The 72,089-nt window shown below is 38.6% G+C and overlaps 1 pseudogene; it reads left to right on the top strand.

Moving 5' to 3' along the window:
- The first annotated feature begins 25,048 nt into the window (after positions 1-25,048).
- LOC136136895 (vascular cell adhesion protein 1 pseudogene) lies at positions 25,049-58,464 on the top strand (annotated as a pseudogene).
- The last annotated feature ends 13,625 nt before the right edge of the window (positions 58,465-72,089 follow it).

Below are 72,089 nucleotides of genomic sequence, written 5' to 3' on the forward strand. Positions count from 1 at the left end.
ATGCAAAGACACATATTAATCAAACTATCAAAAATTAAATACAAAGAAAACATATTAAAAGCAGCAGGGGAAAAACAACAAATAACACACAAGGGAATCCCCATAAGGTTAATAGCTGATCTCTCAGCAGAAACTCTGCAAGTCAGAAGGGACTGGCAGGACATATTTAAAGTGATGAAGGAGAAACACCAGCAACCAAGATTACTCTATTCAGCAAGGATCTCATTCAGATCTGATGGAGAAATTAAAACCTTTACAGACAAGCAAAAGCTGAGAGAGTTCATTACCACCAAACCACCTTTACAACAAATGCTAAAGGAACTTCTCTAGGCAAGAAACACAAGAGAAGGAAAAGACCTACAATAATGAACCCAAAAGAATTAAGAAAATGGGAATAGGAATATACATATCGATATTTACCTTAAATGTAAATGGACTAAATGCTCCCACCAAAAGACACAGATTGGCTGAATGGATACAAAAACAAGACACATACATATGCTGTCTACAAGAGACCCACTTCAGACCTAGAGACACATACAGACTGAAAGTAAGGGGATGGAAAAAGATATTCTATGCAAATGGAAACCAAAAGAAAGATGGAGTAGCAATTCTCATATCAGACAAAATAGACTTTAAAATAAGGACTATAAAAAGGGACAAAGAAGGACACTACATAAGGATTAAGGGATCGATCCAAGAAGAAGATATAACAATTGTAAATATTTATGCACCCAACATAGGAGCACCTCAATACATAAGGCAAATACTAACAGCCATAAAAGGGGAGATCCACAGTAACACATTCATAATAGGGGACTTTAACACCCCACTTTCACCCATGGACAGATCATCCAAAATGAAAATAAATAAGGAAACACAAGCTTTAAATGATACATTAAACAAGATGGACTTAATTGATATTTATAGGACACTCCATCCAAAAACAACAGAATACACATTTTTCTCAAGTGCTCATGGAACATTCTCCAGGATAGATCATATCTTGGGTCACAAATCAAGCCTTGGTAAATTTAAGAAAACTGAAATTGTATCAAGTATCTTTTCTGACCACAACGCCATGAGACTAGATATCAATTACAGGAAAAGATCTGTAAAAAATACAAACACATGGAGGCTAAACAATACACTACTTAATAATGAAGTGATCACTGAAGAAATCAAAGAGGAAATAAAAAAAATACCTAGAAACAAATGACAATGGAGACACAACGACCCAAAACCTATGGGATGCAGCAAAAGCAGTTCTAAGGGGGAAGTTTATAGCAATACAAGCCCACCTTAAGAAGCAGGAAACATCTCGAATAAACAACCTAACCTTGCACCTCAAGCAATTAGAGAAAGAAGAACAAAAAAACCCCAAACCTAGCAGAAGGAAAGAAATCATAAAAATCAGATCAGAAATAAATGAAAAAGAAATGAAGGAGACGATAGCAAAGTTCAATAAAACTAAAAGCTGGTTCTTTGAGAAGATAAACAAAATAGATAAACCGCTAGCCAGACTCATCAAGAAAAAAAGGGAGAAGACTCAAATCAATAGAATTAGAAATGAAAAAGGAGAAGTAACAACTGACACTGCAGAAATAAAAAAAATCATGAGAGATTACTACAAGCAACTCTATGCCAATAAAATGGACAATCTGGAAGAAATGGACAAATTCTTAGAAATGCACAACCTGCCAAGACTGAATCAGGAAGAAATAGAAAATATGAACAGACCAATCACAAGCACTGAAATTGAAACTGTGATTAAAAATCTTCCAACAAACAAAAGCCCAGGACCAGATGGCTTCACAGGTGAATTCTATCAAACGTTTAGAGAAGAGCTAACACCTATCTTTCTCGAACTCTTCCAAAATATAGCAGAGGGAGGAACACTCCCAAATTCCTTCTACGAGGCCACCATCACCTTGATACCAAAACCAGACAAGGATGTCATAAAGAAAGAAAACTACAGGCCAATATCACTGATGAACATAGATGCAAAAGTCCTCAACAAAATACTAGCAAAAAGAATCCAACAGCACATTAAAAGGATCTTACACCATGATCAAGTGGGGTTTATTCCAGGAATGCAAGAATTCTTCAATATACGCAAATCTATCAATGTGATAAACCATATTAACAAATTGAAGGAGAAAAACCATATGACCATCTCAATAGATGCAGAGAAAGCTTTTGACAAAATTCAACACCCATTTATGATAAAAACCCTCCAGAAAGTAGGCATAGAGGGAACTCTTCTCAACATAATAAAGGCCATATATGACAAGCCCACAGCAAACATCATCCTCAATGGTGAAAAACTGAAAGCATTTCCACTAAGATCAGGAACAAGACAAGGTTGCCCACTCTCACCACTCTTATTCAACATAGTTTTGGAAGTTTTAGCCACAGCAATCAGAGAAGAAAAGGAAATAAAAGGAATCCAAATCGGAAAAGAAGAAGTAAAGCTGTCACTGTTTGCAGATGACATGATACTATACATAAAGAATCCTAAAGATGCTACCAGAAAACTACTAGAGCTAATCAATGAATTTGGTAAAGTAGCAGGATACAAAATTAATGCACAGAAATCTCTGGCATTCCTATATACTAATGATGAAAAATCTGAAAGTGAAATCAAGAAAACACTCCCATTTACCATTGCAACAAAAAGAATAAAATATCTAGGAATAAACCTACCTAAGGAGACAAAAGACCTGTATGCAGAAAAGTATAAGACACTGATGAAAGAAATTAAAGATGATACAAATAGATGGAGAGATATACCATGTTCTTGGATGGGAAGAATCAACATTGTGAAAATGACTCTACTACCCAAAGCAATCTACAGATTCAATGCAATCCCTACCAAACTACCACTGGCATTTTTCACAGAACTAGAACAAAAAATTTTGCAATTTGTATGGAAACACAAAAGACCCCGAATAGCCAAAGCAATCTTGAGAACGAAAAAAGGAGCTGGAGGAATCAGGCTCCCTGACTTCAGACTATACTACAAAGCAACAGTAATCAAGACAGTATGGTACTGGCACAAAAACAAAAAGATAGATCAGTGGAACAGGATAGAAAGGCCAGAGATAAATCCACGCACATATGGAAACCTTATCTTTGATAAAGGAGGCAGGAATGTACAGTGGAGAAAGGACAGCCTCTTCAATAAATGGTGTTGGGAAAACTGGACAGGTACATGTAAAAGTATGAGATTAGATCACTCCCTAACACCATACACAAAATTAAGCTCAAAATGGATTAAAGACCTAAATGTAAGGCCAGAAACTATCAAACTCTTAGAGGAAAACATAGGAAGAACACTCTATGACATAAATCACAGCAAGATCCTTTCTGACCCACCTCCTAGAGTAATGGAAATAAAAACAAAAATAAACAAATGGGACCTAATGAAACTTCAAAGCTTTTGCACAGCAAAGGAAACCATAACCAAGACCAAAAACAACCCTCAGAATGGGAGAAAACATTTGCAAATGAAGCAACTGACAAAGGATTAATCTCCAAAATTTATAAGCAGCTCATGCAGCTCAATAACAAAAAAACAAACAACCCCATCCAAAAATGGGCAGAAGACCTAAACAGACATTTCTCCAAAGAAGATATACAGAATGCCAACAAACACATGAAAGAATGCTCAACATCATTAATCATTAGAGAAATGCAAATCAAAACTACAATGAGATATCACCTCACACCAGTCAGAATGGCCATCATCAAAAAATCTATAAACAATAAATGCTGGAGAGGGTGTGGAGAAAAGGGGACACTCTTGCACTGCTGGTGGGAATGTGAAATGGTTCAGCCACTATGGAGAACAGTATGGAGGTTCCTTAAAAAACTACAAATAGAATTACCATATGACCCAGCAATCCCACTACTGGGCATATACCCTGAGAAAACCAAAATTCAAAAAGAGTCATGTACCAAAATGTTCATTGCAGCTCTATTTACAATAGCCCGGAGATGGAAACAACCTAAGCGCCCATCATCGGATGAATGGATAAAGAAGATGTGGCACATATACACAATGGAATATTACTCAGCCTTAAGAAGAAATGAAATTGAGCTATTTGTAATGAGATGGATAGACCTAGAGTCTGTCATACAGAGTGAAGTAAGTCGGAAAGAAAAAGACAAATACCGTATGCTGACACATATATATGGAATTTAAGGGGAAAAAATGTCATGAAGAACCTAGGGGTAAGACAGGAATAAAGACGCAGACCTACTGGAGAACGGACTTGAGGATATGGGGAGGGGGAAGGGTGAGTTTTGACAGGGCGAGAGAGAGTCATGGACATATACACACTAACAAACGTAGTAAGGTAGATAGCTAGGGGGAAGCAGACGCAAGGCACAGGGATATTAGCTCGGTGCTTTGTGACAGCCTGGAGGGGTGGGATGGGGAGAGTGTGAGGGAGGGAGACGCAAGAGGGAAGACATATGGGAACATATGTATATGTATAGCTGATTCACATTGTTATAAAGCAGAAACTAACACACCATTGTAAAGCAATTATACCCCAATAAAGATGTTTTAAAAAAAAAAGAAACACAAGAGAAGGAAAAGACCTACAATAACGAACCCAAAAGAATTAAGAAAATGGGAATAGGAACATACATATCGATATTTACCTTAAATGTAAATGGACTAAATGCTCCCACCAAAAGACACAGATTGGCTGAATGGATACAAGAACAAGCCCCATACATATGCTGTCTACAAGAGACCCACTTCAGACCTAGAGACACATACAGACTGAAAGTAAGGGGATGGAAAAAGATATTCCATGCAAATGGGAACCAAAAGAAAGATAGAGGAGCAATTCTCATATCAGATAAAATAGACTTTAAAATAAAGACTATTACAATAGACAAAGAAGGACAGTACATAACGATCAAGGGATCGATCCAAGAACAAGATATAACGATTGTAAGTATTTATGCACCCAACATAGGAGCAACTCAATACATAAGGCAAATACTAACAGCCATAAAAGGGGAAATCAACAGTAACACATTCTTAGTAGGGGACTTAAACACCCCACTTTCACCAATGGACAGATCATCCAAAATGAAAATAAATAAGGAAACACAAGCTTTAAATGATACAAAAACAAGATGGACTTAATTGATATTTATAGGACATTCCATCCAAAAACAACAGAATACACATTTTTCTGAAGTGCTTGTGGAACATTCTCCAGGATAGATCATATCTTGGGTCACAAATCAAGCCTTGGTAAATTTAAGAAAACTGAAATTGTATCAAGTATCTTTTCTGACCACAACACTATGAGACTAGATATCAATTACAGGAAAAAAATCTGTAAAAAATACAAACACATGGAGGCTAAACAATACACTACTTAATACCGAAGTGATCACTGAAAAAATCAAAGAGGAAATCAAAAAATACCTAGAAACAAATGACAATGGAGACATGATGACCCAAAACCTATGGGATGCAGCAAAAGCAGTTCTAAGAGGGAAGCTTATAGCAATACAATCCTACCTTAAGAAACAGGAAACATCTCGAATAAACTACCTAACCTTGCACCTCAAGCAATTAGAGAAAGAAGAAAAAAAATATTCCCAAAGCAGGCAGAAGGAAAGTAATCATAAAACTCAGATCATAAATAAATGAAAAAGAAATGAAGGAAACGATAGCAAAGATCAATAAAACTAAAAGCTGGTTCTTTGAGAAGATAAAGAAAATTGATAAACCTTTAGCCAGACTCATCAAGAAAAAAAAGGGAGAACACTCAAATCAATAGAATTAGAAATGAAAAAGCAGAAGTAACAACTGATACTGCAGAAATACAAAAGATCATGAGAGATTACTACAAGAAACTCTATGTCAATAAAATGGACAACCTGGAAGAAATGGACAAATGCTTAGAATTGCACAACCTGCCAAGACTGAATCAGGAAAAAATAGAAAATATGAACAGACTAATCACAAGCACTGAAATTGAAACTGGGATTAAAAATCTTCCAACAAACAAAATTCCAGGACCAGATGGCTTCACAGGTGAATTCTATCAAACATTTAGAGAAGACTAATGCTTATACTTCTCAAACTCTTCCAAAATATAGCAGAGGGAAGAATACTCCCAAACTCATTCTACGAGGCCACCATCACCTTGATACCAAAACCAGACAAGGATGTCACAAAGAAAGAAAACTACAGGCCAATATCACTGATGAACATAGATGCAAAAATCCTCAACAAAATACTAGCAAACAGAATCCAACAGCACATTAAAAGGATCTTAAACCATGATGAAGTGGGGTTTAATCCAGGAATGCAAGGATTCTTCAATATACGCAAATCAAATCAATGTGATACACCATATTAACAAACTGAAGGAGAAATACCATATGATAATCTCAAAAGATGCACAGAAAGCCTTCGACACAATTCAACACCCATTTATGATAAAAACCCTGCAGAAAGTAGGCATAGAGGGAACTTTCCTCAACATAATAAAGGCCATATATGACAAGCCCACAGCCAACGTCATCCTCAACGGTGAAAAATTGAAAGCAATTCCTCTAAGATCAGGAAGAAGACAAGGTTGCCCACTATCACCACTCTTGTTCAACATAGTTTTGGAAGTTTTAGCCACAGCAATCAGAGAAGAAAAGGAAATAAAAGGAATCCAAATCAGAAAAGAAGAAGTAAAGCTGTCACTGTTTGCAGATGACATGATACTATACATAGAGAATCCTAAAGATGCTACCAGAAAACTACTGGAGCTAATCAATGAATTTGGTAAAGTAGCAGGATACAAAGTTAATGCACAGAAATCTCTGGCATTCCTATACACTAATGATGAAAAATCTGAAAGTGAAATCAAGAAAACACTCCCATTTACCATTGCAACAAAAAGAATAAAATATCTAGGAATAAACCTACCTAAGGAGACAAAAGACCTGTATGCAGAAAAGTATAAGACACTGATGAAAGAAATTAAAGATGATACAAATAGATGGAGAGATATACCATGTTCTTGGATGGGAAGAATCAACATTGTGAAAATGACTCTACTACCCAAAGCAATCTACAGATTCAATGCAATCTCTATCAAACTACCACTGGCATTTTTCACAGAACTAGAACAAAAAATTTCACAATTTGTATGGAAAAACAAAAGACCTGAAATAGCCAAAGCAATCTTGAGAATGGAAAATGGAGCTGGAGGAATCAGGCTCCCTGATTTCAGACTATACTACAAAGCAACAGTAATCAAGACAATATGGTACTGGCACAAAAACAGACAGATAGATCAATGGAACAGGATAGAAAGCCCAGAGATAAACCCATGCACATATGGTCACCTTATATTTGATAAAGGTGGCAGGAATGTACAGTGGAGAAAGGACAGCCTCTTCAATAAATGGTGCTGGGAAACCTGGACAGGTACATGTAAAAGTATGAGATTAGATCACTCCCTGACACCATACACAAAAATGAACTCAAAGTGGATTAAAGACCTAAATGTAAGGCCAGAAACTATCAAACTCTTAGAGGAAAACATAGGCAGAACACCCTATGACATAAATCTCAGCAAGATCATTTTTGACCCACCTCCTAGAGAAATGGAAATAAAAACAAACCTAAACAAATGGGACCTAATGAAACTTCAAAGCTTTGGCACAGCAAAGGAGACAATAAACAAGACCAAAACACAACCCTCAGAATGGGAGAAAATATTTGCAAATGAAGCAACTGACAAGGGATTAATCTCCAAAATATACAAGCAGCTCATGCCACTCAATAACAAAAAAACAAGCAACCCCATCCAAAAATGGGCAGAAGACCTAAATAGACATTTCTCCAAAGAAGATATATAGACTTCCAAGAAACACATGAAAGAATGCTCAACATCATTAATCATTAGAGAAATGGAAATCAAAACTGCAATGAGGTATCATCTCCCACCAGTCAGAATGGCCATCATCAAAAAATCTAGAAACAATAAATGCTGGAGAGGGTGTGGAGAAAAGGGGACACTGTTGCACTGCTGGTGGGAATGTGAATTGGTACAGCCACTATGGAGAACAGTATGGAGGTTCCTTAAAAAACTACAAATATAACTACCATATGACTCAGCAATCCCACTACTGGGCATATACCCTGAGAAAACCATAATTCAAAAAGAGTCATGTACCAAAATGTTAATTGCAGCTCTATTTACAATAGCCCGGAGATGGAAACAACATAATTGTCCATCATCAGATGAGTAGATAAAGAAATTGTGGCCCATATATACAATGGAATATTACTCAGCCATAAAAAGAAATGAAATTGAGCTATTTGTAATGAGGTGGATAGACGTAGAGTCTGTCATACCGAGTTAAGTCAGTCAGAAAGAGAAAGACAAATACCGTATGCTAACACATATATATGCAATTTAAGGGAAAAAAATGTCATGAAGAACCTAGGGGTAAGACAGGAATAAAGACACAGTCCTACTAGAGAATGGACTTGAAGATATGAGGAGGGGGAAGGATAAGCTGTGACAAAGAGAGAGAGAGGCATGGACATATATACACTACCAATTGTAAAATAAATAGCTTGTGGAAGCAGCTACATAGCATAGGGAAATCAGCTCTGTGCTTTGTGACCTCCTAAAGGGGTGGGATTGGGAGAGTGGGAGGGAGGGAGACGCAAGAGGGAAGAGGTATGGGAACATATGTATATGTATAACTGATTCACTTTTTTATAAAGCAGAAGCACACCATTTTAAAGCAATTATACTCCAATAAAGATGTTAAAAAAGGTGAATCAGTTATATGTATACATATATCCCCATATCCCCTTGCTCTTTCATCTCCCTCCCACCCTCCTTATTCCACCTCTCTAGGTGGTCACAGAACACAGAACTGATCTCCCTGAGCTATGCAGCTGCTTCCCAATAGCTATGTATTTTACATATAGTAGTGTATATATGTCAATGCTACCCTCTCACTTCGTCCCAGCTTACCCTTCCCCCTCCCCATATCCTCAAGTCCATTCTCTACGTCTGTGTCTTTATTCCTGTCCTGGGTTTGTCAGAAACTTTTTTTTTTTTTTTTTAGATTCCATCTATATGTGTTAGCATATGGTATTTGTTTTTCACTTTCTGACTTACTTCACTCTGTATGACAGACTCTAGGTCCATCCACCTCACTACAAATAATTCAATTTCGTTTCCTTTTATGGCTGAGTAATATTCCATTGTATATATGTGCCACATCTTCTTTATCCATTCATCTGTCGATGGACACTTAGGTTGCTTCCATGTCCTGGCTATTGTAAATAGTGCTTCAATGAACATTGTGGTACATGTCTCTTTTCAAATTATGGTATTCTCAGGGTATATGTCCAGTAATGCGATTGCTGGGTCATATGATAGTTCTATTTTTAGTTTTTTAAGGAACGTCCATACTGTTTTCCATCGTAGCTGTATCAACTTACATTCCCACCAACAGTGCAAGAGGGTTCCCTTTTCTCCACATCCTCTCCAGCATTTATTTTTTATACATTTTTTCATGATGGCCATTCTGACCAGTGTGAGGTGATACCTCATTGCAGTTTTGATTTGCATTTTTCTAATGATTAGTGATGTTGAGCATCCTTTCCTGTGTTTGTTGGCAGTCTGTATATCTTCTTTGTAGAAATGTCTATTTATATCTTCTGCTCATTTTTGGATTGGATCCTTTGCTTTTTTGATATTGAGCTGCATGTATACTTTAGAGATTTAACCTTTGTCCATTGATTCATTTGCAAATATTTTCTCCATTCTAAGGGCTGTCCTTCACTCTTGTTTATGGCTTCCTTTGCTGTGCAAAAGTTATTGTTTCATTAGGTCCCATTTGTTTATTTTTGTTTTTATATCTATTTCTCTAGGAGGTGGGTCAAGAAGGGTCTTGCTGTGATTTATGTCATAGAGTGTTCTGCCTATGTTTTCCTCAAAGAGTTTTGTAGTGTCTGGCCTTACATTTAAGTCTTCATTCCATTTTGAGTTTATTTTTGTGTGTGGTGTTAGAAAGTGTTCTAATTTCATTCTTTCACATGCAGCTGTCCAGTTTTCCCAGCACCACTTATTGAAGAAGCTGTCTTTCCCCGTTGTATAATCTTGCCTCTATTATCAAAGATAAGGTGACCATATATGCATGGGGTTATCTCTGGGCTTTCTATCCTCTTCTGTTGATCTATATTTCTGTTTTTGTGCCAGTACCATATTGTCTTGATTATGGTACCTTTGTACCATACTACTATACTACTTTGTAGTATAGTCTGAAGTCAGGGAGCCTGATTCCTCCAGCTCCATTTATTTTTTTTCTCAGGATTGCTTTATCTATTTGGGGTATTTTGTGTTTCCATATTAATTGTGATTTTTTGTCACATATTAATTGTGATTTTTTGTCTTCTAGGTCTGTGAAAAATGCCATTGGCCGCCTGATAGGGATTGCATTGAATCTGTAGTTTGTTTTGGGTAGTATAGTCATTTTCACAGTGTTGGTTCTTTCAGTGCAAGAACATGGTATATCTCTCTATCTGTTTGTATCATCTTTAATTTCTTTCAGTAGTGTCTTATAGTTTTCTGCATACAGGTGTTTTGTCTCCTTCAGTAGGTTTATTTCTAGGTATTATATTCTGTTTTTGCAATGGTAAATGGGAGTGTTTCCTTAATTTCTCTTTCAGATTTTTCTGTTGTTAGTATATAGAAATGCAAGAGATTTCTGTGCATTAATTTTGTATCCTACTACTCTACCACATTCATTGATTAGCTCTAGTAGTTTTCTGGTAGCATCTTTAGGATGCTCTATGTATAGTATCAGGTCATCTGTAAACAGTGACAGTTTTACTTCTTTTCTGATTTGGATTCCTTTTATTTCTCTTTCTTCTCTGATTGCCCTTGTTAAAACTTCCAAAACTATGTTGAATAATAGTGATGAGAGTGGGCAACTTTATCTTTTTCCTGATCTTAGAGGAAATACTTTCATGTTTTCACCATTGAGAATGATGTTGGCTGTGGGTTTTGTCATATATGGCCTTTATTATGTTGCAGCAAATTCCATCTATGCCCACTTTCTGGAGAGTTTTTACCATAAATGGGTGTTGAATTTTATTGAAAGCTTTTTTGCATCTACTGAGATGATCATATGGTTTTTATCTTTCAGTTTGTTAATATGGTGTTTCACATTGATTGATTTGCATAGGCTGAAGAATGCTTGCATTCCTGGGATAAACCCCACTTGATTATGGTGAATGAAACTTTTACTGTGCTGTTGTATTCTGTTTGCTATTATTTTGTTGAGGATTTTTGCAGCTATGTTCATCAGTGATATTAGCCTGTAGTTTTCTTTTGGGGACCTCCTTTTCTGGTTTTGGTATCAGGGTGATGGTGGCCTTGTAAAATGAATTTGGGAGTGTTCCTCCCTCTGCTCTATTTTGAAAGAGTTTGAGAAGGATAGGTGTTAGTTCTATTCTAAATGTTCACACAATTCACCTCTGTATTTTGATAGGGATTGTATCAAATCTGTAGATTGCTTTGGGTAGTATGGTGATTTTAGTAATATTAACTTTTCAGCCCAAGAGCACAGGATATCTTTCTATTTCTTTTTGAATCATCTTCAATTTCCTTTATCAGTGTTTTATAGTTTTCAGTGTATAGGCCTTTCACCTCCTTGGTTGAGTTACATAGGTATTGTATTATTTTCCACACTGTTTGTTTGTTTGTTTTTAATTTATTTATTTTTGGCTGCATTGGGTCTTCATTGCTGCGTGTGGGCTTTCTCTAGTTGTTGTAAGCAGGGGCTACTCTTCGCTGTGGTGTGCGGGCTCTCACTGCTGGGGCTTGTTGTGGAGCACGGCCTCTAGGTGCATGGGCTTCAGTAGTTGTGGCATATGGGCTCAGTAGTTGTGGCTCATAGGATCTAGAGCACAGGCTCAGTAGTTATAGCACATGGGCTTAGTTGCTCCATGGCATGTGGGATCTTCCTGGACCAGGGCTTGAACCCGTGTTCCCTGCATTGGCAGGCAGATTCTTAACCACTGCACCACCAGGGAAGCCCCTCCCACACATTTTTAAAAGCCATTTTCTTTTTTACTTTCTCTATTTCTGATATTTCATTTTTAGTGTATAGAAACACAACAGATTTCTGTATACTAATCTTGTATCATGCAGTCTTGCTGAATTCATTTATTAGTTCTAATAGTTTTATGTGGAGACTTTAGGGTTCTCTATATAGAGTATCAGATCATCTGAAAATAGTGGCAGTTTTACCTCTTCCCATCCAATTTAGATATCTTTTGATTATTTTTTTCTTTTTTGATTGCTGTGGGTAGGACTTCCAATATTATGTTGAATAGAAGTGGTGATAGTTGTTGGCTGTGGGTTTGTTGTAAATGGCTTTTATTATGTTGAGATATGTTCCTTCTATACCCATTTTGGTAAGAGTTTTATCACGAAAAAATGTTGAATTTTGTCAAATGCTTTTTCTGCACCTATTGAGTGGATCATTTGGTTTTTGTCCTTCCTTTTGTTAATGTGGTGTATCACATTGATTGATTTGCAAATGTTGAACCATCCTTGCAACTCTGGAATGAATACAACTTGATCATGCATCCTTTTTATGTATTGTTGGATTCAGTTTGCTAATACTTTGTTAAGAATTCTTACATCTATATTCATCGAAGATACTGGTGTGTAATTTTCTTTTTTTTGTAGAGTTTTTGTCTGGTTTTGGTATCAGGGTGATGCTGGCCCCATAGATTGAATTTGGGAGTGTTCCCTCATCTTCAATTTCTTTGAATAGTTTGAGAAGTATAGATATAAGTTCTTTTTTGTATGTTTGGTAGAATTCCCCATTGAAGTTGTCCAGCCCTGGACTTTTGTTTGCTGAGAGTTTATTACAGATTCTATTTCATTGTTCAAATTATGTTTCTTCTTGACTCAGTCTTGGAAGGCTGTATATTTCTAGAAACGTGTTCATTTCTTCTATGTTGTCCAAATTGTTGCCCTGTAACTGTTCATAGTAATCTCTTATGATTTTTTTGTATTTCTGCAGTATCAGTTTTGTTATTTCTCCTCTTTCATTTATTATTTTGATTATTTGGGTCCTTTTGCTTTTCTTCTTGGTAAGCTTGGCTAGAGGTTTATAGATTTTGTTTATTTTTTCAAAAACCAGCTATTGGTTTTATTGATATTTTCTATTATTTTTTATTTCTATTTTTAAAAATTTCTCTCTGATCTTTATTATTTCCTTCCTTCTGCTGACTTTGGGTTTTGTTTTTCTTTTTCTAGTTATTTTAGGTGGTGGATTAGGTTATTCATTTGAGATTTTTCTTATTTTTTGAGGAAGGCCTGTATTTCTATGAACTTCCCTCTTAAAACTGCATGGTTTTATTTTTATTTCAATTTGTCTTGGGGTATTTTCTGATTTCTTCTTTGATTTCATTATTGACCTGTTTTATATATTTATTTATTTATTTGTAGCCTGTTTTTTAGTCTCCATGTTTTACTTCTTTTCCCATTTTCCTTTCTGTGTTGATTTCTAGTTTCATACCCTTGTGGTCAGAAAAGATGCTTGAAATAATTTCTATGCTCTTAAATTTGTTGGGGCTTGTTTTGTGACCTAGTATGAGGTCTATCCTAGAGAATCTTCCATGTGCACTTGAAAAAAAATGTGTATTCTGATTCTTTTGGTGTAGTGTCCTGTAGATATAAATTAAGTCCAACTGGTCTATGGTGTCAATTAGGACATTTGTTACCTTATTGATTTTCTGCCTGGATGATCTGTCCATTGATGTTAATGGAGAATTAAAGTCTCCTGCTATCACTGTATTCTTGTCAATTTCTCCTTTTATGTCTGTTAGCATTTGTTTTATACATTTAGATTCTCCTATATAAGGTACATATATGTTAACAATTGTAAATCCTCTTTTTTTTTTTTTGATGTGGACCATTTTAGAAATTTTTATTGAATTTGTTTCAATATTGCTTCTCTTTTATGTTTTGGTTTTTTGGCTGTGAGACATGTGGGATCTTAGCTCCCTGACCAGGGATTGAACCAGCACTGGATTGGAAGGCAAAGTATTAACCACTGGACCTCCAGGGAAGTCCCCCACCCCCTTTTTTTTAACTATCTCTTTTTGTATTGATCCCTTTATCATTATATAATGTCCTTTTTTGTCTTTCTTTATAGCCCTTGTTTATAAGTCTATTTTGTCTGAGTATTGCTACCTCCACTGTTATTGGTTTGATTTTCATGAAACATCTTTTTCCTTCCTATCACTTTCAGTCTGTGTGTGTCTTTCAGCCTGAAGTGAGTCTCTGATTGGAAGCATATTGTAGGTTCTTGTTTTTTTACCCAATTTACCAGTCTGTGTCTTTTGATTGGAGCAGTTAGTCCATTGACATTTAAAGTAATTATTGATATGTATGTACTCATTGCCATTTTAAACCTTGTTTTCCAGTTGTCTTTCTAGTTCTTCTTTGTTCATTTCTTCTTCTTTTTGTTTTTCCTTTTGTGGTTTGATGATTTTCTTTTGTAGTATGCTTGAGTTAATTTGCTTTTGGTTTTTGTGTACCTACTATAGGTTTTTGATTTGTGGTTTCTACGGAGTTCAAGTATTTTAATCCATAACAATAGCTACATGCTTTAAACTGATAGTCCTACAAGTTCAAAAACGTTCTTAAAAATCTACATTTTTATACTCTCTTCCACCACATTTTGTAATTTTGATGTCATATTTTACATCTTCATGCTTATTCCTTTACTGCGTATTGCAGTTATGGTTGCTTTTACATTTTTTGTTTGTTTTTTTAATCCACGTACTTGCTTGTTTAAATGATCTTCAATACTTACTATATATTTGCCTTTCCTATTGGGATTTTCCCTTTCCTACAGATTCTTGCTTCTTTTACAGAAGATCCCTCAACATTTCTTCTAGGGTAGGTTTAGTACTGGTGAATTCTTTTAGTTTTTGTTTATCTGAGAAATCCTTTATCTATCCTATTCTAAATGATAATTTTTCTGGGTTGAGTATCCTAGGTTGCAGGTTTTTCCCTCTCAGGACTTTGAATATATCATGCCACTCCCTTCTGGCCTGCAAAGTTTTTTCATTTGTCTTTTTGTCTGCTGTTCTGATAGGGTGATTTCTATTATTCTATATTCTATTCTATATTCCATATCACTTACTTGTTCTTCTGGGTGACTAGCCTGCTATTCATTGTTTCTAGATTTACTTTTACCTTGGAACTTGAATTGTCAAATTTTGATTGGGTCATCTTTATAGTTTCTGGTCCTTGTTACAGTTCTCTGCATTTCTATGCCCATTCTTTCAACATTTTTATTACCTCCCTTTTGAACTCGAGGTCTAGTAGACTGAGGTTTGTTCTTTCAGAAGATTTCTCTTGTACTTTTATTTGGGAGTAGTACCTCTGCCTTATCATTTTACTTAACTTTCTCTGTGTCTATAAATTTAGGAGAAACAGTTATCTATTGTGGTCTTGAAGTAGTGATTTTATGTAGGAGTGTTCCTGTGTAAACTGTGCATCAAATATATTTGGTGGGATGGCTGGTTTTGGTATGGATGCCAGCCACGTCTTTCCTCAGTGTGTGCTGGTCATTATACCCTTGAAAGGGAGTGTGACTTTTTGGGGGGGTCCAGAGTCTGTGCTAGATGTGTGGTGGGGCCTTCTCTTCACTCTCTGGCTGTCATCACACTGTTGATGTGGGTCTGATCCCCAGTTGATGGAATAGTGGCCCTTAGGGCCAGGTTCTATCAGGCTCCATCTCCCTTAAGTGCATGCCCTGTCCCAAAGTATGTGATTGCTGAAGCAAGTGAGGCATGTCCAGGCACAGTGAACCTATGCACTGCCTGTGTAGGTGTCTGTGGTTCTGCACAGAAGCATTCCAAGGTTGTATCCCTTTCTCCATTGTGTCCATCCCAGATCTAATGCAAGGTTGTGGTGTGTAGCAGGCTGGGCCTGGGGATCAGGACATTGTGGCTGCAGGAATCTAGGTGGCTGTTCTTCTGCCTGGGACCCGGGCTGCCTCTATGGCAGAACTCTCCCAGAACCTGTCCACCCCAGATCTTGTGCTAAGCTGTGGTGTGGAGTGGGTAGAGCTGGGCTGCTTCCTCCAGGAAATGTATCACCACATACTCCTGCTCAGGGCCTGACCACATGAGATTTAGCACCTAGGCCCTGAGCATTCATGTGGCACCACCTGGTGTACACACTGACAATGTCTGCCACAGCTGAACCTGTCACCACTGTGCACTTGCTGACAATGAACTCTGTGGCTACAGCTGCCGCCTCTGTGTACACAATAATAATGGGCTCTGCAGCTTCACCTGGATCACACTGCAGAAACTCCAGTCTGTCTCTGCATAGCTAGATCCTTTCCCAGGGACTGTCTACCCTGAGATTTAACACTTAGCTGCTGGTGTTCTTGTGGCACTGCCTGGTGTGCATGCTGAATATGTCTGCCCAGTTTTACCCACCACCCCTGTGCACGCACTGACAGTGGTCTCTGTAGTTTTGCAAAAATAACACCCCAGGCTCCCCCACCTGTGTCTCTGCACAGCTAGACCAAATCTTTGTCCTGTTCTCCTGTCAGGCTGTGGTGGGGAGTAAGCAGGGTTGGGGCATTAACCCCTTTGGATTGGGAAGTGCAGTGAGGCAGTAGCTTCCAGTGCAAGTCTTTCTCTGCCCTGATTGTTAGCAAGCCAGCACACGCACACTCCTCATGAGTAGAGTCTAGGCTAATCAGTATCAGAAGATTTCTCAGCAGGAAGGGGGCTCCGCAGGTTGAGTGTTCATCTGTGGGCCTTCTCTTCCTTATAGATCCCTCCCAGGGGTGCTGGTCCTGATGTGATGGCTTTTTTCCCCCAACCTACCCAGTTATGTGGAGATCCTTCTTGCAGCTTTGGTTATATAGATATTCTGCCAGCTTCCAGTTAGTTTTCTTTGAGAATTGTCCCACATGTAGATGTATTTTTGATGTTTTTGTGGGAAGAAGTAAATTCCACATCCTCTTACTCTGTCATCTTCCCCACCCCCTCCAAAAAGGAACCATTTTGATAAATGTCATAGAACTATTCTTAACAAGGCCTGTCCTCAGGGGAAACTAGTTAACCAAAGCCTAACTTGCTGGGGTATTATCAGAGCCTACCTGACCTGAGGGAAGGGAAATACTAATTCCAGCCAACTCTAGCCATTCTCTCCCACTTACGGGAGAGCCTAGAGACACAGGCCCACTAAAAGACTGAGACCTATTCATAGGACTGTAAATTGCTTCCCTGCTCCTGAAACCTCACCACACATGACTAAAGGCCTATTTACAGTAGTTTTTTTTTTTTTTAACACAGTACTTCATGCTTGGCTATCAAGAAAAAATTACAAGGTATACCAAAAGGCATAAAACATAATTTCAAGGGACAGAGCAAGCATCAAAACCAAACATGACAGGGATGTTGAAATTATCAGACCAGGAATTTAAAACAACTATAATTAACATACTAAGGGCTTCAGTGGATAAAGTAGATGGCATGCAAGGACAGATGGGCAGTGTAAACAGTGAGATGAAAATCCTAAGAAATAACAAAATAGAAATGTTAGAGTGTGTTGACAATAAAGATATAAACTGAGGTAAGCTCAAAAAGATGGGTTTGTACAGGAATAGTTAGAGGAATTGCAAGTCAGGGCAAGCAAAGTGTAGCAAGCTACAGGTGAGCCCATTGAGGGCTTGGAGTAGGCTGTATTTATGCAAAGGGAATGTAAAGAAGAGAAAGTTCAGTTAGAGTCCGTTAAAATAAAGAATATATACTAGCCATGAAAACTTACTGAGCTGACAAAATCAGTCCAGTCACACGAACCAAGCTCAATTCAGCCCACTTTGTGAGATCAACACAACCTGGGTTACCACCTATTCATGTCTCCAGCAAAACTTTCCAAAATTGGTATAAGACAACTTTGATCAATCCCTATCATCTGAGAAAATTATGACACTATCAGTTTTCTGTAAAGCAGGCATTTATGGGAAACCTTTCTCTTAGTCCTTAAGTTTTGTCTTCCTGAGGGCACATGTGTGAGATTCTCCATTTTATATCCTCTGGTTCGATTTTAGATTAAAATTCTTTCACAAGATCAGAAACACTGTAACAGAATTGAAGAATGCCTTTGATGAGCTTATTAGTAGACGGGACATGGCTGAGGAAAGAATCTCAGAGCTTGAAGATATGTCAATGGAAATCTCCAAAAATAAAAAAATAAAGAGAAGAAAAACAAACAAAAAAACACAGCTACCCAAATACAGTGGGACAAATGCAAAAAGTGTAGTTTACATATAATAAGAATATCAGGAGAAGAGAAAAAGGACCAGAAGAAACATTTGAAAGGTTAATGACTGAGAATTTCCCCCCAACGAATGTCAGACACTCTGGTATGTGTTTTTTTGTTTTGTTTTTCCAACAAAACCAAGCAATTAACTCAATTCTGATGCTATCTACCTGGAGATAACATCAAATCTCACAGGTTAAGAGCTCAGTCTCACATGATTTCTCCCACTCACTTCAGAGGTCAATTACAATTCCAGGTTGTTACCTGTACTTCTGACCTACAGGCTATAAATCAGAGGTTTCTCCAACTTCCTCCTCAGGTTCAATTAATTTTCTAGAGCAGCTCACAGAATTCAGAAAAAACAGTTTACTTACTAGGTTACCAGTTTTTTAAAAAAAGATATAACTCAGGAACAGCCAGTTGGAAGAGATACATAACCAGTCAACTGGTTATAATAGATATGTATAGATTACTTCATCCAACAACAGCTGATTACAATTCTTCTAAAGCTCACAGGGACCATTTCAACAAAATAGACTACATTTGGGGCCAAAAAACACACCTTAAAAATTTATAAAAATAGAAATCACATATTGTCTTCTCTCAGACCAAAATGGAATTAAATTAGAAATCAATAACAGAGAGATAATGAAAAAAATCCAAAAACACAGAGATTAAACAACATACTTCTAAAGGACATATGGGTCAGAGAAGAAATCTCAAGAGAAATTTTAAAACATTGAGTTAGCCAAAAAGTTCATTATGTTTTAAGTAAAAGTAAAAGACACATTATTTTTAACATCTTTATTGGAGTATAATTGCTTTACAATGGTGTGTTAGTTTCTGCTTCACAACAAAATGAATCAGTTATATATATACATATGTTCCCATATCTCTTCCCGCTTGCATCTCCCTCCCTCCCGCCCTCCCTATCCCACCCCTCCAGACGGTCACAAAGCACCGAGCTGATCTCCCTGTGCTATGCGGCTGCTTCCCACTAGCTATCTACCTTACGTTTGGTAGTGTATATATGTCCATGCCTCTCTCTCGCTTTGTCATAGTTTACCCTTCCTGCTCCCCATATCCTCAAGTCCATTCTCTAGTAAGTGTGTGTAAAAGACACATTTTTCATTTTCACCAATAATTTTATTGAACATATTCATTAATCAAATGAACTTTCTGGCCAACCCAATATTTTGAACTAGAAGAAAATGAAAAAAACAAGGTATCAAAATTGTTACAGTGCAGCAAAAGTAGTGCTTAGAGAAAATTTTTATATATAACTGTATATATTAGAAAAGAAGAAAGATCTAAAATCAGTAACCTAAGTTTCCACCTTAGGAAACTAGAAAAAGAACAGCAAAATAAATCCAAAGTAAGCAGAAATAACAATTAGAGCAGAAATCAACGAAGTTGAAAACAGGAAATCAATAAAGAAGATTAACAAAACCAAAAGCTGGCTCTTTGAAAAAGATCAATCAAATTGATAAGCTTCTAGCCAGCTAACTGATAAAAAAGAAAGAGGACACAAATTACTAACATCAGAAGTGAGAGAGGGAACATCACTACAGATCTCATAGACATTACAAGGATAATAGAGGAATGCTATGAACAACTCTATGCCCCCAAATTTGATAAGCTGAATGAAATGAACCAATTCCTTGAAAGACATAATCTGCCAAGACTCACACAAGAAGAAACAGACAATCTGAATGGGTATTTATCTATTACAGAAATTGAATCAATAATGAACAACCTTCCAAAACAGAAAGCACCAGACCCAGACAAGTTCACTGGTAAAATCTACCAAACCTATAAGGAAGAAAGTATACCAATTATTACGTCTACATCTCTTTCAGAAGACAGAAGCAGAGGGAATTCTTACTAACTCATTCCATAAGGCCACCAGCACCCAGAAAAAAACCCATGCATATGTGGTCAACAAATATTTGACATGGGAGCTAAGAATACCCAATGGGGAAAGGTAGTCTCTTCAACAAATGGTGTTGGGAAAACTGAATACCAAAAGCAAAAGAATGAAATTGAACTTCTATCTTATACCACTCACAAAAATTAACTTGAAATGGATTAAGGACTTGAACATAAGACCTGAAACTATAAAAACCCTAGAAGAAAACAGAGAGAGTAAGCTCCTTGATATTGGTCTTGGTAGCAATTTCTTGCATATGACACCAAAAGCACAAGACAAGGATGAACCAATTGCCCCTAAGTTGTTGAACACTATGTGTTGGTTGTGACAAAAATTCATATGGCAAAAAATTACTCATTTTTTGAAATAAGCCTGCTTTAGAATTCAAAAGTCACCAGGAAAGGGCAGTCAAACTAAACAAAAAATTCTCAGTTTCTTTCCTAAAAATGTAACTATTTGGAATCCAACTCTGATTTCACAACTTCAAATTACCTCTATGCTTTAAAACCATTCTCCCGGAGAAAGGGAGGTTTAATGTATGTTGATATCCCGCGTGCTTCTGAGTGGTCAAAAATCTACAAACATTTTGGACACCGATAGCAGCATATGATGAATTTATAGATGCAAAGGCTTGATTGATAAATAAGCTGGTCTACAAAACAAACCTGCTTTGGAGAACTAGAAACAAAGTCCTACAAGTCAAAAAGCTTGTTGTTGTTAGTAAGTAAAGAAAGACTTTAGTTGAGAGGATATTTAGCTTGATGTCATTACACTGGAATGACACCAAGAATCAAGAATTGTGAACTTGATAAGAGCAATCAAAATGATGTCACCTTTGCCTTAGTTTTATAACTACATAAAAGAAAAGGATGTTCTAAAGGTCGCAGTCTGTTCATATAAGCATAATTGGAAAAGAAGAGTGAAAGAGTAAAAATATCCTACTGTGTAACGTGAAAGAAAGAAACATCATCGTTATTTTATTAAATATAGAATATTATCCAAGTCCTATTGCATTTACATTCTCCTTTTGCAAAGTCTTACACATATGTATTTTAAGAATCTTAAGAACATGCAATGTAACACAAAATTCAATATCCAATGAACAGTTGAAAATATAGCTCATAAATTCTGTATCAGAGGGCAGAAACACTATAAACATATTGATATACCTTTTTCTATTAGTAATACAATACTATTTTGGTTTTGTTCAAACAATAGCATTTATGTAACTGTAAAGTAAATAATACAGAAAAAATACATCATTTCAAATAAACACCGATTTTTCATATTTTATGTTAAAGTAGTAATTTTGTGAGTAATTATTATCTATTGCATGATGGCTCTTGTCATGTGTGGCTGTGTCCTGTGTTAGCTTTTTAAGCCTGCCAGTCCTGAGCCCTCCCCAGGACCCTGAAAGCGGAGGCTTTCAGCAGGAGACACAAGCCCCACCTCATAGCAAGCCCCGCCCCCTGAACACCAGCTTTTCCCTGACAGGCCCTGCCTCCGAAGTGTACAAGTTCCGTCCTTCGTGAACCAGATAGGCCGATGCCGTGTAGTCTCGGAGGAGGACTCGCCTTTTCCGGTTCAGGTTGTCACGGTGCCCTGGCTTGCCTTGTTTTTTCCGGTCTCAGTCCGGCGTGGCAGGGTAGACAGGCCGCCTTTAGCCCTTTCAAGCCCTTTCTGTCATGGCGGCGCCCAGCCTCTTTTTCCGGCAGCAACCTGTCATGGCGTCTCCCTGAGTAGCCACTTCCGGATCCAGCCCATTACGTGTCCCCAGCTGTTCTGATTCCGCGATGCTCTGGTGGCGCCCAAGGCTCAGCGGAAGTAAAACGTCAGAAGTGAGGCGGTGCCTATGCGGAAACCAGCGCGGCTCTGGGAAAGACGGGGGCGATGGTGGCTGGGTCCGGGGGCAGCAGCCTGTCCTGAGGGGCTCGGCCTTGCTAGGCATGGCCCACCCCGTCGTCGAGCAGCCCAAGCCCAGATTGCAGCCGCGTACCCTCTTTGCCGCGTGCACGCTCCTTGGTGCTGGACCTGCACTCACAGTGAGTGAGTTGGTCGCCGCCCTGTGGCCGAACCGGTGGCTGGCGCTGCTGCGGCGCCTCACGGTGCTGCCATTCGAGGGGCTGCTCTACCTGGCCTGGCTGGGCGCCGCGGCAGCTGGTTGCTGGGGCTGGCAGCTGGACGTAGGTCCGCGAGGCCATGTGGCTTGTGCTCGCCACCATGTGCCTCGCGCTCTCACCGTTCTCTCGGCTCATTGGTACGAGCACGCGCAGTGCGCGCTCAGCTGCACCCCGGTAAGTTCTTGCGCACGAGCTCAATCCCTAGCAAGGTCGGGCTTTGCCACTGCGCTGTGTCCGTCCCCAACCCTGCCTGGGCCTCGCATTTTCTGGGCCTAGGTCTCCAGCGGTGCTCTCCACCGTTTTGCGCTGGCTAAATCCCGACCCCACTGCTGACTTGCTGTGCCACTCTGGCGCCGGTTACTTCCCTTCTCTGGAATTCCTTCCTGGTGTGGTCATTTAGATTCGATAGTTTAGCGCTGGGCCCGGTATATGTTAATGTTTGATAGGATTTGTTAATACTAGGTCCCATGTTAGCGGGTACTTGGTTTTTCCTGGAAGCGGCCCTGTCTTCTTTGTAGTCTTATCTCCTATCTTGCTTTTCAAATTGTGAGGCTAGACCTGCAGGGTAGGTTTCCCTATCTATGAAACTTGGTTTGAGAATTGAGCATTAGTCCTACTGTACAATGCTCAGAGGCTCACCCTTTCATTCCCCCACCCTGTGTGGACCAAAGGTAGTTTGAAATGCAGTTAAGGCAGCGTTTAGGAGGAGCAGGAGCTATTTGTGAGCACGTGACTTAACTGCTTGGAGTCTTCATGCCTTTCTGCAAGACGAGAGTGATTTTGTTAAGACTGCCGTCAGGATACAACAGCAAGATAGTGCATGTGACCCTTAGCCCTGAAATATGGATGAGTGAGATCTGCCTTGGGTCAGCAGTTGATATCAGGCCCTCTGGGTCTGCCTCAGATGACACCAGCAGGTTTGGAGCCATGAGCACTGAGTTCAGCCTTTAGTCAGCCTCCCCTCAGATCCCAGGCATGTGTTTGCTGAAAGAAGAGGAAAGGAAACAGCACCAAGGGCTGCAGAAAGACAGGAATCCCTCACCCCCTCAAAAGTGGACTGAATTCTCTCTCTCTTCCGAGGGAGTGAAATCTCCCTTATCCCAACAAGCCTTATCCCTGGGGAGGGGCTCAAACTTCTGGGCTTGGTGGCTTCAAGTCAGTACAATGAAAGACCCCAGCAAGGGACAAAAGAATGGAGGGGAGTTGTTGGGTGGGGCGCTGCCTGTTGGCCTGCAACTAAAAAGTATGACTGTTAACCTTCTCTCCAAGGATGAAGAACAAAGAAGAGCTAATCAGCTGTGAGGTTAGGACAGGAAGATCTGGGTTTGCATCAGGGATCTTAGCCAGGGTCCTTAGTGATAACTGTAACACATACCTCAGAGTACCATTGTGATTATTCTGCAAACCGCCTGCCGTGGGGCTGGCCCCATGTAGTGCTTTGCACGTTTCTTTCATAGGTTACCAGAGTTTGTAAATTTGTCTATTTTCATTATTTTCTGCTTGATTTGGTGGCCCATGAACTCTTAGAGGGGCAGGACCTTGTTTCTCAGGATCAGGGCTGTGCCTCCCCTCCCACCCCCATCCCCCAAACACCCATGGCAGCAGAGGGTGGGATGGATGCATCTCACAGGATTGAGGGAGCATTAATTGAACTCCATTCAGTGCCTCCGTATCTTAGGTGCTTGGGAAATAGCAGTGAACAAAACAGACAAACCCATGGCTTTTATGGTGTTAGTGGGGAAGATAGAACTCATTGTCAGCAGTCAGTGCTAAAGAGAGAAAATCAGGACGAGGATAGGAATGTTGTGAGGGAACTTTAGATGGAGCATCCAGGGGCAACTTCCTGAGAAGGCGACCTTTGAGCAAAGGCCTGAAGCCAATTGTGTGACTGTTCCAGGTGGAGAAAACAGAACATGCCAAGCCCCTTAGCTGAGTTAAGAACAATCCTCAAGTCTCATTGTCTGTCATTACTTAAGGACATAAGGAAGAATAGTGATGGGTTGGGGGGAAGAGGCAGCAGGCCAGGTGGCCTGTGACAGGGCTCATGTGGATTGAGAGCGAACCTCATGCCAGGTATTGTTCTTCCTGTTTGAGTTCATGTCATCAGCAGAGCTCTGGGCATTGGGTGTTATTTGTAACCCCAGCTTTGATATAAGCTGGACCAGAGGCATGGTGAGGTGTCCAGCATGGTGCTTTCCCTTGGCCCAGTGACAGACTGGGGAATGACCAAACCAAACCTAGAGCCCAGAACATGTTCCAGAACATATCCCGAGAGCTGCAGCCCCAGCAGCCTCCCCATTGGGGACCATGGAGCTGGGCTTGAGAAGGGTTCAGCAGCAGCACTTTGCCTCTCAAAGGAGTAGGACCCCAGCAAAGTGAGCTTCATGAAGATGGTGCCAACTGCAACAATGGTTCCACTGAGCTTGTGGCCCTGCACGTCAATGAGGTAGGGACTGCCTGCCAGACCCCCGTGGCATGGGCTTGAGTGGGATTCCCAGGCACTGAACCCCCAGGCCAGGGGCCTCTGCCACAGCCTTCTCGCACAGGGCAAAGATGGACAGGAGATCTCCATGCCATGGAGAAGCAGCAATCCCTCCACAAGGCCTTTCCCTTGGGAAATGTGTTCTCATACTGCCAGAGCAACAGAGAAGTTAAGGAAAACTCAGAGGTCTGTGAAGCTGAGTAGTTTGAGAGCAACAAGTGAGTCCTGACATCACCATGAGTCGCCCCTGCTGACAGTGGCTCCTTTCCCATTTGTGCTTTGTTGCACTCCTGAGTTGGGGTGCCTGGGAAGTGATTTGAAGACATCCACCTTTCCAACAGAACATCTCAGGTGAATGTGGTGGGCACCCTTTGAGAAATGTGCTCTAGTCTCCTCTCCCCCGAACTTGCCTGCTGACAGGAAAGGCTGGGAACCCTTTCCCTTGGCATGTGTACTCTTCATTGGAACCTGGCTCTTGAGAGTTGGCTGCTCATTCTGGTCTTGTTGTTTTTGTAACTCTCCTCTTCATTTTAAATTCTTTGTTTAAATATTAAGTTTTCACCATTCGTCTCATATATATCCTAGCACTTTATGAGTGATGATGAAAAAGATGTTGGTGATCAGGATAGCTCTTATTTGTACCAGGTAGAATGCAGATGCTCTGTATGTGCTTCTCCTTTAATCTTCACCAAAACCACCAGTGCCGACACAAGGCTGGGAGGGGAGAGGTCTGGGCTTCAGAGCCCCCATCCTGGTCACGGTAGCACTCATCCTCAACCCCAAAACCTTCAGAAACTCTAGAAAATCTTTTCCTGACCTAATTGCTTTTCAAAAATTACAAATATGTTACCACAACTGGCAATCTAATAGGAAGATTTGTAAGAAATATTTACTGATCCTCCATTATCCACCCAGGTCAGCCATGGTGGCAGCCTGGGATGTCCCTTTTCACACCATCCTTGCTCATGCAATGGCACCTCACACAATACAGGGGCTCCTATAGTCATGATTTCTAAATTGCCTCTCCTAAGCATAGTTATTAAATTTGCCCAAGTTTTTAGAAACCCTTTTGATTTTCCAGTATTTTCCCAGCGTATCCCTCTTAGTGCCGTTTTCACACTGCCTCTCTCCCCACACCTCTTTTTTCCACTTAAAGATTAAAAAATAAGTAGATTTTTCAGAGTTATCCCAACACTTAGAACATAGTTTGCACACCAGAATGTTTAATGAATGTTGCACAACCCTATGGAGGATATTTAATCTCAATATCTGCACCAATGGCATACATGTCTCATTCCTTAGAGTCTGTGAAGGAAAATGTCATTCTGATAAAATCTCCAAACTTCCTATTAAGACATCTTCAGACTTGTCATGTAAATGTCTAATGGAAAGGACTAGAGGGCCCCCTAGATTTTATAATTGTTTCTTGTTCTTGTTATTGGACTCACACTGCTACCATTCACCTGAAATGTCTGTCAGATGGTATTTTGTGAATTCGATATTTATGTTCTTCATGACATTTCTGCATTACTGCTCTTGAATGATTAAATTTTTGGATTTTTACCTACTTGGCTTTCAAAATACATTATGGATCATTCACATTTCTTAGTCTTAATTATGATTTTGGTATTTTACATCAAAAGCTAGTCCATTTACCTTAAACAAAATGATGTGATCTCAGAAATTCTTTTAATTGGGAAACTGATTTGCATGAGGTGAGGTACTTCTGGTCAACTCAGATACACACTTGTTAAGTTAGTCGATTCTGTAATAACAATTAACTTGTCTAATCTGAAAATCAGTAACATTTCTCCACTCAGCCTCCACTGTTTAGACAAATATATCAAAAGAATCTGGAAATATTGGTTCCCAGACAAAGCAATAAGATTGCTTCTTATTTTTAATAGAGAAGTCTACTCTACTGAGTTCATGAAAGACAGTGTCTTCTAATCAGCATTCACCACTTCCTTTGCCAGGAAATTTCATTTCCTGTCCATCATTTCAAATGGACATTTTTTGGTAAAAGTCATTTAATGTATATAGACATAGTGGCCTCTCTGGAGTAGGATTAGCCAACATAGAGCTACTGTTGCTATTTTTAATCTGTAACTGCTACTGCTGATGGGTTGAACTGAGGAAGGGAATCATGGGTAAGGATGGAGCTGCCCTGGTTGATTCTCACCTGTATGGCGCACAGCTCATGAATGCATTTTAAAGCACACCAAGTGCATCTTTAACCTCCCTAATTTGTGGGAATTTTATTGTGACCTTCCAGCTCTGCTGCACACAGTGATTTTACTTCATACCTAGTCCCCCAAGTCCTCTGCCTGACTCTTCACTCTCTGGAATCCTGCTTCTCTGGAAACACCAGGCTCCAAAATGGACCAACCAGGCCTACTGCAAGCTCCTTTATTTGACCTTACTATTGATAATTTAGGATTTCCATCTATTAGAAAACAGGTTTAAGTCTGATTTGTAGGTAAACTACGTAGCAGTTAAAGATGAGTCCTGGGTTGTAAACAAGTCTCTTGGTGCCTCCCTCCGCTGCCCCCTGCCCCCCAAATAGCACAATGTTTAAAATGCAGCTTGTGCTCAATAAATACATATTAAATGAACAGTAACAAAAATAATAATTTGAAATCCCCAAGAGATTGAAAAGGTTGCTCTTAATGTGGAAAAAGTCTTTTAAAGTAATGAGGGAACCTGACCACAGGCAACACAATGATGTGTAACTGGGAGGAACAGAAGCTCTCATAGGTCCCAAATCTTTGGCATACTATATGTATGTTATTAAGAAGCAAGAAGATACAATTTGCTAGAGATTGTGCTTTTCCCCAAATAATGGTGTGCAGAGAGACTTCACTGCTTACTAATCCAATGTAGTTTACTCCATTTTCTTAATTTGTGATTGTTGCATAACAGAAGGAAATTTCAGTCTTATTGAAGTTTCTGTCCTCCAGGAAAGAAAAATGAGGCAAAGGAACAGCCACCCTAAATAGCTGGTGGGAGATACAAGGCTGATTTGATTTTTTTGAATGGTGCTTACGGAGTTTTGTTAAATCTAAACCATGACGTTTTGGTTTCAAACAACCAATAAATACAGTGCCTCCCTTTGATGTCTTTCTATCTTGCCTAGGCCCCGCCCCTGCTGACCCTGCCTTTATTGTCATCAAGACCTGTAGTCCCTCTGTTGCCTCTTGGTCTCCTAAGCCATCAGAGCCTTTCTGACCACACTTAGTTCCCTTGTTACTTATCAACTATGTGTCTTAGGCAAATGGTTTACCACTCTGAGGTTTAGTTTCCAAATCTGTAAAACAGATAAATATAATATCTATGTCAGACAGATTGGGAGAATCACTTTATCCTATGGAGTAAAAGGCCACCTTTAATGCCTTTCACAAGTACCTTATAATTCCTCACCTCATTGGCCTCCAGCCCTTGCCAATCCCAGGGAGAAATCAACCCTCTTGCTTTCTCTGCTCCTGCTTACGTTGTCTACAGCTCCCTAGCATCTGAAACTTTTCTGTAGGCATTCCTCCAAGGGTAGAAGAAAATGAACAGTTACATGTAGCAGTCCTGAGAGTGTTGGGGGTTATAATCAAGAGCAGCTTACCACAAGCACTTAATTTGTTTGAAGTTTCTCATTTATCTTAAAAAATTTACCCTGATTTTCATTCTGTCTATATTAAAATATTTTTAAAACATTCAGTTAAGCACTTAAAATTTCATTCAAATGTTTCAAGTAAAACTGATGCTAGAGGAAGATGTTCTGTTATTCCTACAGCTTTGTTTATTCTAGGCACACAGCTGATAGACCCAAGGATACCTGAATTTGCAAAGCATAGCCTAGCTGATTGTTCTATTACAGACTTGTAAGATATGCAGTCTCACCCCAGCCTTCATTCCACTCAACAATTTTTTCAGTCATTAATTGACTTTCTATCATATTCACAAATATTATCCTGAACATTTCCCCTCTATGAACTCTAGTCTCCTATCTTACTCACTGAAACAACAGATGCCATCTGGCATCCCTCAATTTCCATTTCCAGATTTAACAAATTAGCACTTAGTCCCACTTTTCCCTTTTCTAAGTTCATGAACGTCCCTTTCCTCTTACAGTTTAACCTCCCATGAGCCCTCTTGCCTCTTACGACCTTGTGCTTCTATCCTCCTTCTTTCTTTTGTTTTTTCAGTTTCTTTCCCTAATTGTTCCCAAATGCTTCTAGCCCAAGCATTTGCCCCGTAACCTAAGTTTGCCCAACTTCTCTGCCCACTAGGCAAGCCTCTGTTCTTTTGCTCCATAGTATTTCTAGATTTCCACCGAGATTTGGAGTATGTACAATGAATTATGAAAAGGACTCATCACCAACCCAGGGCATGCAGTTTCCTCTCTAACGTCAATAATTGTTTTTCAGTTTGTGCAAGAAAAACAGCACCCAATTGGTTAAGAATTATAAAGAAGTGATTTTTTTATTTTCTTTTGGCCACACTGTGTGACATGCGGGATCTTAGTTCCTCAACCAGGGATCAAACCCATCCGCCCTGCATTGGAAGCACAGAGTCTTAACCACTGGACAGTCAGGGAAGTCCAGTGATTTTTAACTGATAGTTTCAAATATGACCAAAATCCCTTTTTTTTTTTTTTTTTTCGGTGCACGGGCCTCTCACTGTTGTGGCCTCTCCTGTTGCGGAGCACAGGCTCCAGACGCGCAGGCTCAGCTTCCATGGCTCACAGGCCCAGCCGCTCCGCGGCATGTGGGATCTTCCCGGACTGGGGAGCGAACCCATGTCCCCTGCATCGGCAGGCGGACTCTCAACCACTGCGCCACCAGGGAAGCCCCCAAAATCCCATTTAAATCAAAATGTTCCTATTAGAAAACTTTAGATAACAGTAAATCTTCACCTATTTGAAATATTGAGGAAAAAACTTTAAAGGATTTTCAATCAGTAATTTCTGAATTACACAAAGCAACTCCTGGTCAAAATTGGAAGACTTACTGGAGTACTATGTCTTTAAAACAGGAACACTTGCCACAAAGAACAAAATAGCATCTTGCTCTAAGTCATTTTAAATAAAGCCAGAAAACATCTTTAAGTTTTCTTTTCCTGGGTATGTTGTTCAATGAATTATTAGCCTTGCTGAGATGAACCAGATCTATGGGACCCTGAAATCACCATGGTTAAGTAAAAAGTGGCTTTTAGGTGCTTTTGGATGAGCTCCAGGCAGGAGTCAGAAATCTGAGCAGTAGCAGAACTGGGTCATGAGCCTAAGAATCTGTCTAAAATATACACTGTACCAATTCATGATCATTGGCTTCACTTTCTTGAGAGTGAAATTTGAAAAGGAAAGTAGCTGAATCCAAAGGTCTTTCATGTCGTCTGTTTAGAATAAGTTATCAATATAAATTCATATGAGCCACAGAAAGGGTAGTAATATTTTAACGGTTTTACATGGTAAACACAAAAATAACTATAATAAGTGTGCATATTTATTTGACATTCTTTGATAATTTTTCATTTCTTTCACCTTTGCCTAGGGCTAATTGGCATTTTCTAGACTTATTTCACCCAGATACTAGAAATAAGCAGCTACACAGACCTGGTGTACAAGAAATAAGATCTAATCTACAAAATAAATTTGCATTCTGCAGCCTGACCCTCAGCACTAAAAGGTAAGTGGGGGGAGGAGGGGGGCATAGTCAAGGACACTCAAGAACTCTTCCTACTATTTCTTTTAATCATAGGACCCCCAGCTGTATTATGCCAGCTGAACAAAGAATATTAAAAGGCAAAGTTTGTGGCTCACATTAATTAACGCATTTATTGAAAAGAAGGGTTGCATATTTTTTTGAAGTTGCATTACTGGGCTTCCAGCCCCTTATTAGTAAAACTGAGTGGAATCGCTAAGGGAGTTATTTTCTGAAAGACATTGATAAAGAAGATGGTAACATTTCAAGTATTTGGGGCCCATTCCGTTTAAGGTTAAAAATATGTGTTCATTGGTTTCCTATGGTTGCTATAATGAATTAACACACACTTGGTGCTTAAAACAACATACATTTACTTAGAATTCTGGAAGTCAGAAGTCTGAAATTTGGTTTCACTGGGCTGAAGTCAACATGTAAACAGTGCTGTACTCCCTTTTGGAAACTCTGGGTGGAAGAATCCCTTTCCTTGTCTTCTCTATTGCTAGAGCTTCATAGCATCATCAGATCCATCACATCACCTGATCCTTTGCAGTCAGATCTCCCTCTGTCTCTTTTAAAGACAGTTGTAATATTTATGACCCACCCAGATAAGCCAGGATAATCTATGTCAAAATCCTTAATCATAACTGCAAAGTCCCTTTTACTGTATAAGGTAACATTCACAGTCTCAGGGATTAGGAAATGGACATAATTGGTCATTATTAAGGCTACTACAATGAGTGTCAATTTAAGTTGCTTGACTTAAATACTATAATGTAAGCTAAAAGAAAGAAGGCATAGTGTGGTGGCCAGATCCATATGCCCCGCAGATGCTAAGACCCTCTTGTCATTGTCCATTGTGTGAGCCTAGAGCTGTTGAAATTTCTCCATAGAGCAAATTCAGACCTTAAATTACTTTGACTCCAGATCTCCAGCTTTGTAAAGGGGCAAGACAACTGGGTCACACCAGGGACAAAATCAATCGTTCTGAGATGCTGAGAAGAAATCAGAAGGCATACTTACAGCTGATTCCAAGTAGACACAATTATCCACCCTCTCCTAAAAGACCTTGTATCCAGAGATAAGCTGCCATCAACAGCACTATGGAGGGGAAGAATAAGTGACATTAATGAAATGACAAGGATGACTGTAAAGGGGGCAAGACATTTTGTGAAAAGCCAGAAATACTCTCCTAAAGAAGAAAAATAACAATATTGATCTGGAGATTTCCGAACTGGGCAGTGACAATGATTGCGTTAGCAATAGCAATGATTCTTTGGAAAGGCTGGGTAGCAACACTTGAAATTCCAACAGACCTAAGTTTGAATACCACTCTGCCATTCATCAGCTGGGTTACCTTGAACAAATTACTTAACGTTTCAGATCCTCTGTTTCCTTACCTTAAAACAAGATTTTTTAAAAAAATCTTTTTCATACTATTATTGTGAACATGACATGAGATCATAAATTATCTGAGTGCCTGGAACTCATGGCTGCTCATGGAGCCCTAGGTACAGATGCAGTAGTAGCTGAGGGAGAGGGGGTATGACATAGAGCTATGACACAGCTTATGAACATTGAGCTACATGCAGTGACTGTAAACATCCACCTACTTTGCCAGCTGCTTGGATATGTTGGTTGATGTGCCCTGGCATACTGCTGTGCATCATCTGGAGAATTACTAAGGTTAAGGTGAATTCTTGAATTTCATGCTATGCTCTCTGCACACGTTCTGTGGGATCACTGTCGATGCTCTGTATTTCTGGACTTCTTGTGTCTTTGGCTTAATGGGCTTCAGTGCAGGGATGCAAGCTGCAGTTTGCATCACCAGACTCAGACCTCATTGATATTTGGTATTGACTCATTGACTCGCTTCATTTTGGCATCAAGACGCCTGCTTACTTGCAGCTCTGCTGCCACAATTATCATTCAACTTCCCTGCTTAGGCTTTTGCCACCATCAGTCCTCCTCTTAACTGTTTTTTGTTTCTTCCTAGGACATTAATATACTACCTCTGCTTGTTTCAGTTTTTACACAAAAAAAGGTGAGCCTTTTCTAGACATCATGAACCAATCACAGAAAGTAATGTTATTGATGAACTGACGAAACACCATATGGGAAAAATCTTTGTGTCTTTGATGCTTTCTCTTTTATAAGAGTTTTCCTGGATCTCAAAGGGATGATTCCGTGCCCATACCCGCCCCCACCCCAACACTTTTTTCTGAATTAATAGCTATTCAGTACTCGGCTACCCAAATGCTGTTCTCCAGCTAGTAATTCTAATTTTTCTGACACTATCACAAATTATGACTAACTTCTAGAGGGCATATGCTATCATTTTGTTTAAAAATTGATTTTTCTTTTCTGAAAGGCTTTGAAACTACTTACGAATTACATTCAGATGAGGCAAGTAAGGATACAACAAGAGAAAACATCTAAAGGATGTTTTGCAAATGTTTTCATTTCAGGAGTAGATGTTTTCAGATACACGTGTTCAGTTTTGGGGCAATACACTTGGTTCCAAGCTTTCTGGGTGCTAGAGTAAGAAGGGAAGCACATTGAGGCACTATTAAAAAGGAAAACATAAAAGCATACTAAGGCAAAACTTTTCTTGCAACTAAATCCACATGGGAATTTATTATAATAGTCTTTATCATAGTGTGTGGCTATCTTAACAATAGCTTTATAAAATATAAAGGATTATTTAAACAATGTTTTTCATATCAACCCTCTGAAGGCATAGAGACATATATTTCATCCTAAATCAATGAAGATCTTTCTTGAAGGACCATGTATAAGTTTCCTAGGGCTGTCATAACAAAGCACCACAAACTAGGCTGCTCAAACAGAAGTTTATTGTCAGAAGTCTGATATCAAGGATATTGGCAGGATTGGTTTCTTATGAAGGCTGTGAGGGATAATCTTCATGTGTTTCTTTTAGCTTCTGGTGGTTTGCAGGAACTCTGGCATTTCTTGACTTGTAGATGTATCACCTCCAACTGTCTTCATGTTCACGTGGTATTACCCTTGTGTGCATGTCTCTGTGTCCAAATTTCCCCTTTTTACAAGGACACGAGTTCTTGTTGGATTAGAAGCCTGCCTTACTGCAATATGACCTCATTTAATCTTAATTAATTACATGTGCAATGACTGTTTCTAAATAAGGTCACATTCTGAGGTTACTGGAGGTTAGATCTTCAACATATAAATTTGTAGGGGACATAGTTCAACCTATAATAGACCCAGATGATGTGGGATAAATATTTTAGTTGCAAACGACCTGTCCCAACACAGATTCAGGCCTAGGACATTTCATTGAATAGACTATAGCATTGTCCAATGTCATAAGCAAACTTTGTGAAGTCCAGGATCATATTTAATTCCTGACCAACTGTCTATTGTCTACTTGTGTGCAGAAAGTCTTTGCTATTGAAAACCTAATGAATCAAAGTCTAACTATGAGAGATTCTGAAGTCTTTTTTTAGTAGTGATGATTCAGTGGATACATTCATGCTCTTTTCCTTGAAGCTGTAACTCAATACCCCAAGATTGTTCGTAAGCTTCTCTAACCTACTGAATCTTACCAGATGTCCTAAAAATATATGTCACTAGGGCACCTGAGAGAGTAGGACTACATCTAGGTGTAGTTACCACCACTATCAGGAAAAGTAACTGTTTTATGACCTCCTGACATTTTCTTCATAAGACAGTATTATTGTGGGAGAAGAAAGATAATCCAGTCCTTCCAGGAATTCTAGGAGGACCACATATTTCCTCTCCGAGAAGTTTTTTAAAAAAATGATGTCTGACTTCTAGGTCATTTCTAAAGCTAGAAGACAAGGTAACCAGGAAATACCAAATAATCAGGCAATGGGTGAATAGATAAAACAGAAAAAAAAAAAAAGTCCTGATGAAGTACTCAGTGTCGTGGAAAGTACTATAGTATAGTGATTTAAAGCAGGGTTGTTGCCAGAATCTGACATTATTATTTTCATGCTGCTGCCACTATTGTAATCATAGCCATTGTATCAACATAATGTTCTAGTTTTCTTCTTAAAAAGAAGAAAGCATATTCTTTTGAAAAATATGTTCAGGGGAAGCCAGATATTCCCTGTGCTCTTCTATAGCTGTATGTCTAGTTGAAGCTTCAGGTTTTAAATTTAAGTAGACCTGGACTGAATCCTGTCCCTACCATTTATAACAAGTGACTTTCACAACTTCAGGTTTCTTAGCTGAAAAATTGGTGTAAATACCCATTTTCTATCCTGTTAGATCGTTAGCATAGTTCTTGCACATAGCAAATGCCAATATATTTCAGGAATTATTATTTTGAGCAACTTCCTCTTCTCTAAAATAAAGAAAAATTCTAACTGTTGCAGAGGCTACTTGCCTATTTTATTGGTGGAGAATATAGGGGGTATGTCTTCACATCAAAATTAATATTTAAAACTTTTTTGGTACATAACTAATATCTCTTGCACTCAAGCAACCTGAGCATTCTTGTTAAACATTTATTAGCAGGCAAAAAGTTATGCTAAGAAACTAAACCTTTAGAGAATTTTCTGTTTAGGGAATATACTATTCTGACTCATTATGGTAATATCTTACTCTTTAGCCAAGTAAACAGTAAACAACTCACAGAAATAAGTGAGAAAATTAATAAACATATGCTAGAATATTATATGGAAAGACTTGTGAATGTTTTATGTATTTCTACTAAGTTTATTACTTTGACAATATTTTCCCTGAGGTGCTACATATATAATGCCATGACAGCGTATCTCCATTTTATAAGGAGTTCAGTTGTAAGCATGAAACAAGGATTGCTTTGGTTAGAACACTATGTATAGGCTTTTTTATTTAAGAGAAAACATTTTTATGTGATATTCCTTGTCTTCACTACAGTCACTGGTTTAGAGAGAGGTTTTAATCTAGCCATAATTAGGATTGACAGTTTGCTCTGTTAAACCCTGGCATGTAATCTGAAAAAAGTGTTGAATACAGTATATGATATACTGACTTCTTCTTGTTTAAGTACAACTTTCTGAGAGTTTCACAGAAAGGTACTTCTTTTACTTCATTTTGATTACTAATTTTTAGGTCATATGTATTTTTATTCAAAGTTCAAATTATGGAAGCTTGACAGGAGCCAACACAAAATAGAACTAAGAAGTTAATCCTTAAGATATTCTTTTATCTGTATTATTTCTCAACTAGAAATATTTGAAAGGCTCTTTTTCTTCATACCTGTTATCCAGCACTTTGCTGTATAGAGATGGCTTAGAATAAATGTGTTAGTCCCTGGTGATCTGGTGAATTTGAGGAAAAAGTAATATGACAAGGGTGGGGCAGGAAAGGGATGGAAAAGAGAGGAAGTGAGGGTTTTAGAAGTAAGAATCATAACAAATCTCAATTTTTTTTGAAAGTTTCAGTGTATAATTAAATTTTTAAAAGTATGTTCCCCAGCCATCAGTAGGACATTCATTGAGATTTAATCCATTAATATTCCATCCTCTCTACAGCCCTTCTCTACCAGGGAAGAGGGCATTTGACATAGGAAAAATAATATACAAGGAGTTCTACAGCCTCACAATTTGAAGAAAAAAATTGTTATGGAAAGTTCAGAAATGCTTTTTAAAATATTCTAGATTCTAAAACTCAAAAATGTCAAATCCTTGCGAACATCAAGTTGTCATGCCAATGGCAGAGTAGAGAGCTCATTGAATTTAGGATTGTACATACTAAAAAACTTCTTTTGGAATTATGTTGTAATCGATTATTATATAGAACACAATTGCTTAGCATAAAGTCAATATGAATATCAAAAAAACATTGGAGGGCTTTAATGAAATCTTTCTTTGGCCATGGCAGAAAGACAGTATTCAGACTTGCATGGTGGAGAATTTGGTGTACCCATGCAATGTTAATGTCAGATAGGGGTCACACAGATTGCATGTGTGATTGCACAGCCATGTAATCAAGGATCAAAGACAAGATCATCAGGATATTTCATATGTCATTTTATAATATGCTGGATCCTTTTGGAAGCAGCAGTGTGGATTGCAATGCATATTGATATAAGCTTCAGGGGATCTGCATCTAAACCCTGACTTTACCACTTAAGAGTTATATAAATTTGGACAACTCATTTAACCTCATTAAACCTCAGTTTCTTCATTGAGAAAGTGAGGATAACACTAGAGCCTTGTTTTCCATCTCATAGAATTTTTCTGAGGATTAAATGATTGCAGGTAAACTACAAAGCTCTGTAAAATTTAAATGGTTGCTATTGCTACAGGAAATATTTGTCAGATTCACTTATAAAAGAACTTGATGTTTTTTACCTTTCAGTGTAAGTCCATTTACAAAACATATGTTTATTGACTCAAGTTGGTGATCAGATTTTTAAAATTTTACCTTAATAAAGTGCTGAATCATTGTGCAAACATTTCAGACAAATGCCTCTGAGCATAATCATTTATAACAGTTTTCTTTAGAACTTTAAGTTGAGTGCCACTGTCTATTTTGGAATGCAATGCTAACATCTTAATTTATTTTCAACTAGTAGTTAATTTCCTTTAGAGTGTATATTATCAACACTACCTAGTCCTGAGAGTTTCCAGACTTTTAGAAACACATACTAGGCTGCCAAAATCTCAGCGTCCTTCTGTGGCAGCTCAACTCACTGATCATTTTCTCCTCAACATCCTACAGGACAGGAGACTAAAATCATCTGCTTAGAAATAGTTAAGTTAGATAAAATGGTCCCCCCAAAGATACTATAAATAACTATAGATTTCTTATATGACAACTGTATCCAAGTAATGAGTTATATAAAAAAAAAAAGCAAAAACTCATTCACCAACAACCCCGATTATAAAATATCTAGGAATAAACTCAAACTTTGGGGCTTCCCTGGTGGCGCAGTGGTTGAGAGTCCGCCTGCCGATGCAGGGGACACGGGTTCGTGCCCCGGTCTGGGAAGATCCCACATGCCGCGGAGCGGCTGGGCCCGTGAGCCATGGCCGCTGAGCCTGCGCGTCCGGAGCCTGTCCTCCGCAACGGGAGAGGCCACAACAGTGAGAGGCCCGCGTAACGCATAAAAAAAAAAAAAAAAAAAAAAAAAAAAAAAACTCAAACTTTTTCAACTAACATTGTAGAAGTCTTGGATTAATAGTAATACATGATATATTATCGAATCAGAAAAGTCACTGTCAAATGATGTTTAGCTTCAGCATAGTCAAGAAATTTTTTAAAAAGGAGCTTCCTACTGTATATAAGAATGTAGTATAATGCTATAGACATTTAAAAATCTGGTACTGGTACTATAGATAAATATATTAGTAGCACAGAATAGAGAGAACAAAAACAAACTTATATGTGTGGGAAATCATATATAACAAAGGTGACACTTAAAATCAGCTGGTCCAGTTACCCAAACAAATGATATTTGGACAGTTGGACCATTTGAAGGAAACCATGTAGATCCCTACCCCAACCATTTAGAAAAATAAATTTCTTATGGATTAAATATCTAAATTCAATATAGTAGTATTTAATATGTATATAAGCATATTATGTATATTATATATATATATATATATATTACTGTACAAGAAAATGTGGGTGAATACTTTTATAATCTTGAAGAGAAAATGGCATTTCCAAGTATGACCTAGAACTCAGAAGACACATAGGAAATATTTGGTGATGTGATGATCTTATCTGATTATATAAAAAATTAACATTTCCATACAGTGAAAGGCAGAAAGTCCAAAGGTAAGCCACATGAACTATAGCCAAGAGCAAACAGGATGGGAGAAAATACTAAGCTGCAAATCAGTAACCAAGGCAAACAACATGAGTAGACAAATGAGTAAAAACTATGAGCAAGCAATTTATTGAAGACTACAAATGACCAATTAGTGTAGAGAAAGGTACTTGACCTCACCAGTAAAAGATAATCAAATACAACATTTCTAATCAGGCTGAGAAAAATGTCTAAGATTCTGTCTGGTATTTACAAGAGATGATAAAATCTAGCACTCTCTAACACTCCAGGTATCTTTTTGGAGTACTATTTGGAAATATCTATTAAAATCTCAAATGCACGTGCCTTTTCACTCACCCAGCAACACCACATCACAGAATCCATGTTAGCACAAGAGAAGAATGATAACCTCTGTAAGGCTGTCCATCTGTTACCAATGGTAACTTTTAAAAAGGGAAATAATATAAATTTCCCTTAAGTGGTACAAATAGGTAATTTAATTATGTAATTCCAACAATGAAAAACTGAGCCCAGAGAAGGAAGATGGAAGAGATGAAGTAGAAGAGCATCTCCATAGGCTGGCATATAAAATGTCAATCTATTGTTAATTTCAAAAAACAATTTATAGACTAATAGACATAATCATGATATCATAGTGCATCAAATTGTCCGCAATGCACATCTTTATGAAATGAGGCTAGAGCATAAAGACTTTCACTTTTTTACTTCATATCAGAGACTGCAAACTGGTGACCTGCCAGCTTGATTCAACTAGCAGATATATTTTTTACAGAGAGAGAATGTTTTAGAGATCAAAAGAATTCATGAGAAAACCTGGACTTCCAGCTCTCTTAAAATAAGAAGATTTGGAAACCCAGGACCCGTATTCCTGCCTGGCAACAATTGGCTTGAGCTGGATAAACGCTGCCCCCTTTAAAAGGTATGTACCCTCTCTGTGTCAGACTTGACTCGTGTTGTTACCTGCCAGGATTCCAGGGGCGTTGGAATTTGCTTCCTTTATTTCATATGCTCTTATATTCTGTGAATTTGTTACAAGTATGTATTACTCTTGCAGGTAAAATGTAAGGATTAAAATTTATGATGGTATACCCTGTGAAACTTATAATAAATTATCAAAGAATTTCAATGATAATATAGCAATAGAATTATAGTGCACTTCAATTTCTAGTAGCTATAAATCCAGCATTTTAAATTAGCTACAACAAAATTGAGACTAGCTTACCCAGAAATATCCTGAATGTTGAAATCAGATATTAAAAATAGAGCATCTGAATCCATATTTATAGAACACCTACTATATGCAAAGAAAAATGATAGATGCTGCATAGCATACAAAAATGGAGTGTGTTATCATTCCTTTTCTTTCTAAGTCATCCATTAGGTCTAAAATAGCTAACTGGTTGTCATACATTGATACTATTTTTTCGTAGTATTCATCACATAACTTATTTTATAATTCCTTACAGCACTCAGTTATTTTACAATCCTGTTTCTAAGAGAGCTTTACTACTGTTTCAGTAATCTTTTAACTATTTTTCCATCCTTCTGACTCTGCATTTCAGTATCAAATTCATCTCTAAAACATTGCTCCAATCCTGCCATTTTATTTTTAATACATACTAATTCAGTTCTGTAATTTGGAAAATCAAAGCATGCCACAAGTTGACCCCAAAATGTCTAGATTTACTATTTTTCATGTATTCTTTTTTTCAGCCAGAAATGGGCTGCTGATTGTTTTCTAAACATATAATTTCAGATCTTCCATTTACTTGACTATTTTCTTCTTCCTGGAATGTCAACTCTTCTATTTTAGTTGTGGTTTAAAACCCTAGCCAGCCTTCACATCTTAGCTCAGATGCTGTCTCCACCATGAAGCCTTCTGCCGCCCCAGACAGAGATCTCTTCCTCTGAACTTCTATCGTGGTTTGCCTGGATTCCTGATACATCACACAATCAGATGATTGGCGTCACAGTAATTAAGGCATATGTCTCTTGTATCCTTCTAAATATAAGTTCCTAAAGAGCAAGGATTGTTGTCTGCAAGCACAGAACTTTGCATACCGTTAAAAGTTTAAATTTTTCACTTGTAAAGTCATGAGATATACAAACTGATGTGAAGCAGATATGAGGAAGCAGACAGAACTGTAATGAGGAAGATAAAGCAGACTGATAGAGGTATCTTATAGGAACTTAGGCTGCATTAGGGTGCTTGTGTGGGTGATAAGAGGACTGCATCATTGCCTAAGTGTAACACATGCACCTGGTACTTCCTTGACAGGATGACAATAAGGGAACCTATTCTCAGTAATAATAACAGGGTGTTCAGCTGAAGTCAACTGAGGATTTGGAGAAAGCTGGTTTGGTACAGCCTGTGTTGAGTGGCTTAAAATTTATAGAGTGAAGAATTGCTTAAGAGACAATGTTCTTAGGAAAGCCAGTTAAAGCTTATAGGACAGAGTGTCAGCCTGGCTGTTGAAAGACTTCTGATAACTTTCTGTCATTTGAAGAGCTGTTGGTGGTTTGGAAATAAATCATTTTAAAGTAATCAGCTTTTGACTGTCATGAGTCCTCAAGGGGAAGTGACATGAAGCCTTGATAAACCTTAATAGCATGACTATGATAGATGCCATGATTTATCAGGCTACCAGATTTATCAGGTAGCTGATATGAAAACTAGTTCATACCCACCCTCAGTGGCCACAAACCATGCAGTTTATTTCAGCCAGGACTAGACTTCCATAATAAGCCAGTACATATGGTATGAGGCAAAGAGTGGATGCCTGATTACCAAAGCTAAGGAGGGTGTTATAAAAGCAAAAAAAAGTTCAAATAGGCTTTTTTGGAAACATTTGGAGGATGAAGCGTTTGGCATAATGATGAGCAGGCTGAAAGGTGGCCAAGAATCATTTCATTCATTATTCTTTTCCTAAATGGGAAGATCCTGTATCTTGAGATTAATGTACATGAGCATAGGAAGCTAGCTTTGGACTTCTGACATAAGTCAGAGCAATTAGAACACATGCCTCCAAAAATCTGCAGATGGGCAGGGACTCTGAGAGTTTCCCTCATGAGCTAACAGTGTCCCTATACCCAGCTGGAGCTAGACAAATCCAGAACTAGGATTAAACAGGGCACTTCCAAAAATCATTGAACAGGAAAGAAGTTTAATCTTTGCTCCTACAGGCAGGATTTCATTTGTTTGCTCAAGTAGCATCTGGGAGATCATTAAGAAATACCTGGATGGACAAAAGGGAACCCTTGTGCACTGTTGGTAGGAATGTAAACTGGTGCAGCCACTATGGAAACCAGTATGGAGGTTCCTCAAAAAATTAAAAATAGGGACTTTCCTGGTGGTCCAGTGGTAAAGAATCCACCTTACAGTGCAGGGGACGTGGGTTCGATCCGTGGTCAGGGAACTAATCCCACATGCCGCAAGACAACTAAGCCCATGTGCCACGACTACTGAGCTCGCGCACCTCAACTAGAGAGCCTGCATGCTTGCAAACTACAGAGCCCACACACCCTGGAGCCCACGTGCCATAACTGGAGAGAGAAAACCTGCACGCTGCAATGAAGAGCCTGCGCACCACAACAAAAGATCCCGCATGCCTCAACGAAGATCCCGTGTGCCGCAACTAAGACCCAACACATCCAAAAATTTAAAAAAAGAAAATTTAAAAATAAAACTACCAGATGATCCAGTAATTCCACTCCTCGGTATTTATCCAAAGAAAACAAAACTAGTTCAAAAAGATATATGCACCCCTGTGTTCATTGCAGCATTATTTACAATAGCCAAAATACGGAAGCAGCCTAAGTGCCCATCCATAGATGAATGGATAAAGAGGATGTGGGGTGTGTGTGTGTGTGTGTGTGTGTGTGTGTGTGTGTGTGTGTTTGTATTTTCATGACTGGGTAATGAAATATTACCCAGTCACGAAAACAGAACGAAATCTTGTCATGTGCAACAACATGGATGGACCTAGGGGGTATTATGCTAAGTGAAATAAGTCATATAGAGAAAGACAAATACATATGATTTCACTTACTGTGGAATCCAGAAAAAACAAATGAACAAACATAACAAAACAGAAACAGACTCATAGATACAGAGAACAAACAGGTGGTTGCCAGAGAGGAGAGGAGTGGGGAGAGGAAAGAAATAGTTGAGGAAGATTGAGAGGTATAAACTTCCAGTTACAAAATAAATGAGTCACAGGGTGAAATGTACAACATGGAGAATATAGTCAATAATAATGTAATATCTTTGTATGACGACAGATGGTGACTAGACTTACCATGGTGATCATTTTGTAATGTATGGAAATATTGAATTGTCATGTTGTACGCCGGGAACTAACATGGTGTTGTAGGTCAATTCTACACCAAAAAATAAACAAACTTGGGAATACCCTGGTGATCCAGTGGTTAGGACTCGGTGCTTTCACTGCCAAGAACCAGGGTTCAATCCCTAGTCGGGGAACTAAGATCCCACAAGCTGTGCGGTACAGCCAATAATAATAATAATAATTAAAAAAAAAATAAACTCATGGAATAAGAGATCAGATTTGTGGTTACCAGAGGCGGGGGAAGGGAGAACTGAATGGAGGTGGTCAAAAGGTACAAACTTCCAGTTATAAGATAAATAAATACTGGGGATATAATGTTCAACATGATTAATTAACACTGCTATATGTAATACATGAAAGTTGTTGAAAATAAATCCTGAGTTCTCATCTCTAGGAGAAAAGTTTTTTCTTTTTATTTTGTGTCTATATGAGATGATAGGTGTTCACTAAACTTATTGTGGTAATCATGATGTGTATAAGTCAAATTATTATGCTGTACACTTTAAGCAGTGCTGTATGTTAATTATCTCTCAATAAAACTGGAAGGGGAAAAAAAAAAACACTTGGAGCTGATCAGTGGAGATAACAAAAGTTGTACAGTTTTCCCTCTGTATCCATGGAGGATGGGTTCCAAGACCCCCAATACCAAAATGCAAGGATGCTCAAGTCCCTTTTGTATAGTAGTGTACGTAGCATTTGCATATAACTTATGCACAGTCTCCCATGTACTTTAAATTATCTCTAGATTACTTACAGTACCTAATACTAATATGTAAATGCTGTGTAAATAATTTAAATACAATGTAAATGCTGTGTAAATAGTTGCTGGCACACAGTAAATTCAAGTTTTGCTTTTTTGGAACTTTCTTGAATTTTTCTTTTTCCTGAATGTTTTCAATCTGCAGTTGGTTGAATCCAGGGAGGCAGAACCTGGGATTTGGAGGGCCGACTGTAGTTGGGAGCAATGGACTGTGAATCAGATAACAGCCAGCAAAAAGAAGCAGAAAAGTGAGAAGTGCTCAGGGCATTTTTTTTCTTTTTCTTCCTCTTTTTTTCTTTCTCTCCTTCCCTCACTTTCTCTCTCTTTCTTTCCCTAGAGTGCTCCTTAATGAGAGATACCAGCTCTTGCCCAATAGCTCCTTAAAGGGGCCACTGGATACCTGACTAGAGTTTCAAGACCACCAGTCTAAGTCTACTATAGATATGAACATCTCCTCATATCTCAGTAGCCCCTAGTAAATCATTGCACATTTAATACGGATAGAGACTATGAATCATAGTCTTAAATCATGTTTGCTTTTACTGAAAATAGATAAAACTAGTCATATTCAAAGGCATGAGTATATTTTTCACATTATATTTGATTGTACTTATATAATTTCATTTTTGATAGCTAACATATACATATGGTTCAAAATTGACATTCCTGTCCCAGTGACATAGTCCCCTTCCCAGAGACAGTGATACCAGTTTCTGGTATATGCTTCCAGAAATTGTTTATGTATGCACAATTACATATACAGGTATCTCACACACCTGTATAGTTAATGTTAATGCCTGCACATTAATGGTAATGTGTTATTAACATTAATAATACAGTCCTGAAAATCTGCAAGAGAATGTTAATCAGGTGCCTATTTTTATCATTCTAATGCATCTTGTGTCATGTCAACCCCCAGACCCCCAATTTCCTAAATCCTATATAAACCACAGTAAAATGTTTATATATGTAACATACTATCATATTAGGATAAAAATTCCTTAAAACATCACCTGCTAATCACCAATAATAGACTTACTAACAAACCTTTGCTTTGTATGCCTGACTAGGGCATCTTCAGGCACTGACTTCAGAGAAGCAGATGACTTTTGTTGACACTTGTGAGCGTCCCAAAACGTGTACATTTGATTCTTAACCTACCAATGTGTCTGCAATATAACTCGAGGCTTTCCCAAGCATTGTTTTCTTAGAATTGTACTGAGTTTGGGTGATGTAAATATGTTATTTTTGTCTATTAAAAAGTGTTGAGATATGTATATATTATTTTTTCTATAAGATTTCTGTATTAAAAACTAGGAAGTGTACTATCAAAAAAACAAAAAAGCAAAACAACAGCCAGGAACTGAGAAGTTGCCTTTTTCTATCATTTTGCACAAATAGGTATGCTATATACACTATTTGTACACTTTTTAAAACTTGTTTCATACACACAGTATTACCAGTAGTTGTCTCTGGGTAGTTTATGTAGTTTATGACTTTGGGTAATTATGTTCTTTTTGTTTACCTGATTTTCTGTATACATCTTGCAACATGAAAAAAAGATTTTTAAGAATGTATATATTTTTAAATTTTTAAGTAACTAGTTCAACTTTTAAAAAGTCACTTATGTGGACTCATTCCTCAGGCCAGATGTCATCATGTTTAAGTCCAACTCAGCCTATTCTTAATCTATGATTATTAACAGAACGTGATTCTACATATACATGGTCTCCCGATTAATCATTTATACTTTTAAGTAGAATTATTGACAATTACTGTGATAACTTTAATAATGTGAACCTTAGGATGTTTACTTCATCATGTATTCAACCACTGAAAGGCAAATAATATCCTTAAACAAGAGTTTCACACTTTCACTTACAGCTAGTTAAAATAATTTTGCCTGTTTATCAAAATCTAAAAGAAAACTTTGGACACTAAGAAATTGACAAATTAATTTTCTATATAAGGCATTTTTTTTCCCTCCATTGATACTGCAATTTATTTCCCTAAGTGATCTGTATTCGAGTCTGTAAGTTACCCATGGGCAAGGCAGGCAGCAAAGGCTTCCCTGAGAAAGGCAGTTTTGATAGAAAACAGTGTATCACCTCCCCATCCTGCCAGTAATTTCCAAAAAATTACTCCAGTCAAATTGACTACATCATCCCTTCATGAGAAGGGGTGTAAGGCACAATCTTGAGAAGACTTTAAAGCCAACAGTATCACTACAGGCAAAATTACTGTAAAAATAAATCTTGAGAATGGTGCCAGTTTTAAGACTTTATTTTGCTTATGATAGCACTATGAGAGGTGGGAAGAGCAAATCTACAATTCAGATCCACAAAGAAATAATACAATGAAAACTGAAAGCACTTTGCAGATCAACTAATACAAACAATATAAATCTAAGTTCATGATCCAGAAAAATGGCTGATGAATGACTATAATACACTATTGCAATCAAACAAAATCAAGGAAGGTCAAATTTGAATTAGAATGTAAATGAAATAGAATTTCAAATAATTTAGCAATGTTTTTGCCTTCATAATCAAATATAATTTTGCTGACAGCATAATTAGAAACTATCCTTGCCCTAGAGTCAAGTGGATGTAAAGATAGAGAAAATGCATTTTGTGATTTAAAAAAAAAACAACAAAGATTAGGAGCTGAGAAAGAAAAACCTACCTCTTTTTCCCCAAAGTAGGGAAAATTTGCATTAAAAGACTAATTGTTGATCAAGGGTCAAATATCTACTAAATCTGCTCTCATCTAAAGTCAGCTTGGTCCTTCCCCATGCTGCTAGTGCATTCTCTTGCCTCTGCTCAGCAGCATTTCTCGACTGGCCATTCTGGATCAGTGCCTAAGTTTTAACACTGCCTAGATGAGCAAGGTTAATTTCCTATAGACAGTAGGTATATGGAGGAAAATCAGAAATATTAGCAGGGCTAACCTGTCAGTCTAATAAACAAAAGAAGAGAGGACAAGGAGAAAAGAAAAAAGAGTGAGGGAATGAGTTAAGTGAAGATATCAAAGCATATAATAAACATTCCACAAGGTATAAACCAACTGACCAGAGAGGGTATGCAGTGCCACTTAAGGGCCAGAGAAACTTCCGTATCACTCAAGTTGGAAGGCTTCAGTCATGTGCCATTATTTCTCCACCTAGACTTGGATCCAAATAGTCCAATCTGCCAGAAATGTGAGGTGAGTATTACAAATTTAGGTTGGAAGACAGACATCTAAACATACAATGTGTTAAATGTTAAAGGAGAGGAGAGTATAGGATGCCCTGGAATACATAGAGGGGGCAACTAATATGAATTTAAAAGAAACATAGTTTAACTGAGGCTGAAAGGATGGGAAGAGGGTAGCCAGGCAAAGAGAAGGGAAGGGTGTTTCTCTCTTAGAGAGGGAATGGATTCTGCAAGTGCCCAAAGGCAAGAGAATTGTTAAAGAGAAGTGAATTTAGCATAGACTTGAGGAGAGTAGTGTTGAGCAATGAGATAGGATTGGACACCATCAGGATACTAGAAAATCTTGTATGTCACATCAGGGACAATGGAGCCACTGCAAGTATCAGAAATTAACTTGAAAAAAGTCACTTACCAATGACTGGCTCTATATAATTTTACTTTTAGACTAGACACAAGACAATTTAAGCTAGAGGATAATTAAGAATTTTGCAAAGCCCCAAGAACATTCTTATAGCTTTTAATCATCATTATACTTTAGATGAACATGGTATATCCTACAAATGGTCTTTTAACTTTATCACGGGGTATTTATTTATGATTTAGCTCCTCATGAAAATACTGTATCTTTAAAATTTTTTCTGATTGTTTAGATTACAAAAAAATAAATTCTTGTTATATTTTAGAATTGCTGGAAGCTTAAAATTTTGATGACTCATTTCATCAATAAAATGTTTTCAGCATATACTTTATATATATGAACAAAAATACATGAATATATAGAATAAAAATACATGTGAATATATATTGCATATGTTATGTACATAATAGTACATAATTTCAAATAAATTGTATATAATTATATATTTTGTATAAAATATATAATTATAAAGTATATATAAAAATAGAAATTAAAAAATAAGCATAAAAAATTAGAAATCAAAATTCTAATAGAAGAAATAGAAACTTCCCAAGGTACTTGGAAGACCCACTCTGGAGACAACTGTTATAACCCACATAAAATCGGAGTTCCGATTTTTTTTCATATTTTCATAAATTCTGCACATGGGACTGTATATTTCTTACTTGAAGAAATAAAATATTATGTGGGGAACATTCTTAATTTCAGGCACACTTTCACAGAAAATTAATCAAGTGTTCTTACTATTTTGATTACAAAAGAAAAATTCCAACCACAAGAATCACTGAGGTCACCATGTACTCTTGAATGGATTCAGTGTGTTATGTTGCCACAGGAATTTCAAACTTGTAAAGTTGTATGACGCTCTCGAAGCCTTATGTTTCTTACTGCAAGGAACAGAGAACAGATAGATTTTAGTACTAAAAAATTAAACCTAAGGACCACAATAAGAGAAAAATAAAGAAGGTAAGTGGGAAAAAAAAAATGCGGTAAAAAGGACCATCATTTAAGGCCCTCCAGAGGCTTCCTAGTTTAAAATAACTCAGTACTGTCTTTTCTGGACTGAGGACCTGCATATGAACACACCACTGAAAACCCTGGTGTGGTGGCCAGACCATGGGTTCTCGGGTCAGCCTGGTTTTGATCCAGCTCTGTGTGAAATTAGGCAAGATACTTAACCTTTCTAAGCCTTTGTTTCCTTATCTATAACATGGGTATGAGTGACACCTACCTACTAGGATTGCTGGATGGATTAAATGAAATAATAATGTATGTGAGGTGTTTAACACAGTGCCTGGGCTGTAGTAAGCACTCAATAAATACCAGCATAATTGTTCAAAGAAATAGAAGTATACAATGAACATACCATCACCTTTTCTGACAAAAAGCCCAGGGTTAACATAAATTATAAACACTTTTTAAGCTTTTGTTCTTACAGAATTTTGATTTTCTAATTATCACAGTGTACTTTCAAATGTCTGAATCAATGCCATTTCATTTAGATTAAAAACTAGAAATAGCAGGCTATCAAACTTGCTTTCTGCAAAGCAGCAGGCAGAGTCCTGAGGGCCCAGGATGTGGAAGAGATAAACATAATTAAGTGGGAAGGGCAATGATTAAGGCAGTCTTAGCTTATGCTAGGACAGGTCTTGCTAGTAGAAGGGCAAATGAGGTGATAATTTCAGTTCCTAAATACTAGAGCAAGAAGCTGTGAGACGGTTGTTAGGAGAGAAATGAGAAATAGTCTCAAGGAGAAAGAGGGCTGGAAAGTACAACATACACACGTGCTTCTTTCCTAAATTTAATATTTGCCTGTGTACCTTATCACATGCCACATGCCATGCTAGGCATTTTCACAAACTGTCTTTATGTGCCTATTTTATAGATGAGACCCTAAGGTTCAGAGATTATAAATTGCTTGCCCAAGATTATACAAGGAAAATAGAAATTACAGTCAGTGGTGGCATATGTTTGTAGTGATGATTATCGTAATATGGGTCAGGGACATTAGAGAGACCAGGCTCAAAGGAGCTGAGCTATGGAGAAAGAGTCTGCTCCCAGATTTTTAAGCAGCAGTTTTAGGATCTTCCACTTGACTGATAATAGCCAAATTTGCATTGAAAAGTCATTGAAGTAAAGAGATAAAAACCCTAAGAGACTTCATGTGGGTGATTTGTTGCTACAGAAGCAACTTGCTTGGTACTTGATGGTTACAGGCTGAACAGTTCTTGCTTTTTGTCCAGGAAATGCAAAACTGAAGGAATGCAGATTTGCCAGGCAGGGAAGTAATCATTAAGCTCATAATATGATAAAAAGAAACAGATTGTGAGAGAAAATTTTTAAATAGGGTTTTTTCTGAACAGTCTTATTTAGGTTTATATAATTGTTTAATAATAAAGTTTTACACCTCGTTGTCATCTATTTTGCTTACTGATTGCACAATTTACAGTCACTTTGGGACAGGGGTCCTGAGGCTAATTACTAAAAAGCTGTGAAAACTTTTATCCTTATCCACAGTTAAAGCACCCAAGCATTTCAGCTACCTTTCAGAAATATTTTCAGATTCTATAGACACTATAAAAACTCTGCTTCTGTGATGCTGTGGAAATAGATTGGGTATCTAAAGCCTGCACTGTAGAGACTATTTCTCACCTACTAAGATTGTGCCTATAATTAGTAGATACTATCACCAAGGTGGTGGAATTTAGGTTCATCTGTTGGGGCCTATGTAGTACAGGAACCCTAGGAATCAATGACTAAAATGTCTGGATTTAGCTTCTTAATTAAGCCAGACACAATAGGAGAAATCTTGTCTGATTCCACTTACATGAAGAACCTAGAATAGACAAACTCAGAGAGACAGAAAGTTTGGCAGTTATCAGAGTCTGGGAGGAGAGGAGAGATGGGGAGTTATTGTTTAATGGATACAGAGTTCCAGTTTGGGAAGAAGAAAAAATTCTGGAGATGGATATTTGTAATGGTTGCACAATGATGTGAATGTACTTTATGCCACTTAGCTGCATATGGTTAAAATGGTATGTTTTACGCATATTTTATTTACCATAATAAAAAATTCTTAAGCCACAGCAATAATGCCAATAATACCTACCAATATTGACTAGTGCACTGGACAATGTGCTAAATGCTTTTCATGCACTCTCTTAGTTAACCCTTAAGGTTAAGTACCAGAGAGAATGAGACACAAAGGCTTAATTCTTATGTCTAGGCTTCACACAAATAGTAAATGGTATAGCAGGATTTGAACCTGGGTCTATTTACAAAGCCCATGATATACGTACAACATTATATATATGGGACTTTAGAGAAGTTTTTAAAGTTTATATAAAACTTTTATATTAGATTTATATTTTCATACATACCAAAGGCAAGATTTATATAAATTAAAACATCAAAGCTCAGTGTTCTAACACTAACAAGTGGCTTTATTCTCAGGTGATGCTTTTTCAACTCTCCTTCATCTACAGAACTTTAAACACACAACAGAGGCAATCTCAGGGAACAGCATCCATCCTTGTTTCTGACAGTACAGTGTAATTTTGACAATAAGATGGAGGAGGGGGAGAGTGAATTTATTCTTTCCCCTTCTGTTCCCTACTGTTGTTTCAGATCACAGTGCCACTAGATGGCCTCTTTTATGATTTCAAGAATGGACTTGTTACTTTTTGATTTTGCCCTCATATCATACTCTGCTCTCAAAACTGTCCCCCCTCTGGCCTGGGTAATCCATCAGGGGCCCAACATCCCCTCGTTTCACAAAGGTAGGCAAATGACTCCAGCAGAGACAGAATCATTTTGAAAGAGTGAGTGTTGACTTTGCTGCCACTTAAAAAAAAAACCTGACAAAATTCAACACCCATTTATGATAAAAACCCTCCAGAAAGTAGGCATAGAGGGAACTTTCCTCAACATAATAAAGGCCATATATGACAAGCCCACAGCAAACATCATCCTCAATGGTGAAAAACTGAAAGCATTTCCAATAAGGTCAGGAACAAGAAAAGGTTGCCCACTCTCACCACTCTTATTCAACATAGTTTTGGAAGTTTTAGCCACAGCAATCAGAGAAGAAAAGGAAATAAAAGGAATCCAAATCGGAAAAGAAGTAGTAAAGCTGTCACTGTTTGCAGATGACATGATACTATACATAGAGAATCCTAAAGATGCTACCAGAAAACTACTAGAGCTAATCAATGAATTTGGTAAAGTAGCAGGATACAAAATTAATGCACAGAAATCTCTGGCATTCCTATATACTAATGATGAAAAATCTGAAAGTGAAATCAAGAAAACACTCCCATTTACCATTGCAACAAAAAGAATAAAATATCTAGGAATAAACCTACCTAAGGAGACAAAAGACCTGTATGCAGAAAATTATAAGACACTGATGAAAGAAATTAAAGATGATACAAATAGATGGAGAGATATACCATGTTCTTGGATGGGAAGAATCAACATTGTGAAAATGACTCTACTACCCAAAGCAATCTACAGATTCAATGCAATCCCTATCAAACTACCACTGGCATTTTTCACAGAACTAGAACAAAAAATTTCGCAATTTGTATGGAAACACAAAAGACCCCGAATAGCCAAAGCAATCTTGAGAACGAAAAAAGGAGCTGGAGGAATCAGGCTCCCTGACTTCAGACTATACTACAAAGCAACAGTAATCAAGACAGTATGGTACTGGCACAAAAACAGAAAGATCAGTGGAACAGGATAGAAAGCCCAGAGATAAACCCACGCACATATGGACACCTTATCTTTGATAAAGGTGGCAGGAATGTACAGTGGAGAAAGGACAGCCTCTTCAATAAATGGTGCTGGGAAACCTGGACAGGTACATGTAAAAGTATGAGATTAGATCACTCCCTAACACCATACACAAAAATAAGCTCAAAATGGATTAAAGACCTAAATGTAAGGCCAGAAACTATCAAACTCTTAGAGGAAAACATAGGAAGAACACTCTATGACATAAATCACAGCAAGATCCTTTCTGACCCACCTCCTAGAGTAATGGAAATAAAAACAAAAATAAACAAATGGGACCTAATGAAACTTCAAAGCTTTTGCACAGCAAAGGAAACCATAATCAAGACCAAAAGACAACCCTCAGAATGGGAGAAAACATTTGCAAATGAAGCAACTGACAAAGGATTAATCTCCAAAATTTACAAGCTGCTCATGCAGCTCAATAACAAAAAAACAACCCCATCCAAAAATGGGCAGAAGACCTAAACAGACATTTCTCCAAAGAAGATTTACAGAATGCCAACAAACACATGAAAGAATGCTCAACATCATTAATCATTAGAGAAATGCAAATCAAAACTACAATGAGATATCATCTCACACCAGTCAGAATGGCCATCATCAAAAAATCTATAAACAATAAATGCTGGAGAGGGTGTGGAGAAAAGGGGACACTCTTGCACTGCTGGTGGGAATGTGAATTGGTTCAGCCACTATGGAGAACAGTATGGAGGTTCCTTAAAAAACTACAAATAGAATTACCATATGACCCAGCAATCCCACTACTGGGCATATACTCTGAGAAAACCAAAATTCAAAAAGAGTCATGTACCAAAATGTTCATTGCAGCTCTATTTACAATAGCCCGGAGATGGAAACAACCTAAGCGCCCATCATCGGACGAATGGATAAAGAAGATGTGGCACATATACACAACGGAATATTACTCAGCCTTAAAAAGAAATGAAATTGAGTTATTTGTAATGAGATGGATAGACCTAGAGTCTGTCATACAGAGTGAAGTAAGTCAGAAAGAAAAAGACAAATACCGTATGCTAACACATATATATGGAATTTAAGGGGAAAAAATGTCATGAAGAACCTAGGGATAAGACAGGAATAGAGGCGCAGACCTACTGGAGAACGGACTTGAGGATATGGGGAGGGGGAAGGGTGAGTTTTGACAGGGCGAGAGAGAGTCATGGACATATACACACTAACAAACGTAGTAAGGTAGATAGCTAGGGGGAAGCAGACGCAAGGCACAATAATATCAGCTCGGGGCTTTGTGACAGCCTGGAGGGGTGGGATGGGGAGAGTGGGAGGGAGGGAGATGCAAGAGGGAAGACACATGGGAGCATATGTATATGTATAGCTGATTCACTTTGTTATAAAGCAGAAACTAACACACCATTGTAAAGCAATTATACCCCAATAAAGATGTTAAAAAAAAAAAAAAAAACCTGCCTGAAGATGAGGCCGGTACTTAGAAAACCAGAGCCAAGAAATGGAGAGAGTTGTCTTGACGCTACTTTAAAATATCTGGCTTTTATTTATTTATTTATGGCTGCATTGGGTCTTCATTCCTGCTCGCGGGCTTTCTCTAGTTGCAGCAAGCGGTGGCTACTCTCCGTTGCGGTGTGTGGGTTTCTCATTGAAGTGGCTTTTCTTGTGGAGCATGGGCTCTAGGCATGTGGGCTTCAGTAGTTGCAGCACACGGGCTTAGTAGTTGTGGCATATGGGGTTAGTTGCTCTGAGGCTTTTGGGATCTTCCTGGACCAGGGATCAAACCTGTGTCCCCTGCATTGGCAGGCGGATTCTTAACCACTGCGCCACCAGAGAAGTCCCAAAACATCTGGCTTTTGTTCCAGGAATGCCTGGCACACAATAAGCAGTGGCTTATATTTTCCTTGAAATAACATATTGTCTGACCAACTTATGAGAACTCCAAGATCTTGATTTCTGAAATGTGGCCCTGAACGCAATCTCTTCTCATTCCACTTCTCCCATTCATTCATTCATTCACTGAATAGTTATTATGTATCAGGTGAGACAACACAAACAGAAGTCATAATCTGTGGTGAATGTAGCATCAGAAACATTTAGAGTATTATAGGCGCACAGAGGAAGCATCTCTGCCTCTGTGGGAAGAGCATTCCAGGCTGAGGATGGAAGGTGCAAGCTCTCAGGGGGCTATGCTTGGTGGGTTCAAGGACACCACGGAGGCCAGTGTGGCCTGTCTCCTTTGTTTCCGCCTTTCTCCCCCTGTGAAGGTGGTTATCCATGCAATGTGCCCTTTAGTTTATCTTTTTCCTTTTTTCCTTGGAGAGAAGATCTCTTTCACTCCTGAGACTATGAATAGATGACTTCCAACACAAACCGTCAGTCCTAATCTCTCCACACAACTGCAGGCAAGCATTTTCAATTGCTTTCATGAAATCTCCACTTGGATTTCCTCCTCATTCCTTCAGATCTACATGTTCTCCAAAGAATTCATCATCCTCTCCACCCCAAACACACCCAACCAGCTCCTCTTCTTGGTAATACTTTCCTTGACAATGGCCCATTATTACTGAATCAGTGAGGCTTACAACTTTGGAGTCACCTTTCCTTCCCCCTCTCTGGTGTCTCATGTGTAATCACATACTTAAACCAGATGGCAAACTGTCCAAATTCCAAGGATGGCCCCCACCAAAGTTCTAAGCCAGAACAAACGTGTAATTGGGCAATCATTCTCTGGTTATTGCAACCAATAGGAAATTATTTTTTTTCCTTTTTGACTCACCTGCAACATTTATCTTTACCTGAAAACTTTTATGGAGGTAAAATCTGGAAAACCACAAACCACACTTCCAGATGAGCTTCCATGGTTAATGCGTTCTGAACAAATCATTTTAAACACAGTGAAAACACTTGAGTGCAAGTGTTTATGCATCACTACACTTTGACTTAAGACAGTTGGGATTGCCAGTTGGGTTTCCCTGTGCTGTTTCTAAGGGTCCCAGGGATTCTAAACTATACTGTCTTAATTTCATCCTGGCATTGAAGTGATGTGAGTCTCAAAATTCACTTCAGTGCTGTGCAAGGGCTTCTAAACAGCTCAAGCTTTCCTCATTAAGACAGCACTCCTATTCTCTACATTATTTTTTAACTTTTTATTTTATGTTGGAGTATAGTTCGTTAACAATGTTGTGATAGTTTCAGTTGTACAGCAAAGTGATTCAGTTATACATATTCATGTATCAGTTCTTTTTCAAATTCTTTTCCCATTTAGGTTGTTACATAATATTGAGCAGAGTTCCCTGTGTTATACAGTAGACGCTTGTTGGTTATCCATTTTAAATATAGCAATGTGTACATGTCAATCCCACATTCCCTAACTATCCCTTCCCCCAATCCTTCCCCTCTGGTAACCATAAGTCATTCTCTAAGTCTGGACATATATCCAGAGAAAAACATGGTCTGAAAGGATACATGCATCCCAGTGTTCATTGCACCACTGTTTACAACAGCCAAGACATGGAAGCAACCTAAATGTCCATCGACAGAGGAATGGATAAAGAAAATGTGGTACATAAATACAATGGAATATTACTCAGCCTTAAAAAGAAACGAAACTGAGTTATTTGTAGTAAGGTGGATGGGCCTAGAGTCTGTCATACAGAGTGAAGCAAATCAGAGAAAGAGAAATATCGTATGATACCACTTATATGCAGAATCTAAAAAGAAATGATACAAATGAACTTATTTACAAAACAGAAACAGACTCTCCATATATTTTTTTTTAACTTTCAAGCATCACTTCTTTAGAAAGCATTCCCAGCAGCAGGGCCGGTCAAAGTGGTGGTCAGTGGTAGGTCAAGGTGAACAGTGGCTGAGGTGTGGGAAGTGGCATGGAGCCGAGCCTGGGACTGCGGAAGCGTGGGGGGACCACAGTAGAAATCCTCAGGGGCAAGAAAGAAAGCCTGGACCTCGAAGTCCCTGAGCAACTTTTCTCCTTGGATTTGGGGAGCCTGCCCCCCATCTTAAAAAAAAAAAAAAAGAAAGGAAGAAAGCATTCCCTTATTTATCAATACTTTATTCACCCTCATGTGCTTTGTGGTACTCCAGCATTCAAGCCAGAATATTTGCCAATTCTGATTGAGAAGTAGGCAGTCCATATGAACAGTAAAAAATAATTTATCAAGAATAATTAAAATTCCATTTTAATGATTTCAAGAAATCGTGGTGGTTGTTTGGCTTGATGAAACCCGGCACTGGAGCCTCCCCGGCTCTTTGGTGGGGCTAATGGCGGACTCTGGGAGGGCTCACACCAAGGAGTAGTTCCCAGAGCTTCTGCTGCCAGTGTCCTTGTCCCCGTGGTAAGCCACAGCCACCCCCCACCTTTGCAGGAGACCCTCCAATACTAGCAGCTCAAGCTTTTAAAATCAACATCTTCCCTGAATCCAAAATTATTGCTCAGATTGGTGACTCCATCTCACTGACTTGCAGCACAGCAGACTGCGAGTCCCCATCGTTCTCCTGGAGAACTCAGATAGACAGTCCGCTGAATGGGAAGGTGAGAAATGAGGGGACAGATTCCACGCTGACCATAAATCCTGTTAGTCTGGGGAATGAACACTATTACTTGTGCACAGTGATTTGTGAGTCCCAGAAACTGGAAGAAGGAATCCCAGTGGAGATCTACTCTTTCCCTAAGGACCCAGAGATTCATGTGAGTGGCTCCCTGGAAGTTGGGAAGCCAGTCACAGTCACGTGTTTGGTCCCTGCTGTTTACCCATTTGAAAAGCTGGAGATAGAATTACTGAAGGGCAACCGTTCAGTGAAGACACAGAACTTTCTGGAGCCTTCAGAAATGAAGTCCCAGGAAACAAAGAGTTTGGAAGTAACCTTCACTCCTGTTTATGAGGATATTGGGAAAGCTCTTGTTTGTCAAGCTACAGTACACATTAATGAAATTGATTCTCAACCCCAAGTACGGGGGACTACAAAAAAACTGCAAGTCTACGTCTCACCCAAGGACATAGTTATATCTGTGAATCCTTCCACAAGCCCACAAGAAGCTGACTCCATGACAATGACATGTACCAGTGAAGGTCTACCAGCTCCACAGATTTTTCTGGAGCAAGAAATTAGACAATGAGAATCTACAGCTCCTTTCTGAGAATGCAACTCTCACTTTAATTGCTATGAGGCTGGAAGATTCTGGAATTTATGTGTGTGAAGGAGTTAACCTCGTTGGGAAAGACAGAAAAGAGGTGAAATTAATTGTTCAAGAGAAAATGTTTACTGTAGAGATCTCTCCTGGATCCCAGATTGCTGCTCAGATTGGTGACTCAGTTGTGTTGACCTGTGATGTCATGTGTTGCGAGTCCCCATCTTTCTCTTGGAGAACCCAGATAGACAGCCCTCTGAATGGGAAGGTGAGGAGCAAGGGGTCCAAGTCCACGTTGATCCTGAGCCCTGTGAGATTTGAGAACGAACATTTTTACCTGTGCACTGTGACATGTGGACATAAGAAACTGGAAAAGGTAATCCAGGTGGAGCTCTACTCCTTCCCTAGAGATCCAGAAATTGAGATGAGTGGTCTGTTAGTGAGTGGAAACCTGGTCACTGTAAACTGCAAGGTTCCTGATGTGTATCCTTTTGACTGGCTGGAGATTGAATTACTTAAAGGGGAGAGTATTATGAAAAATAAAATCTTTTTGGAAGATGTAAGTAAGAAATCCCTAGAGACTAAGAGATTGGAAATGATCTTCATCTCCACCACTGAAGATACTGGAAAAGTTCTTGTTTGTCTGACTAAGTTACCTATTGATGAAATGGAATTTGAACCTAAACAAAGGCAGAGTACACAGGTACTATATGTTAATGTTGCTCTTGGTGATACAACCCTCTTGGTCAGCCCCTCCTCCATCCTGGAGGAAGGTAGATCTGTGAATATGACATGCTCTAGCGATGGCCTTCCAGCTTCGAAAATCCTGTGGAGCAGGCTGCTAAGTAATGGGGATCTATAGCCTCTTTCTGAGAATATCACTCTCACCTTAACGTCTACAAAAATGGGAGATTCTGGTATTTATGTCTGTGAAGGCATTAAACAGGTTGGAATAAGCAGAAAAGAAGTCAAATTAATTATCCAAGTTGCTCCAAAAGATATACAACTTAACAGCTTTTCCTTCTGAGAATGTCAAGGAAGGAGACACTGTCATTATCTCCTGTACATGTGGAAATGTGCCCCAAACTTTGATAATCCTGAAGAAAAAAGCAGAGTCAGGCTACATAGTGCCTAAGTCTACATATAGTGCATATACCATCCACAGGGCCCGGTTAGAGGATGCGGGAGTATATGAATGTGAATCTAAAAATGAAGTTGGCTTTCAATTAACAAGCATAACACTTGATGTTAAAGGAAGAGAAAGTAACAAGGACTATTTTTCTCCTGAACTTCTCATGCTCTATTGTGCATCCTCCTTAATAATACCTGCCATTGGAATGATTATTTACTTTGCTAGAAAAGCAAGCATGAAAGGGTCATACAGTCTTGTAGAAGCAAGGAAATCAAAAGTGTAGCTAATGTTTGAAATGCTCAGAGACACGATGTTCAAATCCTCAGTACTGCTCATCATTCCATGAGGAAAACAACAAGCTAGGAGTCCAGACTTCCTTGAATGTAGTAAACTCTTGGAAAGAAATGGCTGCCTATGCCCCTTGTTGTGAGCCAGAAGCCAAAGGAAAATTTCGGCCTAAAAAATAGGCACTACCTTTGAGATGTGATAACTGGAGTAGTTTCTTGATGTGTATACGCAATAACATGACTTGTATATATGTAAAAGAAAACTATGTCAGAGCAAGATTGCTTGGAATATCAGCACACTATAGTCACATTTCTAAAATTATTAAAATGTTGCTTGGACTGACTGTTATAACTTAATTCCTGTTAATATTGATTGGCAGCTTAACCATGTCATCTTTGTACTATATTATTTCCTTTAACAAAATTTTATTCCTATAAAGTTCATAGACAACAATTCCATGTTTTGTAAAGATGCTAGAGTTTTATATTGTTATAGGCAAATGATAAACCAAGAGGGCACTGGGTTGACTTTCAGGTACTGAACACTTCAACCTATTGTATAATGGTTGATTGGATTTCTCTGGATGGTACTGACATGGCACGGAGATGTTTTATGATATTGTTTTTTCATCAGACTCTTGTGTAACTTTCCCAATGAGGTCTAAAAATGCAACTTCTTTTGATTTTCTTTTGGAAATGTTTAGGTTTTTTTGTATAGTAAAGTGATAATTTCTGGAATTGAAAAAAAAAGAATTCATGGTAACTCTAGTCAGGATAAGTGTTGCCAGTTAAGAATTAATATGAAGCATAACAAAATATCAGTGGAGGAAATTATTAGCAAAGCAACATAAAGTAGAATTATATAAGGTATATAAATTATCCCTTGTCAGAAGATTGCTGACTCTGAAAATTTAATGTCAGTTACAAATTAGGAACACAGTTAATATATTTATCTCTAAATGTTTTCCTTGCTCTAGGGCAGCATGCTTGTCAAACTTTTTCACACTATGGCACATGTGGAAAATCATCTTTGTGTAGTGCACTGGTGTAAGTAAATGAAGCTGCTCACAGACATGGGAACAGACCAGGGTTCTGGGCTCCAGGTCCTGTCCATCAATCCCAAGGGCTGAGAGGGCCCATATCTGAACATATTTGTCACCCATTCATGATTGAGAAGCTCTAGTCTTGAAAATGGGAAGGCAGCATAGCATAGTGGTCCTAAACTCATCTCTGAAATCAAACTGTGTTCTCAAGCCCTTCTTAGCCATGAGAGCTCTCTGACTTTCATTTTCCTCACCTGTAAAGGGGGCTAATCAATTCTACTGCACAGAGTTAGATCATCCCTGAAAGTGATTGGAATTATGTCTGATACACAGTAGGAGCTCAAAAAAAGTTAGCTGTTACCTTGTACTCAAACTTTGGTACTATCCGAATATGAGTAAGCCAGATCATATGGAGTAAAGAGGTACACAAACTTCCCATAAGATGAATGGGTCACTAGAGCTAGTGCTACATTATAACCATCAAAATCTTCATGCTCTGCCCTTAAGAGCCATGTCACATCTAAACTAGATTGTGGCTTACATTTTCCCAAAGAATAATTCTAGATATACAGTAGAATTCAATGGGCAAACATGATCTAATTTACAGTATTTTAAACAGAGTCCCATTTCAGAAATGAAACTATTTTCTACATTAAAGAAAATATCATTTAAATTACTTATTGTGACCATTAAGAACCTAAGATAATATGGGTTTTGCATAAGTATTATTATCTGAAAACTTTATAAAATTGAATGTGAATTTCATGAAGTCAAGAAGTAATTTTACTTACCTTGAAAAGAGCCAAAATATGTGAATCAAACTGAATAGTTGTTAATATGAAAGGAGAGTTAATACTTAAATATTAAATAGAATTTAATTCTCAGAGATTCTATCTCATTCATGTAATTAGCATCTCAGTTAGCCAATTCTTATGTTCCATGGCAGAAGGACAAATTTAATGGGTACTTTTTTCCCACTAAAACATATAATTAATATCTGAAATCTGTCGAGAGTTATTTTGAGTTCTCTATATTTTCACCTATGGAGAATTTGCTACAAGGAATCTCTGTACAAAATTACACAATAATTTTGTATGGGATAGTATTTTATACTCTCAAGAAGCATAAAAAAGAAGAAAATCCAAGATGAACACATTCACTGTTGTGGCCTCTCCCGTTGCGGAGCAGAGGCTCCGGACGCGCAGGCTCAGCAGCCATGGCTCATGGGCCTAGCCGCTCCCCGGCCTGTGGGATCTTCCTGGACCGGGGCAGGAACCCGTGCCCCCTGCATCGGCAGGCGGACTCCCAACCACTGCGCCGCCAGGGAAGCCCCAAGATGAACACATTTTCAACCTTGATTTATAATGACGCAGGGGACAAAAGAAAGATACATTTATTGTTATTATTTCTAGTGATAAGAATAAGTCTGTGTATCTGAAGTAAGGAATTTCACATGCAAATGTGCTCTGGCTCACAGACATTTCAGTGACTACTTTTTATTTGTTTTGTTTTGGTTTTGGTGTGTTAATATTGGGTAGATTGTCTATATACCTTCACAGTTACATGTATAATGATGACAATAAGCTGATCATATATACAACACTTTAGCCTGAAAGCATAAATGCTTTGCTGTAATTTTAATCACCACTTAAATGTAACAAGCCACAGTAATCACAATATGGTAGTTTTAAGTTTAGAAAAATAGTTTATTTTTAACTGAGTAATATTAAGATAATTATGTAATTTTCTTTCTCTGATTAATGTATATGTACATATATTTATAAAGTATAGTTTTAAAATTGAAAAACGGTAACAGCACTTTTAGAGTGGAACAAATATCAGAGGAAAAAATGGTAAATAGCTTTTTATTACGAAAGTAGACGGACAGGGCTTCCCTGGTGGTGCAGTGGTTGAGAGTCCGCCTGCCGATGCAGGGAACGCGGGTTCGTGCCCCGGTCTGGGAGGATCCCACATGCCGCAGAGCGGCTGGGCCCGTGAGCCATGGCCGCTGAGCCTGCGCGTCCAGAGCCTGTGCTCCGCAACTGGAGAGGCCACAACAGTGAGAGGCCTGCGTACCACAAAAAAAAAAAAAAAAAAAAAGTAGACAGACAATATTTAAATGATTAACATAATCTATATAAATTATTACTATGTTTCACTTATATACACTCAGAAATCATTTAGATAAACATAATAGCTTTGATTGTTTGCAACCCATTGAGTTAATGTGGATTTCTGGTTCCATAAAGAATGCTTACAGAGTACAGGAAGATGGCGGAAGAGTAAGACGCGGAGATCGCCTTCCTCCCCACGGATACACCAGAAATACATCCACACGTGGAACAACAACTCCTACTGAAGGCTGGCAGAAGACCTCAGACCTCCCAAAAGGCAAGAAACTCCCCACGTAACTGGGTAGGGCAAAAGAAAAAACAGAGACAAAAGAATAAGGACGGCACCTGCACCAGTGGGAGGGAGCTGTGAAGGAGGAAAAGTTTCCACACACTAGGAAGCCCCTCCGCGGGCGGAGACTGCGGGAGGCAGAGGGGGGAGTTTTGGGACCGCGGAGTAGTGCACAGCGACGGGTGCGGAGGGCAAAGCGGGGAGATTCCTGCACAGACGATCGGTGCCGACCAGCACTCACCAACCCGAGAGGCTTGCTGCTCACCCACCGGGGCGGGCGGGGCTGCGAGCTGAGGCTCGGGTTTTGGTTTTGGACGGAGCTCAGGGAGAGGACTGGGGTTGGCGGCTTGAACATAGCCTGAAGGGGTTAGTGCACCACGACTAGCCGGGAGGGAGTTCGGGGAAAAGCCTGCACCGGCCGAAGAGGCAAGAGACTTTTTCTTCCCTCTTTGTTTCCTGGTGCGCGAGGAGAGGGGTTTAAGAGCGCTGCTTAAAGGAACTCCAGAGACGGGCGCGAGCCGCGGCTGAAAGCGCAAACCCCAGAGACGGGCGCGACCGCGGCTAAAACTGCGGACCCCAGAGACGGGCGGGAGACGCTAAGGCTGCTGCTGCCGCCACCAAGGGGCCTGTGTGCGAGCACAGGTCACTCTCCACACCCCTCTTCCGCGGAGCCTGTGCAGCCCGCCACTGCCAGGTTCCCGGGATCCAGGGACAACTTCCCCGGGACAGCGCACGGCGGGCCTCAGGCTGGTGCAACGTCACGCCGGCCTCTGCCGCAACGTCACGCTGCCTCTGCCGCCGCAGGCCGGCCCCGCACGCAGTGCCCCTCCTTCCCCCATCCCCCAACCCCCGGCCTGAGTGAGCCGGAGGCCCCGAATCAGCGGCTCCTTTAACCCCGTCCTGTCTGAGCGAAAAAACAGATGCCCTCCAGCGACCTACACGCAGAGGCAGGGCCAAATCCAAAGCTGAGCTCCTGTGAGCTGTGAGAACAAAGAAGAGAAAGGGAAATCTCCCCCAGCAGCCACAGAAGCAGCGGATTAAAGCTCCACAATCAACTTGATATACCCTGCATCTGTGGAATACCTGAATAGACAAGGAATGATCCCAAATTGAAGAGGTGGAATTTAGGAGCGAGATCTATGATTTTTTTCCCTTTTCCTCTTTTTGTGAATGTGTACGTGTATGCTTCTGTGTGACATCTAGTCTGTATACTCTAGCTTCCACCATTTGTCCTAGGGCTCTATCCATCCATGACTTATTTTTTAAAATTCTTTTTCTTAATAATTAAGTTTAATTGTAATAACTTTATTATACTTTACCTTCGTTCTTTCTTTCTTTCCTTCCTTCCCTCCCTCCTTTAGACAACGAATCACCCCAAATTGAGGAGGTGGTCTCAGGGAGCAGGATTTATGATTTTTCCCCCTTTACCTCTTTTTGTGAAGGTGTATGTGTATGCTTCTGTGTAAGATTTTCTCTGTATAGCTTTGCTTCCAACATTTGTCCTAAGGTTCTATCCGTCCCTTTTTTTTTTCTATATATTTTTTAATTCAATAACTATATTATACTTTATTTTATTTTTACTGTATCATCTTTCTTTCTGTCTTTTTTTCCTTCTTTCCCTCCTTCCTTCCTTCCTCCCTCCCTCCCTCCCTCCTTTCTTTACTTCTTTGCTTCTTTCTTCCTTCCTTCCTTTCCTCCTTTCCCTCTTTCTTTACTCATACTTCTACTAATTCTCCCTACTTTATCTCCCTTTTATTCTGAGCTGTGTGGATGAAAGGCTCTTGGTGCTCCAGCCAGGAGTCAGGGCTCTGCCTCTGAGGTAGGAGAGCCAACTTCAGGACACTGGTCAACAAGAGACCTCCCAGCTCCACATAATATTAAACGGTGGAAATCTCCCAGAGACCTCCATCTTAACACCAGCACCCAGCTTCACTCAACGACCAGCAAGCCACAGTGCTGGACAACCTATGCCAAACAACTAGCAAAACAGGAACACAACCCCACCCATTAGCAGAGAGGCTGCCTAAAATCATAATAAGGCCACAGACACCCCAAAACACACCACCAGACGTGAACCTGCCCACTAGAGAGACAAGATCCAGCCTCATCCAGCACAACACAGGCACTAGTCCCCTCCACCAGGAAGCCTACACAACCCACTGAAACAACCTTAGCCACTGGAGACAGACATCAAAAACAACGGGAACTACGAACCTGCAGCCTGCAAAAAGGAGACCCCAAACACAGTAAGATAAGCAACATGAGAAGACAGAAAAACACACAGCAGATGAAGGAGCAAGATAAAAACCCACCAGACCTAACAAATGAAGAGGAAATAGGCAATCTACCTGAAAAAGAATTCAGAATAATGATAGTAAGGATGATCCGAAATCTTGGAAGTAGAATGGACAAAATGCAAGAAACAGTTAACAAGGACCTACAGGAACTAAAGATGAAACAAGCAACGATGAACAATGCAATAAATGAAATTAAAATCACTCTAGATAGGATCAATAGCAGAATAACTGAGGCAGAAGAACGGATAAGTGACCTGGAAGATAAAGTAGTGGAAATAACTACTGCAGAGCAGAATAAAGAAAAAAGAATGAAAAGAACTGAGGACAGTCTCAGAGACCTCTGGGACAACATGAAACGCACCAACATTCGAATTATAGGGGTTCCAGAAGAAGAAGAAAGAAAGAAAGGGACTGAGAAAATATTTGAAGAGATTATAGTTGAAAACTTCCCTAATATGGGAAAGGAAATAGTTAATCAAGTCCAAGAAGCACAGAGGGTCCCATACAGGATAAATACAAGGAGAAACACGCCAAGACACATATTAATCAAACTGTCAAAAATTAAATACAAAGAAAGCATATTAAAAGCAGCAAGGGAAAAACAACAAATAACACACAAGGGAATCTCCATAAGGTTAACAGCTGATCTCTCAGCAGAAACCCTACAAGCCAGAAGGGAGTGGCAGGACATACTGAAAGTGATGAAGGAGAAAAGCCTGCAACCAAGACTACTCTACCCAGCAAGGATCTCATTCACATTTGATGGAGAAATTAAAACCTTTACAGACAAGCAAAAGCTGAGAGAGTTCAGCACCACCAAACCAGCTTTACAACAAATGCTAAAGGAACTTCTCTAGACACGAAACACAAGAGAAGGAAATGACCTATAGTAGCGAACCCAAAACAATATATAAAATGGAAATAGGAACATACATATCAATAATTACCTTAAATGTAAATGGACTAAATGCTCCCACCAAAAGACACAGATTGGCTGAATGGATACAAAAACAAGACCCTTATATATGCTGTCTACAAGAGACCCACTTCAGAACTAGAGACACATACAGACTGAAAGTAAGGGGATGGAAAAAGATATTCCATGCAAATGGAAACCAAAAGAAAGCTGGAGTAGCAATTCTCATATCAGACAAAATAGACTTTAAAATAAGGACTATTAAAAGGGACAAAGAAGGACACTACATAATGATCAAGGGATCGATCCAAGAAGAAGATATAACAATTGTAAATATTTATGCACCCAACATAGGAGCACCTCAATACATAAGGCAAATACTAACAACCATAAAAGGGGAGATCGACAGTAACACATTCATAGTAGGGGACTTTAACACCCCACTTTCACCCATGGACAGATCATCCAAAATGAAAATAAATAAGGAAACACAAGCTTTAAATGATACATTAAACAAGATGGACTTAATTGATATTTATAGGACACTCCATCCAAAAACAACAGAATACACATTTTTCTCAAGTGCACATGGAACATTCTCCAGGATAGATCATATCTTGGGTCACAAATCAAGCCTTGGTAAATTTAAGAAAACTGAAATTGTATCAAGTATCTTTTCCGACCACAAAGCCATGAGACTAGATATCAATTACAGGAAAAGATCTGTAAAAAATACAAACACATGGAGGCTAAACAATACACTACTTAATAATGAAGTGATCACTGAAGAAATCAAAGAGGAAATAAAAAAATACCTAGAAACAAATGACAATGGAGACACAACGACCCAAAACCTATGGGATGTAGCAAAAGCAGTTCTAAGGGGGAAGTTTATAGCAATACAAGCCCACCTTAAGAAGCAAGAAACATCTCGAATAAACAACCTAATCTTGCACCTCAAGCAATTAGAGAAAGAAGAATAAAAAAACCCCAAAGCTAGCAGAAGGAAAGAAATCATAAAAATCAGATCAGAAATAAATGAAAAAGAAATGAAGGAGACGATAGCAAAGATCAATAAAACTAAAAGCTGGTTCTTTGAGAAGATAAACAAAATAGATAAACCACTAGCCAGACTCATCAAGAAAAAAAGGGAGAAGACTCAAATCAATAGAATTAGAAATGAAAAAGGAGAAGTAACAACTGACACTGCAGAAATAAAGAAAAATCATGAGAGATTACTACAAGCAACTCTATGCCAATAAAATGGACAATCTGGAAGAAATGGACAAATTCTTAGAAATGCACAACCTGCCAAGACTGAATCAGGAAGCAATAGAAAATATGAACAGACCAATCACAAGCACTGAAATTGAAACTGTGATTAAAAACCTTCCAACAAAAAAAAGCCCAGGACCAGATGGCTTCACAGGTGAATTCTATCAAACGTTTAGAGAAGAGCTAACACCTATCCTTCTCGAACTCTTCCAAAATATAGCAGAGGGAGGAACACTCCCAAATTCCTTCTACAAAGCCACCATCACCTTGATACCAAAACCAGACAAGGATGTCACAAAGAAAGAAAACTACAGGCCAATTTCACTGATGAACATAGATGCAAAAATCCTCAACAAAATACTAGCAAACAGAATCCAACAGCACATTAAAAGGATCATACACCATGATCAAGTGGGGTTTATTCCAGGAATGCAAGGATTCTTCAATATACGCAAATCTATCAATGTGATAAACCATATTAACAAATTGAAGGAGAAAAACCATATGATCATCTCAGTAGATGCAGAGAAAGCTTTCGACAAAATTCAACACCCATTTATGATAAAAACCCTCCAGAAAGTAGGCATAGAGGGAACTTTCCTAAACATAATAAAAGCCATATATGACAAGCCCACAGCAAACATCATCCTCAATGGTGAAAAACTGAAAGCATTTCCACTAAGATCAGGAACAAGACAAGGTTGCCCACTCTCACCACTCTTATTCAACATAGTTTTGGAAGTTTTAGCCAGAGCAATCAGAGAAGAAAAGGAAATAAAAGGAATCCAAATCGGAAAAGAAGAAGTAAAGCTGTCACTGTTTGCAGATGACATGATACTATACATAGAGAATCCTAAAGATGCTACCAGAAAACTACTAGAGCTAATCAATGAATTTGGTAAAGTAGCAGGATACAAAATTAATGCACAGAAATCTCTGGCATTCCTATATACTAATGATGAAAAATCTGAAAGTGAAATCAAGAAAACACTCCCATTTACCATTGCAACAAAAAGAATAAAATATCTAGGAATAAACCTACCTAAGGATACGAAAGACCTGTATGCAGAAAATTATAACACACTGATGAAAGAAATTAAAGATGATACAAATAGATGGAGAGATATACCATGTTCTTGGATGGGAAGAATCAACATTGTGAAAATGACTCTACTACCCAAAGCAATCTACAGATTCAATGCAATCCCTATCAAACTACCACTGGCATTTTTCACAGAACTAGAACAAAAAATTTCGCAATTTGTATGGAAACACAAAAGACCCCGAATAGCCAAAGCAATCTTGAGAACGAAAAAAGGAGCTGGAGGAATCAGGCTCCCTGACTTCAGACTATACTACAAAGCAACAGTAATCAAGACAGTATGGTACTGGCACAAAAACAGAAAGATCAGTGGAACAGGATAGAAAGCCCAGAGATAAACCCACGCACATATGGACACCTTATCTTTGATAAAGGAGGCAGGAATGTACAGTGGAGAAAGGACAGCCTCTTCAATAAATGGTGCTGGGAAAACTGGACAGGTACATGTAAAAGTATGAGATTAGATCACTCCCTAACACCATACACAAAAATAAGCTCAAAATGGATTAAAGACCTAAATGTAAGGCCAGAAACTATCAAACTCTTAGAAGAAAACATAGGAAGAACACTCTATGACATAAATCACAGCAAGATCCTTTCTGACCCACCTCCTAGAGTAATAGAAATAAAAACAAAAATAAACAAATGGGACCTAATGAAACTTCAAAGCTTTTGCACAGCAAAGGAAACCATAACCAAGACCAAAAGACAACCCTCAGAATGGGAGAAAACATTTGCAAATGAAGCAACTGACAAAGGATTAATCTCCAAAATTTACAAGCAGCTCATGCAGCTCAATAACAAAAAAACAAACAACCCCATCCAAAAATGGGCAGAAGACCTAAATAGACATTTCTCCAAAGAAGATATACAGAATGCCAACAAACACATGAAAGAATGCTCAACATCATTAATCATTAGAGAAATGCAAATCAAAACTACAATGAGATATCATCTCACACCAGTCAGAATGGCCATCATCAAAAAATCTAGAAACAATAAATGCTGGAGAGGGTGTGGAGAAAAGGGGACACTCTTGCACTGCTGGTGGGAATGTGAATTGGTTCAGCCACTGTGGAGAACAGTATGGAGGTTCCTTAAAAAACTACAAATAGAATTACCATATGACCCAGCAATCCCACTACTTGGCATATACCCTGAGAAAACCAAAATTCAAAGAGAGTCATGTACCAAAATGTTCATTGCAGCTCTATTTACAATAGTCAGGACATGGAAACAACCTAAGCGCCCATCATCGGATGAATGGATAAAGAAGATGTGGCACATATACACAATGGAATATTACTCAGCCTTAAAAAGAAATGAAATTGAGCTATTTGTAATGAGATGGATAGACCTAGAGTCTGTCATACAGAGTGAAGTAAGTCAGAAAGAAAAGGACAAATACCGTATGCTAACACATATATATGGAATTTAAGGGAAATAAATGTCATGAAGAACCTAGGGGTAAGACAGGAATAAAGACGCAGACCTACTGGAGAACGGACTTGAGGATATGGGGAGGGGGAAGGGTGAGTTTTGACAGGGCGAGAGAGAGTCATGGACATATACACACTAACAAACGTAGTAAGGTAGATAGCTGGGGGGAAGCAGCCGCAAGGCACAGGGATATTAGCTCGGTGCTTTGTGACAGCCTGGAAGGGTGGGATGGGGAGAGTGGGAGGGAGGGAGACGCAAGAGGGAAGACATATGGGAACATATGTATATGTATAGCTGATTCACTTTGTTGTAAAGCAGAAACTAACACACCATTGTAAAGCAATTATACCCCAATAAAGATGTTAAAAAAAAAAAAAAAAAAAAAAGAATGCTTACAGTTTTAAAACACTATATTAGGTGATGATATTTTCAGGGTAATTGATTTCTTTCCCCTTCATTTCTTTTTTTTTTTTTTTTTAAACATCTGTATTGGGGTATAATTACTTTACAATGGTGTGTTAGTTTCTGCTTTATAACAAAGTGAATCAGCTATACATATACATATGTTCCCATATGTCTTCCCTCTTGCATCTCCCTCCCTCCCACTCTCCCCATCCCACCCCTCCAGGCTGTCACAAAGCCCCGAGCTAATATCCCTGTGCCTTGCGGCTGCTTCCCCCTAGCTATCTACCTTACTACGTTTGTTAGTGTGTATATGTCCATGACTCTCTCTCGCCCTGTCAAAACTCACCCTTCCCCCTCCCCATATCCTCAAGTCCGTTCTCCAGTAGGTCTGCGTCTTTATTCCTGTCTTACCCCTAGGTTCTTCATGACATTTTTTTCCCTTAAATTCCATATATATGTGTTAGCATACGATATTTGTCTTTTTCTTTCTGACTTACTTCACTCTGTATGACAGACTCTAGGTCTATCCATCTCATTACAAATAGCTCAATTTCATTTCTTTTTAAGGCTGAGTAATATTCCATTGTGTATATGTGCCACATCTTCTTTATCCATTCATCCGATGATGGGCGCTTAGGTTGTTTCCATCTCCGGGCTATTGTAAATAGAGCTGCAATGAACATTTTGGTACATGACTCTTTTTGAATTTTGGTTTTCTCAGGGTATATGCCCAGTAGTGGGATTGCTGGGTCATATGGTAATTCTATTTGTAGTTTTTTAAGGAACCTCCATACTGTTCTCCATAGTGGCTGAACCAATTCACATTCCCACCAGCAGTGCAAGAGTGTCCCCTTTTCTCCACACCCTCTCCAGCATTTATTGTTTCTAGATTTTTTGATGATGGCCATTCTGACTGGTGTGAGGTGATATCTCATTGTAGTTTTGATTTGCATTTCTCTAATGATTAATGATGTTGAGCATTCTTTCATGTGTTTGTTGGCATTCTGTATATCTTCTTTGGAGAAATGTCTATTTAGGTCTTCTGCCCATTTTTGGATGGGGTTTTTTGGTTTTTTGTTATTGAGCTGCATGAGCTGCTTGTAAATTTTGGAGATTAATCCTTTGTCAGTTGCTTCATTTGCAAATGTTTTCTCCCATTCTGAGGGTTGTCTTTTGGTCTTGGTTATGGTTTCCTTTGCTGTGCAAAAGCTTTGAAGTTTCATTAGGTCCCATTTGTTTATTTTTGTTTTTATTTCCATTACTCTAGGAGGTGGGTCAGAAAGGATCTTGCTGTGACTTATGTCATAGAGTGTTCTTCCTATATTTTCCTCTAAGAGTTTGATAGTTTCTGGCCTTACATTTAGGTCTTTAATCCATTTTGAGCTTAATTTTGTGTATGGTGTTAGGGAGTGATCTAATCTCATACTTTTACATGTACCTGTCCAGGTTTCCCAGCACCATTTATTGAAGAGGCTGTCCTTTCTCCACTGTACATTCCTGCCTCCTTTATCAAAGATAAGGTGTCCATATGTGCGTGGGTTTATCTCTGGGCTTTCTATCCTGTTCCACTGATCTATCTTTCTGTTTTTGTGCCAGTACCATACTGTCTTGATTACTGTTGCTTTGTAGTATAGTCTGAAGTCAGGGAGCCTGATACCTCCAGCTCCTTTTTTCGTTCTCAAGATTGCTTTGGCTATTCGGGGTCTTTTGTGTTTCCATACAAATTGCGAAATTTTTTGTTCTAGTTCTGTGAAAAATGCCAGTGGTAGTTTGATAGGGATTGCATTGAATCTGTAGATTGCTTTGGGTAGTAGAGTCATTTTCACAATGTTGATTCTTCCCATCCAAGAACATGGTATATCTCTCCATCTATTTGTATCATCTTTAATTTCTTTCATCAGTGTCTTATAATTTTCTGCATACAGGTCTTTTGTCTCCTTAGGTAGGTTTATTCCTAGATATTTTATTCTTTTTGTTGCAATGGTAAATGGGAGTGTTTTCTTGATTTCACTTTCAGATTTTTCATCATTAGTATATAGGAATGCCAGAGATTTCTGTGCATTAATTTTGTATCCTGCTACTTTACCAAATTCATTGATTAGCTCTAGTAGTTTTCTGGTAGCATCTTTAGGATTCTCTATGTATAGTATCATGTCATCTGCAAACAGTGACAGCTTTACTACTTCTTTTCCGATTTGCATTCCTTTTATTTCCTTTTCTTCTCTGATTGCTGTGGCTAAAACTTCCAAAACTATGTTGAATAAGAGTGGTGAGAGTGGGCAACCTTTTCTTGTTCCTGACCTTATTGGAAATGCTTTCAGTTTTTCACCATTGAGGATGATGTTTGCTGTGGGCTTGTCATATATGGCCTTTATTATGTTGAGGAAAGTTCCCTCTATGCCTACTTTCTGGAGGGTTTTTATCATAAATGGGTGTTGAATTTTGTCAAAAGCTTTCTCTGCATCTATTGAGATGATCATATGGTTTTTCTCCTTCAATTTGTTAATATGGTTTATCACATTGATAGATTTGCGTATATTGAAGAATCCTTGCATTCCTGCAATAAACCCCACTTGATCATGGTGTATGATCCTTTTAACGAGCTGTTGGATTCTGTTTGCTAGTATTTTGTTGAGGATTTTTGCATCTATGTTCATCAGTGATATTGGCCTGTAGTTTTCTTTCTTTGTGACATCCTTGTCTGGTTTTGGTATCAAGGTGATGGTGGCCTCGTAGAAGG

Source organism: Phocoena phocoena, chromosome 17, assembly GCF_963924675.1.
Source record: "Phocoena phocoena chromosome 17, mPhoPho1.1, whole genome shotgun sequence".
Classification (NCBI taxonomy): domain Eukaryota; kingdom Metazoa; phylum Chordata; class Mammalia; order Artiodactyla; family Phocoenidae; genus Phocoena; species Phocoena phocoena.